The sequence below is a fragment of the Suillus paluster genome (assembly GCF_016628075.1).
Source record: "Suillus paluster strain FC165 chromosome Unknown EDB91scaffold_160, whole genome shotgun sequence".
Classification (NCBI taxonomy): Eukaryota; Fungi; Basidiomycota; class Agaricomycetes; order Boletales; family Suillaceae; genus Suillus; species Suillus paluster.
The window spans coordinates 4,062-65,708 of record NW_024537720.1 but is presented as its reverse complement, the minus strand read 5'-3'; the positions used below and the strand labels follow the sequence as shown (position 1 = coordinate 65,708).

The 61,647-nt window shown below is 47.1% G+C and overlaps 18 protein-coding genes across 18 annotated transcripts; 8 read left to right on the top strand and 10 right to left on the bottom strand.

Annotated features, from left to right (window-relative positions):
• Positions 1-1,560: 1,560 nt before the first annotated feature.
• On the bottom strand, positions 1,561-1,905 carry EDB91DRAFT_1255895 (uncharacterized protein; the record flags this gene model as incomplete). Its single annotated transcript, XM_041324063.1, has 4 exons — positions 1,561-1,577; positions 1,630-1,677; positions 1,731-1,748; positions 1,806-1,905. The coding sequence occupies 4 exons, from the start codon at positions 1,903-1,905 to the stop codon at positions 1,561-1,563; spliced, it is 183 nt and encodes a 60-aa protein (XP_041169817.1).
• Positions 1,906-2,101: 196 nt separating this feature from the next.
• On the top strand, positions 2,102-3,088 carry EDB91DRAFT_1063730 (uncharacterized protein; the record flags this gene model as incomplete). The annotated part of the gene is made up of 4 exons (XM_041314633.1): positions 2,102-2,405; positions 2,479-2,643; positions 2,702-2,861; positions 2,914-3,088. The coding sequence occupies 4 exons, from the start codon at positions 2,102-2,104 to the stop codon at positions 3,086-3,088; spliced, it is 804 nt and encodes a 267-aa protein (XP_041169816.1).
• Positions 3,089-3,305: 217 nt separating this feature from the next.
• On the top strand, positions 3,306-3,548 carry EDB91DRAFT_1035389 (uncharacterized protein; the record flags this gene model as incomplete). Its single annotated transcript, XM_041312794.1, has 1 exon — positions 3,306-3,548. A coding segment is annotated over one exon (243 nt), but the record flags the coding sequence as incomplete, so codon positions are not given.
• A 1,516-nt stretch (positions 3,549-5,064) lies between these two features.
• On the bottom strand, positions 5,065-6,762 carry EDB91DRAFT_1273162 (uncharacterized protein; the record flags this gene model as incomplete). Its single annotated transcript, XM_041324608.1, has 7 exons — positions 5,065-5,512; positions 5,585-5,755; positions 5,883-5,987; positions 6,064-6,189; positions 6,259-6,340; positions 6,503-6,605; positions 6,654-6,762. 7 exons carry the CDS (start codon positions 6,760-6,762, stop codon positions 5,201-5,203), a joined length of 1,008 nt encoding a protein of 335 aa, XP_041169814.1. The 3' UTR covers positions 5,065-5,200.
• On the top strand, positions 6,507-7,351 carry EDB91DRAFT_1174119 (uncharacterized protein; the record flags this gene model as incomplete). Its single annotated transcript, XM_041320323.1, has 4 exons — positions 6,507-6,589; positions 6,623-6,625; positions 6,691-6,952; positions 7,004-7,351. The coding sequence occupies exons 3-4, from the start codon at positions 6,884-6,886 to the stop codon at positions 7,349-7,351; spliced, it is 417 nt and encodes a 138-aa protein (XP_041169813.1). The 5' UTR covers positions 6,507-6,589; positions 6,623-6,625; positions 6,691-6,883.
• On the top strand, positions 7,199-7,635 carry EDB91DRAFT_1174115 (uncharacterized protein). Its single transcript, XM_041320322.1, has 2 exons — positions 7,199-7,550; positions 7,606-7,635. The coding sequence occupies exons 1-2, from the start codon at positions 7,370-7,372 to the stop codon at positions 7,629-7,631; spliced, it is 207 nt and encodes a 68-aa protein (XP_041169812.1). The 5' UTR covers positions 7,199-7,369; the 3' UTR covers positions 7,632-7,635.
• Positions 7,636-8,957: 1,322 nt separating this feature from the next.
• On the bottom strand, positions 8,958-9,308 carry EDB91DRAFT_1174112 (uncharacterized protein; the record flags this gene model as incomplete). The annotated part of the gene is made up of 2 exons (XM_041320321.1): positions 8,958-9,063; positions 9,190-9,308. Coding segments are annotated over 2 exons (225 nt in total), but the record flags the coding sequence as incomplete, so codon positions are not given.
• A 1,784-nt stretch (positions 9,309-11,092) lies between these two features.
• Positions 11,093-14,847, bottom strand: EDB91DRAFT_1174108 (uncharacterized protein). The gene is made up of 8 exons (XM_041320320.1): positions 14,236-14,847; positions 14,033-14,181; positions 13,227-13,982; positions 13,018-13,178; positions 12,879-12,959; positions 12,327-12,822; positions 11,595-12,264; positions 11,093-11,520 (listed from the first exon to the last, which is right to left on the bottom strand). The coding sequence occupies exons 1-8, from the start codon at positions 14,662-14,664 to the stop codon at positions 11,293-11,295; spliced, it is 2,970 nt and encodes a 989-aa protein (XP_041169810.1). The 5' UTR covers positions 14,665-14,847; the 3' UTR covers positions 11,093-11,292.
• Positions 14,848-16,945: 2,098 nt separating this feature from the next.
• On the bottom strand, positions 16,946-17,343 carry EDB91DRAFT_200997 (uncharacterized protein). Its single transcript, XM_041326402.1, has one exon. The coding sequence runs from the start codon at positions 17,256-17,258 to the stop codon at positions 17,037-17,039; it is 222 nt and encodes a 73-aa protein (XP_041169809.1). The 5' UTR covers positions 17,259-17,343; the 3' UTR covers positions 16,946-17,036.
• Positions 17,344-21,078: 3,735 nt separating this feature from the next.
• EDB91DRAFT_1255888 (uncharacterized protein) lies at positions 21,079-21,608 on the bottom strand (the record flags this gene model as incomplete). The annotated part of the gene is made up of 4 exons (XM_041324062.1): positions 21,079-21,244; positions 21,299-21,375; positions 21,428-21,493; positions 21,549-21,608. 4 exons carry the CDS (start codon positions 21,606-21,608, stop codon positions 21,079-21,081), a joined length of 369 nt encoding a protein of 122 aa, XP_041169808.1.
• Positions 21,609-28,181: 6,573 nt separating this feature from the next.
• EDB91DRAFT_1340348 (uncharacterized protein) lies at positions 28,182-29,882 on the top strand (the record flags this gene model as incomplete). Its single annotated transcript, XM_041325709.1, has 3 exons — positions 28,182-28,823; positions 28,882-29,721; positions 29,742-29,882. Exons 1-3 carry the CDS (start codon positions 28,584-28,586, stop codon positions 29,880-29,882), a joined length of 1,221 nt encoding a protein of 406 aa, XP_041169807.1. The 5' UTR covers positions 28,182-28,583.
• Positions 29,883-30,266: 384 nt separating this feature from the next.
• On the top strand, positions 30,267-30,788 carry EDB91DRAFT_1255886 (uncharacterized protein; the record flags this gene model as incomplete). Its single annotated transcript, XM_041324061.1, has 1 exon — positions 30,267-30,788. The coding sequence occupies one exon, from the start codon at positions 30,267-30,269 to the stop codon at positions 30,786-30,788; it is 522 nt and encodes a 173-aa protein (XP_041169806.1).
• A 256-nt stretch (positions 30,789-31,044) lies between these two features.
• Positions 31,045-32,170, bottom strand: EDB91DRAFT_1255885 (uncharacterized protein; the record flags this gene model as incomplete). Its single annotated transcript, XM_041324060.1, has 3 exons — positions 31,045-31,071; positions 31,148-31,465; positions 31,514-32,170. The coding sequence occupies 3 exons, from the start codon at positions 32,168-32,170 to the stop codon at positions 31,045-31,047; spliced, it is 1,002 nt and encodes a 333-aa protein (XP_041169805.1).
• Positions 32,171-32,544: 374 nt separating this feature from the next.
• Positions 32,545-33,192, bottom strand: EDB91DRAFT_1034169 (uncharacterized protein; the record flags this gene model as incomplete). Its single annotated transcript, XM_041312769.1, has 3 exons — positions 32,545-32,701; positions 32,752-32,905; positions 32,958-33,192. Coding segments are annotated over 3 exons (546 nt in total), but the record flags the coding sequence as incomplete, so codon positions are not given.
• Positions 33,193-39,763: 6,571 nt separating this feature from the next.
• On the bottom strand, positions 39,764-40,242 carry EDB91DRAFT_1255882 (uncharacterized protein; the record flags this gene model as incomplete). Its single annotated transcript, XM_041324059.1, has 2 exons — positions 39,764-40,178; positions 40,226-40,242. The coding sequence occupies 2 exons, from the start codon at positions 40,240-40,242 to the stop codon at positions 39,764-39,766; spliced, it is 432 nt and encodes a 143-aa protein (XP_041169803.1).
• Positions 40,243-41,923: 1,681 nt separating this feature from the next.
• EDB91DRAFT_1087990 (uncharacterized protein) lies at positions 41,924-42,384 on the top strand (the record flags this gene model as incomplete). The annotated part of the gene is made up of 3 exons (XM_041316327.1): positions 41,924-42,019; positions 42,107-42,190; positions 42,250-42,384. The coding sequence occupies 3 exons, from the start codon at positions 41,924-41,926 to the stop codon at positions 42,382-42,384; spliced, it is 315 nt and encodes a 104-aa protein (XP_041169802.1).
• Positions 42,385-46,277: 3,893 nt separating this feature from the next.
• On the top strand, positions 46,278-46,811 carry EDB91DRAFT_1174030 (uncharacterized protein). Its single transcript, XM_041320319.1, has 2 exons — positions 46,278-46,484; positions 46,537-46,811. Exons 1-2 carry the CDS (start codon positions 46,319-46,321, stop codon positions 46,593-46,595), a joined length of 225 nt encoding a protein of 74 aa, XP_041169801.1. The 5' UTR covers positions 46,278-46,318; the 3' UTR covers positions 46,596-46,811.
• Positions 46,812-58,465: 11,654 nt separating this feature from the next.
• On the bottom strand, positions 58,466-58,783 carry EDB91DRAFT_1036654 (uncharacterized protein; the record flags this gene model as incomplete). Its single annotated transcript, XM_041312818.1, has 1 exon — positions 58,466-58,783. A coding segment is annotated over one exon (318 nt), but the record flags the coding sequence as incomplete, so codon positions are not given.
• Positions 58,784-61,647: the final 2,864 nt, after the last annotated feature.

The window sequence follows — 61,647 nt, the reverse complement described above, 5'->3', positions numbered from 1 at the left end:
CCAGAATAGAAGCAGAGCAAATATTGCAAAGCTGCCTATATAGGCGCAAGTTGCAGTATTTAGTAAAATGGAAAGGATATGCAGTAGAAGAAGCAACATGGCAGTCAGAGGAAGATGTGAAGAACGCGCCACTCATTGTAGCCGACTTTTATGCAGAAAACCCAAATGCGGTTAAATCGGCACGCATCTCCGCTTCAATTCTGATGACCCCTGACTTCCTCGAATGGAGACAGAAAAATATACGACCATCTTACATTCGCAAGGACGCTCATCCTAGAAAGGGGGTAATGTCACGAATTCCTAATACAAACCATTTTTCATTTCTCGGTTTTCCTTCGGCTACTTCCAGTACCCGAGCCGGTCATGTGACTCCGCGTCATAGGTCACCCGTTACTTCTCCGATTGGTTCCCCTACTCCACGGGCTAGAACAATCTCGCTTCCCAAAGAAGAACCGGTCGGAACTTGGGTTTCTGTTTAGTTGCCGTCTTACTCATCTGCTTATATATCATGAGTCATCTTTAGTCATCCGCAGTAGTCATACGACTCTTTTCTTATTGGCTGATTTCTTTCAGACTCCTATTCAATGTTATGTATAAAAGTAGGGTAGTTAGCGTAAGAGCTCCTTAGACTTAACCTCTTCGTTTCTACTGTTGTAGTAACCTAGACGTTCAACGCTCAATCCAATCCTGTTACTCATCGTCATCTCTGACCGAGTCCTAGTGGTCGTGAGCTCTCCTTCAACATTATTGTTGGACGTGGGTCATAACACCGGTTCACCCAGAGAAGAGGAGCTAGATGATTTGGAATCTCACACGAGCGTTGCAATTGATTGTTCGCCTTGGACAGGCTTTCGGTGCATTTCTGCTAGCACAGCAGCGCGGCAGAGGATTGCTTCGGATTGCGAGGTCACTGCACAAGTCAAAAACATACCTTCTGTTAACGCCATGATGGATGTCAGGATCCTAGAAATATTGTAGCTGCATGTTTTTTGGAAGACAAGCCAGCTCTGAGCGGGTTTTTGTTTGTATCTTGACAATAATTTTTTTTAGTATCACAGACAGATCCCCTCTAATTTTGTTCACAACAGGCGTTAAAGACCAATTACTAATACCCTTTCATCTTCCCCAACAATCCTGCAATTGCTCCACACGATAAACCAATTTACGCCTCCTCTTCAAAGTACGAGTTGCGCTAAGGATATCGATATTGATTGCGCGAGAACCGTGACCAAGCCACTCTAAACCACCCAATAAGTAAAGTACGTAGCCCAGCGTTGAAAATACCGAAAGACGTAGATGACATATTCGAAACAATCAGAAGACAAAATCTATTTGTTGGTAATCTACAGGCCAGCTAAAATCAAGAAAACAAACACAAGACAAACTGTGGGTTATAGTGATGGTAAATGCTGATGAACACAGTTACTGGACTAATTTACGCTATGGAAAGTCAACACCACTCGCTGCCGGGATCCACAATGCCGAGCCTCTGCCCTTATGCTGGCAGCAATAATTATTTAAAAAGAGTCCAGACTCCAGGGCCAAAACTAAAGACTTACTTTACTTGACATCTGTGACTGAACAGGGTAAATAGAATGTTCGAAAACAAGGCTAGCACTGGGGAATTACCTTCGACGTCAGGGGAGTCCTCATTCTTGTACTTCCAGGAAAAGTTATCTAATTAGAGTGTCCCTCAGATACTACTACGAGCACGTTAGAGTTCAACCTACAGAATAGGATGGCACGAGCTGGATGCATATCTAGTCAGAAGGGGTGCGGATCCTACAAGACATGTCGAAACATACATTCGAGGTCCTGCTCCACGCTGTTGTCGGCAATGGGCGCTGCCGCCGCCATCTGTACCAAAGCGATGGCAAAAAGACCAAAAGACAAAGCGAGCTTCATGGTGGCTAGATTTGTATGAGTGTACTTGGGGTGTTGAACTGTAGAATCGTTGCAGGAGGGCACCTGGTTTCTCGAAAGTCCGGTCCGTCCGTCTGTCCGGTCTGTCTGCCTGATCCGGCCGACCACAAATAGCACCAAACATAGCATTTTTTGCGGCTAGTAGTAGTGCGGCTCGTTGTATTGATCAGTTGCCACAATGGTCGAGCTCGTATGTTTAGGCCAAGCACTTTCAAATATTCATGGACTCTCACTCGAGACTATTCTGACCTTTGTTACATTGGCCTCTGCTGTCAAGGAAGATATGATATTAGCCCAGCCTGCAACATATGATGTATCTACACCTCCGGACTTCATGCCTCCTAGCGTGTCTTTGTTTTTGGGCTCCGCATGCTCCCTGACACAAGACTCAGTGCGAATCTGCTGGTCCACCTTAAAACATGATATCTGGAAAGACATATTCATGCTGCAGCACAACACCCACTCGCTGTTCAAACAATTTGGTTATCCCCATGGCCTGAGTCAGTGCCGGTGTGAATTTGACTCGAGTCTTTTTACTGATGGAGGATCATGTAGCCTACAAGACATTCTACCCTCCATTCAAGATGTGCACCGAAGCAACTTGTGAACGACGAGCAAATTGGTTGCTTTTGAACAAGGTTGAACAAGTCCTAGTTGTGTACTATGTGAGTCTCGAACATGGGACGATGCCTGCATATGATGTTGCAATGCAATGCGAACGTGCGTGTTACATCCGTCTCATTGTAGCTAGCCGAAGTCAATGTTGAACGGGTGCCAGGCTGCCAAATCACTTATCACCACAATTACAAAGTCAGCGATAAGGACCGTATCTACTACGACTACACGGAAAGACTGCCTGATGCCATTCAAGTCGGTACGCACCACTATGTCGATATTTGGGTGGGTCAGCTCTGGAAGACCATGATGCACGTCACTTGGTGTGTTTACATTGCCGCACTGTCTAAGTCTGGTTGCTGATCATATCTCAAGTACATCGGGAACTAACTGTGCCCGAATATACAACTCTTCTGTCAGCCGTCAAAACAAGTTTCCTCTTCAGTGGCCTTCGCCTGAGGTCACACTGGACCATGTTTGGGATATTTTCATAGTTATCTCTCTTCTCGAGGACTGCCGTCATTGCAAGTGCTCCCTCATTGTCAAATAGACTGGGACTCAATCAGAGCGGTTCAATGATGCCATGGCACATCGCAACCAGTGTATGCGTTCCTTCAGGCAGCCTGATGCTCGCTGTCACAAATGCACAAAGTGTTGCCGTGTATACGAAGCTTCTACTGATGCAGGTCTAGTATCTGTCAATAAATTAAACTGTTGACAATCTCATTGACATATTTTTTGTCTCTACAGCTGCACAATTCGTTTGCGTTGTTGTTGTTGATGGGGTCACAGTCAGCAGACCATGCTGCTCGGTTCCTTACTGCTTCAAGTCTCTGCGGTCAGTAAATGACCGCTTTTGTCATTTGCATATGGCCGAGCATGGGAACCAGTGCGCAATCATCAGCTGCACCAACAGTATTACCCCAGGCAGCAAGACATGTCAAGACCCAGACCACAAGGCTGTTGAGGCGCTGCACGCCTTGCATGGTCAATCACATTTCCAGCTTCGTGAACGACTTGAGCGGTCTTGTGCCATCGTGGATAATCCCGCTCGTGTGATTCCTAAGAGCGCTGTACCTGACGGCGATATGTCAGATGAAGGCCTGCAAGAATTTGAGGTGGATCATAGCCAAGATTGCTTGCCAGCACTGAAGAAGAAGAAACTTCGAGCTCAGTTTGGACGCAACCGCACGCACTGTGAGGTGTTGATTGTTGCTCCGTGCGGAATCATACATGACCGACAAACATTTTACCGTGCCGAAGGTGTCGGCAGTGTTGCGGTATGTTTTCTTCTACATCATCGCACTGCAGCTACTCGAACTGTTAGTAGGTGTTCATCAAAGAAGCCTTTCCAGATCCATCTCGCTCAGCACGTCAAAGATGACCCATTCTTCAACGACATTGGCCTATCCATTGACGTCTTTCATTTCAATTGCAGGCACTCCGAGAACAACCTCTTTTGTCAAGAAAATTGCAACCCCATGGCCTTCCCGGAGCTTACGGTTGATGGTGATGGGAAGTGGTACTTCAACTCATCGACGTTGATAGCATCTGAAAGTGTATCACCATGCTCCTCCCATGAAAGTGACTCGACAGAGACCTGGCGTGTGTGTTGGCGATGACGATGTGGTACAGGAGTGTCTCCGAGTGACTCAGAGACTTGGCGCTGGCGTCAAGGTGGGAGTTCTGGAGAGGAAGGTTCCTGCGAGGGTGTAGGTGGTTGCTGGGAAGAGCCTGGTACAACTGTCGGAGAAGAGGAGATGACTGAAGATTGTTTGTGCTGAATATGTTTCCGTGGAGGCGACGGTGAGATCAGAGGTGTGGATGAACATCGACGAGCTGGCCGCTTGTGGTGAGTCATGATGATGACAGGTTGGTCACTTGCAGGTTCTTCATCAAGGGCATCAGTGCTAGCACTATGTTGACGGCTGTGGATGCCGCCAGTGCATGGCCTCCGAATGGGTGAGGGTGAGTTAGCATAGAGCATTTGGTCAACCTCAAATTCACTTGATGATGGTACTAGTGAGGTACAAGGCAGTGGAAGCTGCAACCAGGAAGGGAGAGCTGGAGGCGATGGTTTGAGTTCAGCTTGTTGTTGGCTCTCTCGGTTGGCAGCACGAACTACAGCACGATCAGCGGCAAGGTGAGTGCGCACGTTCAGCTGAGTACTACTCGCAGCACGTGGTGACAAAGACAGAAGGAGGTCATCCAGTTCATGGCAATCTGTGACATGGGCATGCTTCAAGAACAACACATCACCCTCATGTACAACCACCATATGGTCTTGACGGATGCCCTGCCAACGACGTGTTGATATGTTGAGGAGTTGGAGCAAAGACGGCCCCACAGCGAGCTAATCTACTTCGCTGTGATGGACAGTGGGCAGCCCGAGTTCTGCGAGGATCTCGTATGAGCAGTAGAAATGTGGAAACTGAAAGCCACCTTGAAAGACAAAGCATGTGGCAGGGGCGCCATCCTACAATGATCTTGGTGAGTAAAATGAGATAATGATACACCGAAAACATACCTCTAAGAACCCATAAACGGTGACACTATACCTGGCACGTCGTGCACTCTCTATCCGCACAGCGTCATGATGGCAGTCTTCCTCCTCTAGCGACTGCTCACGCGTGATTTGTTGAGTGAACTGTGGTGGCATCTGTCATGCATATCGTGGAAGAGTTGATGACTTCACAGGTGGGTTGAGGGTACGTGATCCAGATGTGCCAGTGTCCTGGACAGGAGGGGGATCCGAAGATATAAGTTGATCAATCTCCTCGTCGTCTTCAAGTTCAGACACTGCACGGCCCTTGCCCTTGTCAGCAGAGGTAGCGGCAGGAGCAGATGGCAGAGGTGCAGGCACAAGATCGTGCAGGTCGTGTGGTTCATCATCCAGCTCGAGGTTCTCTGTTGATGGACCATGCATATCAATGTGATCTGCAACCCCTTCACAGCCACCTAAGGCATGACAGTGCTTGCAACAAACACGCCGCGAGCAGAGCGCATTGACTCAATGAGAACTGCAGCCAACAACAAAGCACTTCACTTTGGGCCTCAGTTTTCGAGGCGGTGATTTGCGACGACGAGAATCTGTGGCTTTGGGAGATGATGATGGGCTGCCCTTTCGACGGTAGGCGAAGCGGAACAACTGGCAGCGCTTCGTGGTTTTGCTGCGCATGTTCTTGCCGCCATCAGGTTTTGTACACTGGAGGATCATCTGTGAGGGAACAGAACATAGAGAGAGAAAGAAATAAACCTGCCTTGACCATCCATCTCCCTTGGTTTCCATTTTCATCGCTGCGACATATAAACCACTCCAGCTCGTCACCACATGTATCACATACTACCGTCCAATCCGGCGGAGGACCATCACCCAAGTCACTTGAAGTTGACATGACTAGAAAGACATGGTGGACCGGGGGCGGGTATCGATTAGTGAAGGCAAAAACCTGTATAGGTTACTGGGCGTGCATCGACAATGAAAAGACAAATGACGTACTTGGAAAACTATACAGGCAAACATACTGTTGTAGGTCGTGAAGACCAGGTAATAATGTTGATGAAGAGTGGGGCAGGAAGGCCAGTGGGCACCTCGCTAGTGAGGATGATGGTGGTTAGAGCAAGAAGGCGGCGACATCCTTGTCCCAGTTTCTAATCGTGTTGTTTGGTTGTGTTGTCAAAATGCGAACTTCAGATGGACTGACGGACGGACGGACGGACCCCCTTGGCGGACAGGCGGACAGACAGGCGGACCCGGCGGACTTTCGAGAATTCCGGTTTCTTGCGTTGCAGAGAGTAGATCCTTTATATCTTTGGGAAGCCGGGTTTCAGCCTGACCCAATTCACACGGACACTTTGTGTCGTATCATATGGACCGTCTCTGCGGACCTCTCTTCCCGAACAGTGACAGCTGGCAATTACCATTATGAAATAAAATTATGTGGGAATAGAGATAATCACTTACGAGCTATCAACTCGGAGTGCTCCTCTTATGCACAGACTTCGTGCCCTATGGCATTCAAGCCAAGCAGCATCTGACAAACCACCATTAGGTGGGTAATTTTCCGCTGACAAGCAAAGATGTTCAACAGCTGCTTTTCAGATATACCACGCACCTTCATGGCTTCGTATTCGCCTCCCCGAATGCACGATATAGAGCATCAACTTGAAGACTCCGAAGACGCCGTTCTCATCCCCACTAGACACCTCATCTCTGAGTATCATACTGTAGATCCTCCATCTGAATGGCCCGCTTAGACTGCACTAGGACTCTCCGTCCTCGCAGTTATTTGTGCATGCACGTTGTATATCGCCTCTGCCAGTTCTTCCGGGCCGCGTGACTCCCATGGGTTGCGCCAGCCTAACCAGTATCCAGGCCTCGAATCCCTCGACGACCTCTCGAAACAGCGAAAGGGTACGTACATTCAGTCATTATGGACGCTGTCCCATGAATGGACCTGTGCAGCCAGCGCCAATGATGTACTTCCCGAACGCCATCGTACGGGCGAACAGAGCCTTACCTGACCAAATGTATGCTTCAGGCTCGCACGCTATGCTGAGCGAGAATGTAAGCGGATCTCCTCGACCTGAAGCGACTTGGTCATTTATAGTGTTCCAGGACTCAATGTTCTACCAGTGGCACCTAGGCCAGTCCAAGTTCACCTCTTGCTACATCGACGGCGTTGTTCCTACTCCCGAAGATGGTGTTGCGGCCAACAAGTCCTACACTTCGTTTGGCTCCTTTACCGAAATCCAGATTTGGAACGTTACCACTCCTGTTGAGGGCATGAAGAGCCTCAGCTGGAACATGTGACCCCAACGAATCGTACTGATGGGCACTGTCGCTTTCCTTCCTGATAAAAAGAAGATCGAGCAGCTGCATTTCGAAGATGGCTGGCAGTCGCAGCTGTCAACGCGGTTCTCGTGTGGTAAGAAAATGACGGTTAGCATCGAGGTTACCTGCGATGGATGTAGACTTGAATTCGAGCTAATATTCTCATCTCCTCCGTTGGGTGAGTGTGACTGTACATATTACAGGTTGAGGCGACAGACTGATCCATAGTGTAGCTTTCGACCTCATGGAGATGGGATAGATTAAACGTTCACTAGGGACGATTGCAGAGCTACATACTTGTCATCAACCTTCAATTCTCGAAGTATCATACCAAAGTCACGTACAAAGCTCTATGGTCGCGAATCGGAACAATCAAGTACTTTATGATAGCTGTTTGCAAAATTGTTGGCTCCTCCAGCGAGACTTTGGATTTTTCGTCCTCTGACAAGTTGGTGTGGGCTTCGTCAAAACACGCCGTTCTTGCTGCATGCATAATTCTCCGAGCGACTTTGTCTCTCTCTTTTTTTGCCCATCATAGTAACTGAAATCATTCTGTATGCTAATTCAAGTGTAGCAGTCAATCAACATGGTTATCGTTATAATTCACTACGTACCAGCGAACGGGGGTCTGGCACGGGGAGAGTATGTACTTAATCTCGGACCTAATCGTGCGTCGGTGTGCGAAAACAGTGACTGTGATTACACGTACGTCCTCCATGATCATTCAGCGTTGCAGTGCCTGTAATGAGGCTATCTGTGCTATTTTCTCGACCGTGGAGCTGGATATGGTGAAGAGATTGTGGATATCTTGCTGCAGGTGAGTACGGTGTCAGTTTTTATGCTGCTTCACAGATATTAGTGGTAGTCAGAGTGAACGATTTTCAGGCGATTCAGCGTGCGATTACGAGATGATTCAAAATGCGAAAATCGTGTGAAAATCGCCAGTTACTTTGAACACGCCATAGGGCTACTAGAATGGATTCTCAACGCGATTCTGCATTTTCCACCCGTCATACACATACAACTCTGTGGTATATCAAAAGAAAACCAAAATCCCGGTCAGACAGCCCAAAACTGCAGTTGCAGCTGTCGAACAGCCTAATGACGAATCACAAATCGTAGAACTCTTGTGCACCAAACGAACCTTCAACAGCGCGTGTTGCAAGATAACCGTCTACTGTCATGGCAGCACATAGCGAATAGCGGTCTCAAACAAATACATCACTAAGCTGTGCACGTTGTCCATAGGGAGCTCGTCCGTGACGCCACGCGTAAGTATTCTCGTTCTTGCTCGTTTCGTCGAGGACGACAAACTCCAAGCCATCGCCGACGAAGTCATTCTGAAGACTATCTTTGAACGCCTGTCATCACGTTCAGACGCAATCTTCTGAAGCATTTTGCGAGAGAGGCCAGCTTGATTGAAATTGCGCAATAAGGATTATGAGCTGATGATGGATGTCGTGTTCCATGTGCAAGCTTCATCGAGGAAAAGGTCTGAATCTTCGGCATGGAAGTCTTCGATCGCTGTCATGAGTGCTCGCGTGATTATTCGTGTGCGGCCGACGAGTGGAGAAGGGGGCCTAACAACAGTGCCGAGTTCTTCAAAGATCTTTCGCCAACGAAAGCAGCTGGCCTGAGAAACACCGAGCACCGAGCAGATATCCTCGAGCTCCCAACCCTGATCCCAGAGGCTAAGTGCACATTATTTCATATCTTTGCTTATTCGTCTGTTAACCATGTTGTACAGGCGATGGAACAAGGTAGAAGTTCGTCGTCTTCGATATCTGCTGGCGTCAAACGTCGTCCGAATGGTTTACAAGGGGATTTCCTTTTTTGTCACGCGCGCCTCCAAATTTTCATGAATCTCGTTAGTTTCGCACACAGCTGTAAGGTGTTGAATAATACTATCGAATTCGGGCTCCATGCCTTTGGCCATTTAGAAACCAACATCAAGATTTCAGCGCGGGCAGGCACAATCATTATGCCAGCTAAAATTCGACCGGCGAAACAGCAACTTTTCAATCTCAAAGGTGTCCCAAGGCTGGATGGTTTCGGTTGATCACTTCCATACGCGGCATTCCCTCTGGTGACATGTTGCGCTTCTGTTGCCTGGAATGTTCTTAGGAGAGATCTGATGGTTGCGAGGCTCGCAAGTATGGGCCATGAGGGTGAGTACCGAACGCAGCGGACGCTTGTACAACAGCTGGTTGCATTTCCTTCTAGCTTCTACGTTGATGTATTCCACCGCGTCGTCGTTGAGTCTGATGACCCACTGGCCAGCACTTTGCCGTCTGAAGAAAAGTCACCATATCGGCCGACGTAACGTTCGCCGGTTTTTCCATCCTATGCAATGCGTTTTCCATTGATATCACCGCCTGATATTAACCGCCCATCTCCACATATTGAGCTGCTGTTCCCTGGAATTTTTTTAGCGGGGCTTCCTCTGATCTCTTCAGATCTGTTGCCATTTGCATTGAAGATAATTAGTTTTTTCAAACTCTGTTATCATTGATCATCGAAAGGGTATTCATCCTGTCTTGATACAGTATTGGATACCTTTTACTCACACTAAATCAGGAACTATGCGAGTGGAAAGAATTAATGTCTCGTGCTCACCTAGTGAAGCATAAGGGAAAGTGCCCAGAAAGAGACGGGCGATTCGTCCTGCTCTGATTGGTACATCATGCATTATGTTCGAGACTTGACTAAATTCCAAGGAATTGGAAACTCTGAGTCCGTCCGGCCGGGTCCGTCTGGGTCTGTCCGAGTCCGCCTTGATCATCGACATCTTGTCCATGATTCATATTACGTCGATTAGACCAACCCACTACAGTTTTACTCAGTTGTCGGTACGAACTACGTCATTTTCATGCATTCTCGTTCACGTAGATAGATCTATGAGTAAGATGAAACAATTAAGACGATTTTATCTTAAGAGATGGTAGTTGATGGCACCTTGCCCTCAGCGAAGGCGTTACGAGGAACATAAGATCTCAGGTGGGTCCACTGATGCGACTGGTGGTTTTGAGCTTGGGCTTCTTCACCGCTCTCTTTGTCCCATACATCCAATAAACGATCCAATAAACGACAAGTGGGCCGAACCTCATCACTCATGGCAACAGAAGTAAATAGCACAGCGTCGTCCATGGAATTCGTTAGACCGTTAAATCGTAACAAGGTAGTGCAGGACTCGTAGAAATAAGACCATTGTCATTCTTCAACGGCGTGTGTGAGTCTGTGTGAGTAGCATCATGATAGAGATCATGGCTGTAGAGCTTGAGAAGTCGATTAGAACAAGCAGCAATAATGAAAAAAAATACCACCGAAGTTAATACTGTAAAGTGTGCATACGGTACGTCATGGTCAGCAGGGTGCCCACTGCCAAGTGTACAACCTGCAAAGGCATGAATGGTGGCTTGATGATCATTGATGGCAGTGAGCCGGACGGACGGACGGAGCCGCAATTTCCAGTTCCCTGTAGTCTGTAGAGCCTAAGAATCAGAAGTCCATCTGAATAAGCAACGATGATGAGCTGAACACGTACCACCGAAGCTAATACTGCAAAGCGTGCATACCATAGCACCGTCGCGGTTGGCAAGGTGCCCAGTGTGCAAAGGTATGAATGGTGGCGGTAAGTGAACCGGACAGAGCCGGACGGACGGAGCCGCAATTTCCAATTCCTTGACTCCTCCTCCTCAAGTCTTAGGAAAGAAATGCAGGGATGGTGGAAAGTATTTCCAGTTTTCAACTAAAGTAAAGAGACTGAAGTGTAGGGTACAATTGTGACCTGTCCTTTGGATTACGGTAATATTCGGCTCGAGTAAGAAGGGCATCTTGCGTAAAATCTAGCCTCGAAACAAACCAGTCTAAGCAGCCCAGTCGATATCCTAACCAACCAACCAATCCCCGTTACCCCCAAATTACTCATCAAACCCACCCATAGCCCGCACACCCTCCACCAATCGCTTATACTCCCTCAACAGCTCCCCCACCTCCGAAACCTTCAAATCATCCTCCGTGCACTCCGTAAACCGCTTGTTTGGCGCAGGGAGCCGCATCGAGATGGGAGATGGCGCGCGTGATGAGGCTGGTGAGTCGAAGCGAGTGGGGTGTGACGGAGCTAGGAGTGAGGAGCGTGTGATAGGGGACTGGCGCAGAGTAAAGTAGAGACACAGCGTATTAGTAACAAGACTTTGACACGTGAAATAGGGCAAAGACAGACCTTGTGTGCATCCGTTCCTGAGAGCCTCGACAGCCCTGGCACCTGCGCCAGCCGATCCGTCAAGCTCTTCCTCCCCATCGCAGCAAACTTCCTCTTCTTCTTCCGCGCCTTCCCGCTATTCCCACTCATCATGCTCTCAAAACTCCGAATGCTCCTCGCATCATGCGCAGGTTCCTCTTCCTCACTCTCATCTTCCTCTTCCTCATCCCCTTCCTCCTCATCCGCCTCTTCTTCGCTCTCCTCCTCGGTGCCGTCCACCTCCGCTTCATCATTCACATAAATGGAGCGTATAGATCCCGGCCGAGAAGATACTTCCACAAGCTCCCTCTGCCCTTCCTCCTTCCCCTCCCCCTTCTTCTCCCTCCCCGGCACCAAACTCGCAATCGAAAACCCGCTCTCTCGCCTCAGTAACCCGGTCGGAAGATTCCACCGCGCATCACCTGTGTCTGGCCCAGACGTTGAATGTGAGGTTTGGGTTGGGGCAGATGGTAGGAAGGAGCGGAGGACGCCGAATGAGCTGTCGACGACGCCGGAGATGACTTTGTTAGCAGATCCTGCGATGGCGTCGACGCCTTGTTCTACGCGCCCGCGGAGGCTGCCGGACGCGTCTGCAGGTGCGTCTGGTGGAAGTGTGGTGCGCACGATTGGGATTGGGGTGAGGTCTGCGGTACTGTAGCATAATGGATGTTAGTGTGAATTAAACGAGATGGAGAAGTTGACAAAAGAACCTACCTAACAACACCAACACCCCCAACGCCCACAGCCTTAAGATCTACATTTTCCAAGAACTCAACAACAGCCATCAAATTGATCAAACAATATCTCTCTTCTCCGCCCGCGAATGCAGCATTGCGGTAACGCTGCGTGAAAAGGAGGTGCGAGACCAGGCGTGCGGGGTTTGACTTGACAACTGCGAAGATGAGCAGTGGAAGGAGGACATCGCCAGATACTGTCGTTGGTTGCTGGACAGGCGGAGAGATGGTCAGTCTGGGCGAGGGGGCGCGGGGTGGGATGTGGATGTGGGAGGCATCAAGCGAGATAGGTAACTCCTCAGGTGAATCGTGAGTGGCATCCCCATCGGGTCGTGCATCAGGGGTCATCAGTATAGGCATGGGTGAGGATAGCTCATCGGGAGACGCCATGAGGGGAACGTCTACTGCTTCGATCGGCGCTGGCGGCGGTTCATCGCCGTTCTTGAGTTTTATTGGAGGAAGGCGGGAAAGACCATCTTTGTGATTGAAGTCACGACTCAGGGGATAACACACATATATGCATATTACTCGCCTACTACGAGCTTGTGGACTGCGACAAGCACAGCGGCCTTGTCTCCGGGAGATCTGCATGCAACGTCAAGCTGAGATAACGCTGTGAAAGTATCAATGAAGACAACTGGTCAGCACGTGAATAGGGAGACGAAACTTACTCTCTCCACATGCTCGGACCACGACATCGATCTCGGAGCCAGCACTGCCTACATCGACATCAAGATGCTCGAGCCCGAGATCAAGAAGGTTGAGAGCTGCGATATGGCTTGACAGTGCTTCGTCATGCGAGGCATCATCAGAGTGAGATGGGAGGAACAATCTGCTCGAAATCAGCGCTATGAAGAAGAAAACTCGCCGATTCACGCACCGATCGTAAAACAAGGTAGATAATGTCCCCTCCACCACCTCAACAACTTCCTTGACCCTAGACTCTTGTTCTGCTTCCGACGCGCCCTTCTCTTTCTCCATTTCAACTCGTACTTCTCTCTCCAATTCCACATAGAAATCCTGGAATTTCTCGGACAATTCTTCAGGGCAATCCTTCCCTGCATCAAGATTGACGGCCCACGTCCCATGTTTACTCGGACTTGCACCGATATCATGAAGTTTCTTCTTCCCAGCTGGACCTCTGACGAACGGAAGTAATGGAGACGCGAAGGATTGCACACGCTCGATCACCATCGCAGGAACACCGGCCGTTTCAAGCGTTGACGTGAGTTCAGATTTTAGTGCAGCAAGAACTTCACGCATTACATCGTGTCGATGTACCGCACGTGAAATACTGAATGCGCTGATGAGTGTGGGATGATCTTCTACGGGAGGTAACGACGTCTGAATGGGTGGGAGAGAAGCAGTGATTGTCGGCGGTGTTGTTGTGGCTTTCCCGCCGAATAGAGAAGCAAAAGGCATGGCGAGGCGGGAAGATTGGGCAGCGTGTGTGGGGCGTGGAGGTAAGGGTGGTTTTTGTGGACGGACTTGGATTGGCAGGGAGGTGCTGTGTGCTGGGACTGCATATGAGGGGTATCCGGCGTCTGGTGGGATTGAAGGGAGTGGGGCAAGGGATGAGAGAGTGATGTCGGGGAACTTGGTTGGCGGGAGTGAGGAACGGAAGGTTAAATTTTCACTGAAGTTAACGTTAGGTTCATGGTCGCGAGGAACATGGATGAAACAAACCTAGATAGATGCCCACGCAGACCAGACAGTGTAACCACTGGAGTATCTTCACGGGATAAAAGATCGCACATGACCACATGATCCGATACAAAGTCGGGTGTGATTTTCTCCTGGCCAGAGGATTGCTCAAGTGGAAGCAGTAGGGACGCCTATGAAACCGTTTCTCCTTCAGCTCGATGGTCACAATCGATGGAGACACGCACCTTTCCCTTGGTAATGGCACCCCATATTTCAGCCCACTCCTCGGTTTCGCCGTCCTGGCTCAGCTTCTCCAAAATCGCCCATCCCAGACATGCAGTGTCGAGCCCAATGCCCTGTGCCGCTGCTTTGAGATTCATCAACTGAAGCTTGCTAGTCGCACCGCCCGTGGGTTGGTGCTGCGGAGAGACTGAAACTGGCGGTTGGGCACTCGTACTTGTAGTAGGTAATCTCTGTCTGGGCGTGTATGGAACGTATTTTGTTGCTGAGGAAGATTGGGTGTCTGGTGTCGGACTGGGGGAAACTGAAGATGGACCCGAAGAGAGAAGCGGGTGGGTGGCAAGGTTGTCACGAGAGACAGTCCTGGCAATGGATGCGCCTTGGACGCGTCCAATAGAGACAGCCGGAAAGTATCCTTCTCGCCGTGTAGACATTATGGTGTAAATGACGTTGAAGTTGGTCTATCCAGAGATGCGCAGTCGTGACCTTACATGCGAAAGTTGCTATCGCTCGAACGATAGCCTGTCGACAATCTTCAACCTTCAAGCAAGGCTGCCAGTGAGCGCTGGTCTAGTAACTAGAAATCTGTTGTGACAATCGTTGGTAGGAGTTCGACATTGGACAAGCAGTCAAGTCCCCAAAACCCTTTGCCAAAAATAGTAAGCTAGCCCCTATGTCACGACAAGATACTTATACAAGGATGTGCAGATCATCATGCCCAAGTTTATCCTCAGGTTGTATAGAAAACGCGTTCATGAATACATTGAGAGAAAATGGAATATAACGCCCAATACCGATGTATGAGATATAGCGACAACCGGTCAGGCGTCGAAACGACCACGACGACAAAGTAACCCGTCCTGCATCATGATGATCATGCTGAATCAGCTCCCCAGCTTTTTTTATAGCTCTTCTGAGAGGTCAGATGAAGGTCCTAGAAACTGCACATCCACTGCCATCCGAATACCTGGGCATTATAGTTGCGTAGGTTGGCAAAGTAGGAGTGTCAATGCAAGATACATGTAACACAGGCGATGACGCCTGAGTAGTACCAGATGGGAAAGAAATCAGCAATGTATGTGAGACCCTGTCGTAGGTGGGGTGACCGTCTTAGATGATTCAGAGACAGTGAATCAAGTTGCTCGGCGTCATCAGTACTATAAATTTAATCTGCGACATGCCGCATCAGCTAGAGTAGAGGGCATTATACGTCTCACTTGATCTGAGCTTTACCATGAACATAAACTTGCGATGGTAAGTAGAGATGTTGAGCATTAAGTGATCATGAAGGTGTGATGCAGTCAACACCCGGGCCCGAAAAATGGTCGGGACTCGGCAATACGTAATGTTACAGTGATTTCGCCTCTGTTCAGACTTCATAGCACTCCAGATCTTATTCTTCCAAGGCCAAGCCTATAGTTTCATGATGGCTCTTGCAAGTGGTCTGCGGCAACCTAAGGAAGCGAACAAAGGCAAAAACGAGTTGCGCGACGGCTCATCCCTCTCGATTTTACAAACCTAGATGACAGTTGGTCATCAGCCGGCACCACTTTGCCCAGTACATTCTTGCGTCCAAAGGGTCTTATTGACGGTTCCTCGTAAGTTTTTCCATGCTTCTGGCCGGAAATTGCTGAAATTTCGCAGGTCAAAGGAACTTATTACGCACCGGTAGTGGACACTGGAGATGCTAGCAATTGTCGAGGACACGGTCCAGGAGCTGAAGAGACAGGGTCGAGAGGATCACAACTTCTCAAGCTGTAGAATACTGCGTTCGTAACCTCAACTAGTCTATGTTATCGATGAACCACCTGCTGGGCAGAAGAAGCTTCGCGATATTGGCGCCAGCCCGAGTACACACGGGACATGGGTTGTCAATTTCTATGCGAAAAAGGTTCGCCCTGAAGAATTGGCTGAGGAGTCCTATATGGAATTGGAGAGAGAAGCATGGATCGAAATCAAGAGACAAAAGGGCGATGCATCGGAGGAAGAAAAAGAGCCCAGGAACCCTATCTACCCTGTTTTACGATTATATAAGGGTGGGTTTTCCTGTTCTTTGCACTGATATCTCACTCTATATCTCGCATGACAAAACGCTGTCAAGGCATATCGCAGCCCTCAACTGCCTTGATCTCAGTTTATATGTATGTGATATTCCATGAGTCGTGAATTGAATTCAAACGAAGATGGTCTATCCCGCCTTCCAATAAAAACACAACGACTGCATTGAACAACCCGAGCAACCTGAACCACCGCATCGAAAAGCGACTGCACTGCCAGGACCGATCGAAGCAGTCAACGTTCCTCTCATGGCTTATCTCTCGATGTGCTATCCTCACCTTACCGTGCCAATACCGATGGTCCCCGATCCATATTCGATGGGCAAGCCACTCACTATTGACCTGAGCAGTTGCCTACCTTCCCCGTCCCACCGGGACCATCTTCGAGCACTACTACCTCCCACATCATGTGTACGAGGGATTTGTCGCGGTACGTTGAGATCATACAACCTAAAATCCTTTTCATTCTCAAGTGAGTTTTATTGACAGCTCTTCGGCTGGGACCTCAAGTAATTGTGGCAAACCACGAACCAGCAACAGTGCCATGCGCTGTTCCGGGAAGGTAGAATTGGAGCAGCTATCGAAACGTGCCAATACATCATGGACAAGAACTACGAAGGCTAGGTTACATGCTTGTTTCGCGGGCAACCTTCACTCAGCTCTCAAGTAAGAACGACGCGCACTCTATGCTTCCAATGAAGATGCTGTGCTCGCGGCGAGCGGTTTGAACACGGACGTTTGAACGAATTTCATTCGTACCTTGACGGTATCTGTCTTACATACATAACCCTTTGTACTTGTATTATATGCCGGCTCACCTGAACAGGACAAATACTGTCTTTCGACGGGAGGGTATCAATGAATAAAGCAACGCTGGGCCCTGCACCACTACGGAATAGAGCCGTCGTGCAAACGTTGAGCAATATCTCTAAAGCGTTTGACAGGAGCGACACTCTTTGAACAAACTTCATAGATTTCAGCACAAAATGGTGCGTATCTATCCCAAATGTCTATCAATGGCATGTCGAGACGCCCGCGAACCTTGACATAGTGGGCGACCCAAGCAACAGGCAAGAAAACAAAGAACAAGTGATCAAAGGACAGACCTAGATGCAAGCGGGAGTCGTCCTCGATTCCATAGATCTGGGCTGATTTAAAATCCATTCAGTAATCGGTTATCCGATAATCAGTGTTTGATATGACTATAATTATCTTCAACCAATACAAAATGCAAATACGCCAAGCCGTATGTACATGCCCAAAGTGCCAGGAGATAAAATGAAGCCCCACAACCGTCGGATCTCCGCGAAGAACATTCGAGGGAACCGAGGCCCAATATCTCGCTGGGTAGAACACCACGTCTTTCGGTGTTGACTTGATTGAAATGCAAGGGAGCAGCGCATGCTTGTCTCCGTGCGGACCCCTGATTGACAATGTCAGTCGGAATAACTTCACTTGGCTTCTTGCAATACGTTCAAGAGTTATTGATGTCATAATGTGGAAGTGTCTTACTTTGGTGCGTGGTCGGGATGCGCCGGCGGATTTGAGTTGGCATGAACGGCCGTCTGGGAGCTCCGTGCTCACACTTGGCATTGAGTTAGGGTTGGGTTCATTCATCCCATATTCGATAGTGTTTTTCAATACCTGCAGTGATAGTGTGTCATGCGATCAGTCTCATTGATTGCATCTGGAAAGCTGCGGCGACACTCGGAGGCATGAGGTCAGTCGCTCATATCGTCAACCAAGGCGATTATGATAACGGCCTCATGTCTTGGGCGTCTAGTAAGAAGTTAATGTTATGAAGCAGCATAAAAACGCCGCAGTACAAGCACCTCTGCAACTTCGAGCTAGACACCTACCCGTCCACCTCATCCACCTCGACCGTGCTCACTACCGTCAACCTTCAGAAAATGGCGCAGCCCATTCCAAGCACCATACCCATTCGAGTGTTTGAAGATCATGAAGCTCGTGTATCCGCAGTCGCAGTTTTCCCCGACAAGCAACGTATGGTCACATGCTCGTACGACGCGATGCTCCGTCTGTGGGACTTGATGACAGGTGTGGTGGTGAAGAAGATGAAGGGGCATGGTAGTCCGGTGCAGGCATTGGCGGTATCACTGGATGGGCTGTTGATAGCAAGCGGTGATACCGACGGCAAACTCATTGCATGGGATGGGAAAACTGGCGAACGTTACCTCACCCCATACTATGGTGCAACGTGCCAACCTACCGGTACCCACACCGGTTGGATATTATCGCTGGACTTTTCTTCAGACGGCAGAGTGTTGGCCTGTGGGTCATCAGACTCAACGACGACTCTGTGGAACACAGAAACGTGGAAGCTGGAAGGAGATGCAATTAGCTGTGGTACAAGCGTCCGCTGCGTTCGCTATTCGCCGTCGTCGCCCCCACCAATTCTTGCAATTGCAACAGAGCACAATATCCAAATTTACAACGCTGGCTACTACGCTTGGGGAAGCAGGTCATACTGTAACAACTACTACCCATACAACACCTATTCATACTGCAGTTCATACGACGATCACTACTATTCCTTTCAGGCTCAGCACAAGGCAACGATTAGTGAAGGACACAACTACTCACTCGCGTGGACGCCAGATGGACGTCTACTCACAGGGGGAGATCATCAAGATCCCACCATACGAGAGTTGGTCCAGGTTCAGGATTCATCCTGCAATTGGACCTGGAAGCAGGTCAGTGATCCTTGGAAGGGCCATTTCAAGATTATCCGCGCCATTTCTGTGAACTCCAACGGCACTCTCCTTGCCTCCGCATCTCATGACAACCGTGTCCTCCTCTGGAGCCTCTCAGATCGACGAACCATCGCCGCATTCAAGCACTCTGGCCATGTCAAATGTGTCACGTTCTCCGCAGATGGCAAGCACATCCTCAGCGGAGGTGTGGATAAGAAGATCTCAGAGTGGTCAATATCCGAGGACGCTTTGCTATTGGATGGCTCAAAGGATGGTCTCATGAAGGAGCGAGTAACACACCAGGTAAGTTCATTTCCATGTTCCCGCTCCTTCGTCATCTAAGCGTCTGTTTCATGCCAAGCCTCAGGCGTCTTCTGATTTCAAGGCATGTTCCCTCCTTTGACTCTGATAACGCAATGCAAACATGTTTCATGCAGGTCCTCGTTATTGACACGACAGTTCGCAATGCGTGCATAGCTGGTGACTGGGCTACCGCTGAAAGGGTACTAAATCTAGAGATCGACGCTGGTACCTGCGATCAAACCTCCTATGCCAATCGCGCATTTGTTATGGCGCGAAAATGCGACTGGAATTCCTCGCTTCATGATTCAATTGAGGTGAGATGATAGATCGACAAATCATGGCCCCCTTGGATAAGCTAACTCCGATGATGATTTAGTCACTGAGCATTCAACCCTCGTTTTCAGGATATATTTCCAAAGGCATTGCACTCTGCGGGAAAAAGCAGGTCCGGGTCGCGAGGACGTCATTTGACCTGGCGTCCGTGTTCACAAACGGCGATTTAAAGACCGATCATTTTCTTTTTTTCATCAAGGTACGTATTATTTATCTTACATCCTCCATACTTCATGGCAATTTTCAGACTATCGCGCTGTTCAATGCAAATGAACATGAAGAGGCAATGCAGCGCGTCGAAGAGCTGGCTATATGTCCCGATGCAGATCCACTTGCTTGCCGTATCGTGGAAGTGAGTACCACGCACTCGATCACGCCCAGGTCCGTGGGCTGGAACTGATTCTACCCTTCGCACATCAGGCATATCTACGTGTCCAACTCGGAAACATTGCCATGGATGACATGCGCTACAACGAAGCCATTGATCACTTCACTGCCGCCGTCAACGCTAGCGCTTACTTCCATAAAATGGAAATTCATTCGATGTACGAGGAATTTACCGTGGTACGTTCATATACTGGATATCCTTTTGATACTCAACCGAGTATTCTTTGCAGCTCTTTGGCTGGGACCTAAAGTCCTTGTGGCAAACCGCAAACCAGCAACACTGTCATACGCTCTTTCGCGCAGGTAGAATAGGAGCAGCTATCGAATCGTACCAATCCATAATAGAGACGAGTGATGGCGCTACGAAGACCAGCATGTGTGCCTGGTTCGCTGGTAAGCAGTCGGCAATGTCATCCCGTCTACAATTCTCAACCATACGTCCCTCAGCTCTTCAGTAAAAACGAAGCATGCTAGATGCTGCACTCGCGGCGAGCGCTTACTCATGCAGTATCGATCACGGATATCCTCCAGCCGTTTTTGTTTGTACCTTGTCAGTATCTGTATAACGCAAACAACCCTTTGTACTTTTAAAGTTGTATCATATGTCATATGTCGGCTCACTGGAACTGGTCATCTACAATGCTTACACCCACCGTTCGGTGCGTGCCCTTCACTTTTGGTTTATTGATTTGCCTTTAGTCGAGTCACTGCTTTCCCCACACACATGTTCATTCCATCCACCTCACGTGAATTGGACTGCCACTGTAAGCTGAACAATTCCCTCGCAGACTTTACTCGAGTAGTTGTCTAATACGCCACGTTGTTCTCGATCTCTGTCTGATCAAACACAAAGCTGTCATACCAGCATTGCAAATCCATACGTGATCAATCAATTTAACACAGCACAAATATTACATAAGAGACGAGCGATGTTGAACAAGACAAGAAATTGAATTAGGCTGTGACTCCGAATGAGGGGGCGACACAAACAGGGGGAATATTAAGATAATCCCTTCCTTAAGCCTGAGTAATCTTATAATACCCAGTAAACGAATCACGTTAAGAGGTTCCAGGTCGTGATCTCAGCGAGCGCCCCGAGATTATACTCCCAAATCATGGGGGTCTCGATGGCACTTTGCAAGACAGCGGTTTCTTGATAGTCCGAAGTGATGTAGACGCGCGGGATCGGAGTGAAATCTGCTGTGGCGTTGCTGCCGTCTCTGCGTTGTGTACTGTGAATGTCTCGCAGGAGAAATGAGAGGAAGAGGACATACCCAACACCGTTGAAGTACAGCGCCAGAACAGGCATCAACTCTCTACGGTTCGCAAAGCCCGGTAGTTGGGCCATACACTGAAGTGGGGACAAAAAAAACAGAAGTCGTGGATGGTCACACACCGAATACAATGTCTTGAGTGAGCCCAGTATTGTTCCAGACCTGCAGGAAACCATCGACTCCTTTCTGAGGGTTCTACACAACTTGTTTATGAGTTGTCAAGATGAAAATAAACGAAGGCAAGGCTTACAGAGAACTGGAAGACATTGTTGTCCTCGGTCAGGGTGGTTTTTTCGCTGAGTTCCAGCATAATGGGTTGTGTTCATGTTAGGAATCGCGCAATACATGATGGACTTACTGGTGCGTGTAAATCGCCTGCATCCTGTATGGGCCTGGGATGAAGTCATACTTATGTCGGCAATCAGACAGGAAAGATATAGAAAAACCCATTCGTCTTTCCGAAAGTGCTGATTCTGTAAATTTTCAAACTTGGCATTCGTCGCGGGCAAAAGCGAGAGTACTTACATCCAAACAACGGGGTGGAATGTCTCGCAGAGGTCCTCCATGTTGCCATCAAAAGTGAGCAGAAACGTCGAATCCTTACCGAGATCTTTGCTGCAAGACGGTCGGGTAAAAATGCGACGACAGCGCGACAGTGCAAGGACACTCACTTCTGAAGTTCTACGGAATAAGAATCCGGAAGTCTATCTAGGCATCAACCCCGATAACGATAGCCAATCCATGAAAGGAGTTAGGTTAGTGCGCTGGATTGTTTCGTCTGTCTGCGAGGGAATCCCAGAGGAGTATTGAAGATGAATTGGTGTTAGTATTGGTGCAAAGGTGATGAAAAAAAAATCAGGAAGGAAGACAGCACTTACGTTTGACGTCATTTCCTGCACCATTGACTCGTCAATCCCCGCTTCGGACCTTGGGATTCCTGCCTACTGACTCTCGTTTCGCGGTGGCAGTGACGAGGGATGTGAGCGGGAGAAGTACGAGTGGGTGGATTATGTGGACTGCTAGGGGATGGCATATATAAGCAATCAAACGTAATTCGAAAAAAAAAAAAAATTAAGTTTGCGAAGCTGAAGCGCGAGGCAAGACTGCAGAGGTGCATGAATTACTGAAAACAATGCACAACGCGGACAATGTTTGCTATTCAACTGACATATCTCGTGGTATGATGAACTAAGAAGCTGATACCGACTCGCCGGATGCAACAGAAGCGCGAACGGGAACTCTGGGAACACAAAACACCAAAATAGATAGTATTGAGCTCAAATGTGGGAAAGTCGTTCATCATTGTCCAGCGCAACAAGTACTACCACTTACACTGCTCAGAATATCGGAGATTTGGCCGGTCTGGGACAACGTCTGGGCCAACGTCTGGGCCAATGTATGGGCCAATGTATGGGCCAATGTATGGGCCAAAGTCTGGGCCAAAGTCTGGGCCAAAATCTGGGACACGACGGCAGTCAACGGCACTCCTAGCGGAATTTAAACCCTGCTCGATGCTTCGAACAACCATGCCAATCAATCCCGCCAACGTGCCCGCCGCTGCCTAACATCCCGCCAATATTATTGGAATGCTGCATGTTCATGCTCCGCCTCAACTCTCCCCTCCCACTCAACTCTCCCCACCAATCTCCCTCCCCGCCCACCTCCCCACCCGCCCATCTCCTTGTCTGCCCATCTCCTTGCCTGCCTGCCTCCTTGCCCTCTCACCTCCTTGCCCAGTCACTGCCCATTTTCTTTCGTGCCCGTCAATATGTGTTCATTGCAACAAGAGCCCCTTCAGTGAATTCACCTGTCTCAGATGGGCAGCCGGGCGTGACAATGTACCAATAGAGACGGGTCACCCGGTGCCGGCCCATGGCAATAATTGTACCATGTTAGATGAGTGGGCCGAGGGGGTGGAGTGTCCAAGGCAAACAGATGGGCCAGGTGTATATAGTATAGATGGTAGTATAGCAATGTACTATATAGGAAATTATGAATAGTAGTAGTGAATCCAGTGTGTGATAAATGAGTGGGCCGGAGGAATGGAGTGCAATATAGACGAGTGGGCCAGGGAACTGGGGTGTGATGGAGACGAGTGGGCTGGTAAATGAGGTGCAATGGAGACGAGTGGGCCGGTACATCAGGTGCAATAAAGATGAGGGGGCCGGAGAATAGGGTGCAATTGAGACGAGTGGGCCAGTATAGCAGGTGCAATGGAGATGGGTGGGCTGGTAAATAAGGTGCAATTAAGACAAGTGGGCTGGTATAGCAGGTGCAATGGAGACGGGTGGGCCGGTAAAGGAGGTGCAGTGAGGACGAGTCGGCTGGCGTTATTGGGTGCAATGAAGATGAGTCGGCCGGTGATATGGGGTCCAATGAAGACGAGCTGGCCGGTGATATGAGGTCCAATGAAGACGAGTTGGCTGGTGATATGGGGTCCAATGAAGACGAGCTGGCCGGTGATATGAGGTCCAATGAAGACGAGTTGGCCGGTGATATGGGGTGCAATGAAGATGGGTGGGCCGGCATTATAGGGCGCAATGGAGATGGGTGGGCTGGTGATATGGGGTGCAATTAAGACGAGTGGGCCGGTGATATGGGGTGCAATGAAGACGGGTGGGCCGGTATTATGGGGTGCAACAACGACCGGTATTTATGTAACTGGTTGCTTGTGGTAACATAGCACTCAATCCGGCGATTCCACTGGTGGTCTGATCATGTAAAATGGTTAAGATTTGACAAAGTTATGAGCCCTACAAGGGAAAGCCATAAATTTAGAGGATATTATGATATATTGTATCTAGACCATTGCAACTGGTATTTTTTGACCGGTATTTACATGACCTGTTGCTTGTGGTAACATAGCACTCAATCCGGTGATTCCACCAGTGGTCTGACCATGTAACATAGTTAAGATTTGACAAAGTTAGGAGCCTTACAAGAGAAAGTCACAAAGTCAGAGGATATATGATATCTAGACCATTGTGACCAGGATTTTTCAACCGGTAGTTATGTGACCAGTTGCTTGTGGTAGCATAGCACTCAATCCGGTGATTCCACCGGTGGTCTGACCATGTAAAATGGTTAATATTTGACAATGTTATGAGCCTTACAACAAGAGAAAGTCACAAATTCAGAGCATATGTGATATCTAGACCATTGTGACCGGTATTTTTCGACCGGTAGTTATGTGACCGGTTGCTTGTGGTAACATAGCACTCAATCTGGCGATTCCACCGGTGGTCTGATCATGTAAAATGGTCAAGACTTGACAAAGTTATGAGTGCTACAAGAAAAAGTCACAAAGTCAGAGGATATATGATATCTAGACCATTGTGACCGGGATTTTTCAACCGGTAGTTATGTGACCGGTTGCTTGTGGTAGCATAGCACTCAATCTGGTGATTCCACCAGTGGTCTGACCATGTAAAATGGTTAATATTTGACAATGTTAGGAGCCTTACAAGAGAAAGTCACAAAGTCAGAGCATATGTGATATCTAGACCATTGTGACCGGTTGCTTGTAGTAACATAGCACTCAATCCGGCGATTTTACTGGTGGTCTGATCATGTAAAATGGTCAAGATTTGACAAAGTCATGAATTTAGAGGATATATGATATCTACACTATTGTGACCAGTATGTTTCAACTGGTATTTATTCAACTGGTTGCTTGTGGTAACACAGCACTCAATCCGGTGATTCCACTGGTGGTCTGACCATGTAAAATGGTTAAGATTTGACAAAGTTATGAGCCTTACAAGAGAAAGCCACACATTCAGAGGATATTATGATATATTGTATCTAGACCATTGTAACTGGTATTTTTTGACTGGTATTTATGTGACCGGTTGCTTGTGGTAACATAGCACTCAATCCGGTGATTCCACCGGTGGTCTGACCATGCAAAATCATTAAGATCTGACAAACTTATGAGCCTTACAAGATAAAGCCACAGATTTAGAGGATGTTATATCTAGACCATTGTGACCGGTATTTTTGTGAACAGTTGCTTGCAGTAATATAGTACTCAATCTGATGATTCCACCGGTAGTCTGATCATGTAAAATGGTTAAGATTTGACAAAGTTCTGAGCCTTATAAGACCAAGTCATAAATTCAAAGGATACAGTGTTGTATCAGCTTATATCTGGACCATTGTAATCAGTATTTTTGCAACCGGTTGCTTGTGGTAATGTAGCACTCAATCAGGGGATTCCATTTTGCCCCTTTGATAGGAGAGTGTTCTAGCACTGTCAAAGCATATTTAGGAGTATATATTAACATATTCCACCACTTAGTTGACCCCCTGAAGGGCTACATCAAACAATATAGCATATATACATGAAAACATAACTGATAAGAACCCTCCAACACTATCAAGGATGTTATTGGTAATCAGACACTTGGGATATGTCCCATGTATATCCCTAGTCATGGTCCTAAAATTCTGGAAAGATCCCTCAAGTATTGACTGTAAGATAAGTAAAACAACATAGGCTTGACATATGACAATTTACCCCTGTCACTGAAAGTCACTGACATATATCACACACACCAGAGATTTTATTAAAAATGCAGTAGTATGTATAGTAGACTACATAATGAACCTAAAATACACATTGCCTTGAAGGTAAAGTCTTTGTAGAAGAGTGTGGTGAGGAAATATTAGGATTGGTAAGTAAAAGTCCAACCACTACATATACACCAAACTGGTGAGTTTCGATGTTTTGGGCTTTTGGACTTTCCCACACTCTATTTCAGAGATATTTCACTGCCCTAGCTCTCAACTGTTAGTGGATCCTTTTATAAATCTGAGACCATGATATTGACCATGCTTAGAATATATTGCAAGCATCTGATTACTAGATTGTGTCCATTGGAGAATGTAGGCCCCTTATCAGTACACATACCCCCTTTCCCTTAGATAACAATATTATACCATATTTCTAACTGATCCTTGGGATGAGAAGTAGGTATATATGTAGTAAGAATAATATATGAGTAGTCTGGATCATTTATGCAATGGTAAAGTAGGGGAAAACACCAAAAATGCGACAACTGCAATCTTAGAAGTTTTAGCCTGTATAGAAGGATTCTGTAGGTATCCTGATGTACCAACCTGGTGTACATACTCTAAATATGTCTAGGAATGGTCCCCATATCTTTCTGCAGCTGTGTTCCTGTAGGAAAACCTTTCCCAGAGGATGGACCACCAGGAGAGGGTGAGTACACAGCATCACAAGGTTTTGTCTGTGGATGTTAAGGTCATGCTCAAAGGAAGGAGAACTCAAAGGGCTTGACTTCAGCTTGTGTGCTGCACCCCTTACCCAAGTATGTGCCCTTAATTTCTGAGAGGCAGGAGGGAAGTCCAACAAAGTCCAGAGGTTTCCGGAGGTCAGACACTAGGGGAGTTTGGCGGAACTCCAGAGGTTCAAGGAAACCCAGAGTAAGACTGCTGTGGACAAGTCTGGAGTAGAAATGGAACAGAGGTAAACTACCCTAAGGTAGAGCTGGAGACACACTGGTCTAGATATAACATATCCTCTGAATTTATGACTTTCTCTTGTAGGGCTCATGACTTTGTCAGATCTTAACCATTTTACATGATCAGACCACCAGTGGAATTGCCGGATTTATTACTACGTTACCGCAAGCAACTGGTCACATCAATACTGGTTGAAAAATACCAGTCACAATGGTCTAGATATCACATATACTCTGAATTTGCGACTTTCTCTTGTTGTAAGGCTCATAAAATTGTAAAATCTTAACCATTTTACATGGTCAGACCACCGGTGGAATCACCAGATTGAGTACTACATTACCACAAGCAAGCGGTCACATAAATCCCGGTTACCATGGTCTAGACATGATTTATCCTCTGAATCTGTGACTTTCTTTTGTAATGCCCATAACTTTGTCAGATCTAAACCATTTTACATGGTCAGACCACCGGTGGAATCGCCAGATTGAGTGCTATGTTACCACAAGCAACCGGTCACATAACGACCGGTCGAAAAATACCGGTCACAATGGTCTAGATATCACATATGCTCTGAATTTGTGACTTTCTCTTGTTGTAAGGCTCATAACATTGTCAAATATTAACCATTTTACATGGTCAGACCACCGGTGGAATCACCGGATTGAGTGCTATGCTACCACAAGCAACTGGTCACATAACTACCGGTTGAAAAATCCTGGTCACAATGGTCTAGATATCATATATCCTCTGACTTTGTGACTTTTTCTTGTAGCACTCATAACTTTGTCAAATCTTGACCATTTTACATGATCAGACCACCAGTGGAATCACCGGATTGAGTGCTATGTTACCACAAGCAACAGGTCATGTAAATACCGGTCAAAAAATACCAGTTGCAATGGTCTAGATACAATATATCATAATATCCTCTAAATTTATGGCTTTCCCTTGTAGGGCTCATAACTTTGTCAAATCTTAACCATTTTACATGATCAGACCACCAGTGGAATCGCCGGATTGAGTGCTATGTTACCACAAGCAACCGGTTACATAAATACCGGTTGTTGTTGCACCCCATATCACCGGCCCACTCGTCTTAATTGCACCCCATATCACCGGCCGACTCGTCTTCATTGCACCTCATATCACTGGCCAGCTCGTCTTCATTGGACCCCATATCACCAGCCAACTCGTCTTCATTGGACCTCATATCACCGGCCAGCTCGTCTTCATTGGACCCCATATCACCGGCCGACTCATCTTCATTGCACCCAATAACGCCAGCCGACTCGTCCTCACTGCACCTCCTTTACCAGCCCACCCATCTCCATTGCACCTGCTATACCAGCCCACTTGTCTTAATTGCACCTTATTTACCAGCCCACCCATCTCCATTGCACCTGCTATACCAGCCCACTTGTCTTAATTGCACCTTATTTACCGGCCCACCCATCTCCATTGCACCTGCTATACCGGCCCACTCGTCTCAATTGCACCCTATTCTCCGGCCCCCTCATCTTCATTGCACCTGATGTACCGGCCCACTCGTCTCCATTGCACCTCATTTACCGGCCCACTCGTCTCCATCACACCCCAGTTCCCCGGCCCACTCATCTATATTGCACTCCATTCCTCCGGCCCACTCATCTATCACACACTGGATTCACTACTACTATTCATAATTTCCTATATAGTACATTGCTATACTACCATCTATACTATATACACCTGGCCCATCTGTTTGCCTTGGACACTCCACCCCCTTGGCCCACTCATCTAACATGGTACAATTATTGCCATGGGCTGGCACCGGGTGGCCCGTCTCTATCGGCACATTGTCATGCCTGGCTGCCCATCTGAGATGGGTATATGTTACTGCATTATGTGGCAACAAGCAGATGTTGCATTTCTTGCGAGGTTCTCTCTGCGTCCAACATCAATTGGCATCGTTCTTGATTGTGGACGCTGCGGCATTGCCATTCCTCTTTTGATCTGTCGCAGCGACCTAAACAGAAACTCGGGCAAGCCGATGGCAAAGGTACATCCTCGCTGTGTGGTTGATTGATGTTAGATTAACACTCCTTACCCCTTACCAGCATCTATCCTGCTCCTTCTACCGGTGGTTCCCCCAACTCCTTGCGTTTCTGAGTATTATCAATCTCATCCGCTCATCGAGTCCATCGTTGAGTTATTCACCAACTTTCACAAGTTCACAGCCAGCCGCCTCCACCCCATCCAGCAGTGAAGCTACTATGTTCCCTTTCCCTTCAACCCAGCCTCATACCAAACCTAATGGCAAGAAGCCACGAAAGCGGGGAGAGAAGTGTGTCGGTTCCTTCTTTCAGCATCTGCGAGCTTTACGGTGCACGCACACCATGTGCTTGACTCACTGCACCAATGCTGGTGGCTACGCCATCCATCCTGTGGATACAGAGATTGTGTATGACTATGAGGGCATGGGTGCGGAAGAGGAGTTTGAGCTCCTGGCTGATGAACAGGCAGATATGGCTCCACTTGAGCCTGGGGTCGACAGTGGTGATACTGGTCATGAGGCGCTTCGCCAGGCCTTGGCGATGTCCCTTGCAATGTGTGGTCTTGAGTTCCCTGCGGTACCCCCTCCCCATATTCCTTCTTTTTGTGACCTTTTGACGGCTCCTGTGATTAATACACCATCCTTGACCATACCACCTACACCGTCCTTGACCACACCATGTCCAGCAGCACTCATTACCACACCAGCACCAGTTAAGAAGCCACCTCGCATCACCCAACAGCTTGACCCCTTGTGGGTATCAGACCTCAATGCTCGTGCGCAGCGTGAAGCTGAAGAACAGAGGATTGCAGAGCGCTGGAAGGAGATGGAGAAGGCAGCGAAGCAACGCTTTGTCCTCCACTGGTATGATGCTGTACATATCAATGTCTTTATGTTGGCATATGTACTGACTACTATCTTCAGAACAATGCCCCAGTCGTAGAAGAATGGGTGACCGACTGCCCTTTCTTCCCTCAGTTCCAGCTTTCGGACGATCCTGCTCTCATTGACTCACTTGGTGAGGGGATCGACAAGATTGAGGTATTTGAGGAGCGCCTCCAATGATGGATCCCTGCGGGTCTTACATACACATTTTCTCTTCAATCTGGCTGTCATGTCTTCATTCATCGTCGAGGTGTCACTGTCTGTGAAGGCTTCAATGACCTCTATAAGGCCTCCAGACATGGTATTCGCCCTCCCCATCTTCACTCCAACATGAAAGGAGAGTGAGATGGTGTGCGCACCAAACTGAAGAAAAAACGTGATGTTCCAGTTCCCTCAGATGCTGAATCCGACGTCGAGATTGTTGAGATGCCTATCACACCCATGACAGTTGGTAAGGGTAAGCGCTGATGTGAAGGTAGCCCTTGGGACATCAATATTAATGCACCCATACCTGTTCACCGTCGGCTTGATCTTAATGACTTTGATGCCTGTCGCGCAAGCTCGATGTCGCCCACTCCTCCTCCATCAGCACCACAGACCACACTATCATCCCGTGTTCGCCATCAGCCTGATCTTGATGACTTTGATGCTTGTCGTGCAAGCTCAATGTCACCTACTCCTCCGTTAGCACCACAAACTACACTATCATCTCGTTTAGCCTCCATCAAAGCATCCCATACCACTGAGCCATCGAAAGTATTCATTCCAGCATACAATTCTACAAAGCGGGTCTGGCCTCAAGGCATGTATACCACTGACATGGTCACAGGCTTTCAGCAAATGGACGACAAGAACTTGCAGGCGAGATTTCAACAAGATGATCTCTTTCGTCGTATATTCAGTGTACCATTTGTCAAGGCAACCTATCACGACAATTGCCGCGCATGGCAGAAAACAGATTCCTCTATCCTTGCAAGCTATGAGGCTGCGGGCCAAACTGCCAATGGTCTTTGGTCACACTATTTGGCGGCACGTAGAGAAGCGCTTGGGGAGAAGACTAAGAAGCCAACAAGGCGGGCCAAGTAAAAACCACTAGCCATTCCTTATCGTCATCCATTCACTTGATTTGTAGTTTGTTACTCGCCGTGTTGAATATTACTCGCTGTGTCATTACTCGCCATGTATTGCGTACAGCATTGTCGAAAGTGAGAATGCAAAGAGACACTGTCTATTTGCAGAGACAATGCTAATATAGTATTTCCTGAGTTGCTATTGTAAACACAGTAGAGCTGACCGAAGGGGAGTCCTTGTATCAATTATACATGCTGGGGTACTTAAGACATTAAGTGTGGGTGATGGGGATGCTTGCCTTGTGCACGTAAGGTAGGTACAGTGACGTGATTCCGCCGCTTGATCATCTCATCCAGGAAAAAGTCATACCTCACCGGTGTCATCTCCCGGCAGATGTTGTGGAAGGCACCGAACCACACATTGGTTTGCTTGGCGATAGACGAGTTGAAGTAATATTTGCCATTGTCATCTAGTAATTCTGGATAGGCCTTCATGTCGCAACGGTCACGGCAGAAGGTGTCACTAGCCTTGTGCTTGTTCTTGTGATGAAATGCATCAATGCACATCCCCATGCCATCAAAGAATTTGATGCATTGGTTCAAAACCTCCCGCAGCGCGTTGCAATTCGAATCATAAATCAAATGTTGTGGCTTGCGTGCACGAGGGAGTGAATACAGCTGTTCAATCATAATCTTGATGATGTCAGTGAAAACATATGCTATCGAGCACTACAGACTTACAAGAACATTGGATACAGTTTCATGATGATACATTGTGCCATGCCCATTAATAACTCCACATGGACGAACAACAAGCTGCTCATTATTGGTACGCTGGCGTCGGAATATTGCTTTGAGCTTAGGGGGTGTGTCCTTGCTTTCACAATCAACAGCAGGGTGGGACATCTCTGGCTGTGTGTCAAGAACACCAGTCGAAGTCATTACAGCAGGCCGCACTAAGCATACAGCTCCGGTCTGAGCATCGTGTTTGTACCATTCGTCTCCATCTTGGATGGGAAGAGCCACGGTCAAGTCGGCAGGAAGCTGTGGTGGGTCGAGGGAGGACATGGCATTGTCGAGCTTAGCGACCTTCTGACATTGTGTCTTGCTCTTCCCACTGCATAAAGACTCGACATTGGCGCCCTCCATCTTAACATGGACCGGATCATCACATGCTTTTCGGTACTTGCCTGACTTGCTGTCACGGGTGACAGGGCAATTACAGCCCTCTATGGCACAAGTTGTCTCAAGCTTTTTGTGGTCAGGGTCTACTGAACAGAAGCGGTGATGATTGTTTTCAAGAGGATTTTTGCACTGAGGAACACCGCAGCATGGACGGCCAATGGTAACTCCATCAGTCACAACAACTTCCGTGCGTGCGAGTGTACCATCTGGCATGTTGAATATGCACAAGCACCCATCACAAGCATGGGGCAACTCTTCATGGCCGTGAATGATGATACGCTCAGTACATTCCCACATCACAGTGGTGTAACGGTCTTTCTGTTCACCTCCGTGAGGCACCTGTAGTTGGACATGTCACTGGTCATGGTCGTCAAGCAGTGCCAGAAGGGTAAATGAATCCCACACCTCGGCAGTAGTGAGTGGACTGTTGAACTGCCAAGGAATGTCATCATCATTGTCATAAACATCACAGCGAGGTCAGGCAATATTATACAAATGGGCACAATTTGTCACAGAGACACTGCAACAAAGGAATATCAGATACTAACAGCAGGAAGGACTGTAACAGTTCACACTCACGTGATCTGCATCAAATCCATCCAATGCATTACGAGTTCACGTTGAACAAATTGATGTTCAGCGACTTGGATGTAGGCCGGCATTCTGCCATAGTATGTCCTGATACCATCCTGGACACTATAGTTGTTATGATAATTGGTATGACATTCTACAACAATGAGTTTACTACTATAAGCGTGGAACAAAGATAACAAGAGCATAACCTATGTCGACACTTCAAGTGCACTGACCATGCAGGATGAGCACCATTCGCATGGGTAAATATGACTGCCTGACGTTGCTCTTCTTTCTTGAGCACTGTACCAAGTTGCCATGCACTGCACTCTGGGTTAGTACACTGTTTGGTGGGCGGGTAAAGAGTATGAGAAGCTGATTGTTAGGTGAGCGAGTTAGAATAAGCATACTGATTTGATTTACTCACTAATTCCTCGCTGGTGTCCATAGAGTCTGAACGCATTCTCTTCATCAGCTCTGGCCTCGTTCACAGTGGGTAGAACCCATGCAAGGTCTTTCATAATGTCCCACAATGCATCAACAGATTCAGGTGATATAGCGACCACATCAGAGAGAAAGTTGGTTATTGAAGGGGGCAGTATATTGGGGGCAGCCATGATGCTGACAGTGTGCGGCTGAGGCTGGATGATATCATCCTTGAGGAGGCTGGTGTATCACAAGAACCAGCTGAGATCAATATACGACATAGCAGCAAGCTCATGGTGTTGCCACATGGCAGAAAAAAGGCTCCCAACATCCATGGAAGTAAGTCAAAGTAGGTCCTTGGCACTGTTGCAGACAATGAGCAAGCGTGAGAAACAGTGACAGATACAGAAACCTTTACACTCCGCTTGGAGGTGCCAATGGGCCTGCCGTGTCCCAGACTTTGTCCCAAACTTTGGCCCGTACTTTGGCCCGTACTTCATCCCAAACCGGCCATTTCAGAGATGTCCTCACACTGCTAAGCCACGGCTTAGGCTTCGCAAAATTGAAGCCTAGGCCAAAGTAGGTTATAGCATGGGTATGGGCCACACCGCAGGTATGGGGGTCACGGGTATGGCGGGTACGGGTACAGTGTTGATTTTCCGACCCGCGGGTATACCCGTGCTATATCCTAGGCCAAAGCCTTGGTCAGGCCCAGGCCTGGGCTGGGCCTGGCTCAATCAGGCCCGGCTTGGGCTGGCCCAGGGCTTGAAGCCGGGCTGGAACATCACTATACGTATGCAAGGGCGATAATTCACGGGTGTAAGTGAAGATGATCGCGGTTGCTGTGGTGATCACAGGCGAGCAGGAACAGAGTAAGAGCTGATAGAGAATGTATTATCTCAGTATCTGTTAGAAACTCGTAGCACAGCTATAGTACCTGATAGAGAATGTATTCTATGTCTCGTTAGCGCTTTGTATAGTAAGGGAAAATATAAGGGCTTACATCTCAGTATCTGTTAGAAACTGAGATGCCCGAATGCCAGACTCGTAGCTTTATACGTAGTTAGTATGGATACGCTAAATAACGGATGTCATAGAAATATCATAGAAATAAAGTAGTCCAATAATGACGAGCCTCGGTCGACGTCATTGTGTCGCCTCGTCGTTCAGCTTAGTTGCACTCGTTATGTCTCAGTCTGACATCGCTAACTTCCTCTTCGGTTCGTCTTCCGTTCCTCCCGATTTGTCAGAGCTCAACAGTTGCGTCAGTAGGAGGAGAAGCATGACGCGTCTGTCACGCGTTTAATGACACGTGATGTGCATGTCGCGGTTTCTTGTTACTGTACTTCCATGCTGGGTCTGAATAGAACCTATTCTTTCGCAGGCTGAAGGGACTTACTGCCACAGCGCCACTCATAACTCCCTAGATGCTAGCAATTGTCGAGACTCAATGACAACGATCGACCAGGAGCTGAAGAGATAGTACCGTACCAATCGAGCTTCTCACTGCATCAGGCTGCAGAATACCCAACCTGTGGGTTTTTGGCCAATCTCTCACTTTATGACTCAGGAAACAAGATCCTTCTTAGACTCAACTATGTCATCAACGGCATCAATTGGTTACCGCTTGGGTCGGCTCCAACTCAAAGTCATAGTAGATACCATCTGATCGGCGTCCCTGCACAACAACCAGCCCTAGTCACTGCTATCGAGCCCTTCTATCAACGGTTTTATTCAATGCGTCTCAAGAATTACTCACATTACACCCTAGCCAAACCTTACAAGACCCACCGATAGTGAACGCTCAGTCGCTACATGCTCGACCTCGTGCGAGAAATCCCTGTCCGAGGTCCGAGATGAATCAACAGAGTGTAAGAAAAGCAGTACGCAGGCATTCAGAACTCCTCAGATCAAGTGTAATGGCACTCAGACCGATAGTCGCTTTGTTTGTCTGCCGCAAAGGGCGAGGCATCGGAGGCAGAGTCCAGGGGCCCTAGCTACCCTGTTTTACGATCAGTGCGTGAACAGCATATAAGGGTGGGTTTTCCTCTTCTTCGCGCTGATTTGGACTAGATTGTTCCTCCTATCTCACTCTGATGACGCCTCGTATTCCAAAGCGCTGTAGCCTGTCAAGCCATATCGCAGCCCTCAACTTCCTTGATCTCAGTCTATATGTGTGTTATTCTCTGAGTCGTGACTTTGATTCCAACATAGATGGTCCATCCCGCCTTCAAATAAAAACACAACAACTGCAATGAACAATCCGAGCAACCTGAACCACCACATCGAAAAGCAACTCCACCGCTAGGACCGATCGACGCAGTCAACGTCCCTCTCATGGCTTCTCTCGATGTGCTATCCTCATCTTGCCTGTGCCCATACCGATGGTCCCCGATCCATAATCCGATAGGCAGGCCACTCACTATTTACCTGGGCAGTTGCCTACCTTCCCCGTCCCTCCCACCGGGACCATCTTCAAGCACCACTACCTCCCACATCATGTGTACGAGGGATTTGTCGCGGTACATTGAGATCGTACTAAAATCCTTTTCATTCTCAACTGCGTGTTATTGACGACTCTTCGGCTGGGACCTCAAGTCGTTGCGGCAAACCACGAACCAGAAGTAGTGCCATGCGCTCTTCCGGGCAGGTAGAATTGTAGCAGCTGTCGAAATGTACCAATGCATCATGGAAAAGAACTACGAATGCTAAGTTACGTGCTTATTTCGCGGGCACCTCCACTCAGCTCTCACGTAAGAACGACGCACACTCAATGTTTCCAATGGAGATGTTGTGCTCGCGGCGAGCGGTTTAACACGGACGATTGAAGAGATTTCATTCGTACCTCGACGGTATCTGTCTTACATACACAACCCTTTGTACTTGTATTATATGCCGGCTCACTTGAACAGGACAAATACTGTCTTTCGGCGGAAGTATATAAATGAATAAAGCTGTCGTGCAAACGTTGAGCAATATCTGTAAAGCGTTTGACAGGAGCGACACCCTTTGAACAAACTTCATAGATTTCAGCGGAAAATGCTGCGGTATCTATCCCAAATGTCTATCAATGGCATGTCGAGATGCCCGCGAACCTTGACATAGTGGGCGACCCAAGTAACAGGGAAGAAAATAAAAAACAAATGATCGAAGAACAGACATAGATTCGATGGATCTGGGCTGATTTGAAATCCATTCAGTGATCGATAATCCGATGATCAGTGTTTGAAATGACTGATCATCTTCAATCAATCCGAATTGCAAATACACCAGGCTGTACATGCCTAAAGCACTTTGCCAAGTTCTGAGGAGATAAAATGAAGCCCCGCAACTGTCGGATTTCCGTCAAGAACATAACCGAGGCTTAATATGTCGCTGGGTGGAATACCATGTCTTTGGGTGTTGACTTGATTGAAATGCAAGGGGGCAGAGCATGCTTGTCTCCGTGCGGACCCCCGCAATTGACAATGTCAGTCAGAATAACTTCACTTGGCTTCCTGTAATACGTTCAAGAGTTTTTGGTGTCATAATGTGGAAGTGTCCTCCCTTGATGCGTGGTCGGAATCCGCCGGCGGATTTGAATGGGCATGAACGGCCGTCGGGGAGCTCCGCGCCTACACTTGACATTGAGTTAGGGTTAGGTTCATTCATCCCATATTCGATAGTGTTTTTCAACACCTGCAGTGATAGTGGGTCATGCGATCAGGCTCGTTGTTTGCATCTGGAAAGCTGCGGCGACACTCGAAGGCATGGGGTCAGTCGACTCGCTCAGATCGTCAACCAAGGCGATTATGATAACGGCCTCATATCTTGGGCGTCTAGTAAGAAGTTAATGTTATGAAGCAGCATAAAAATACCGCAGTACAAGCACCTCTGCAACTTCGAGCTAGACACCTACCATCCTCACCAAGTCCACCTCGACCGTGCTCACTACCGTCAACGTTCAGAAAATGGCGCAGCTCATTCCAAGCACCATACCCATTCGAGTGTTTGAAGATCATGAAGCCCGTGTATCCGCAGTCGCAGTTTTCCCCGACAAGCAACGTATGGTCACATGCTCGTACGACGCGATGCTCCGTCTGTGGGACTTGATGACAGGTGTGGTGGTAAAGAAGATGGAGGGGCATGGCAGTCCGGTGCAGGCATTGGCGGTATCACGGGATGGGCTGTTGATAGCAAGCGGTGGTGCCAATGGGGAGCTCATTGCGTGGGATGGAAAAACCGGCGAACGTTACAACCGATACGGTCAAACTTGCCAACCTTCCAGTGCCCACACCGGTTGGATATTATCGTTGGACTTTTCTTCTGATGGCAAAGCGCTGGCCTGTGGATCATCGGACTCAACGACAAGTCTGTGGAATACAGACACGTGGAAGCTGGAAGGAAATGCAATTAGCTGTGGTACAAACGTCCACTGTGTTCGCTATTCACCATCATCGTCCCCACCAATTCTTGCAATTGCAACAGAGCACAATATCCAAATTTACCACGCTGGCTACTACACTTGGAACAGCAATTCATACCGTTACACCTATTCATACAACAGCTATTCCTACAATTCATACAACAGCTATTCCTACAATTCATACAACAACTATTCCGACAATTCATACTACGAGAACTACTATTCCTTCCAGGCTCAGCACAAGGCAACGATTAGTGAAGGACACAACTACTCACTCGCGTGGACGCCAGATGGACGTCTACTCACAGGGGGAGATCATCAAGATCCCACCATACGAGAGTTGGTCCAGGTTCAGGATTCATCCTGCAATTGGACCTGGAAGCAGGTCAGTGATCCTTGGAAGGGCCATTTCAAGATTATCCGCGCCATTTCTGTGAACTCCAACGGCACTCTCCTTGCCTCCGCATCTCATGACAACCGTGTCCTCCTCGGGAGCCTCTCAGATCGACGAACCATCGCCGCATTCAAGCACTCTGGCCATGTCAAATGTGTCACGTTCTCCGCAGATGGCAAGCACATCCTCAGCGGAGGTGTGGATAAGAAGATCTCAGAGTGGTCAATATCCGAGGACGCTTTGCTATTGGATGGCTCAAAGGATGGTCTCATGAAGGAGCGAGTAACACACCAGGTAAGTTCATTTCCATGTTCCCGCTCCTTCGTCATCTAAGCGTCTGTTTCATGCCAAGCCTCAGGCGTCTTCTGATTTCAAGGCATGTTCCCTCCTTTGACTCTGATAACGCAATGCAAACATGTTTCATGCAGGTCCTCGTTATTGACACGACAGTTCGCAATGCGTGCATAGCTGGTGACTGGGCTACCGCTGAAAGGGTACTAAATCTAGAGATCGACGCTGGTACCTGCGATCAAACCTCCTATGCCAATCGCGCATTTGTTATGGCGCGAAAATGCGACTGGAATTCCTCGCTTCATGATTCAATTGAGGTGAGATGATAGATCGACAAATCATGGCCCCCTTGGATAAGCTAACTCCGATGATGATTTAGTCACTGAGCATTCAACCCTCGTTTTCAGGATATATTTCCAAAGGCATTGCACTCTGCGGGAAAAAGCAGGTCCGGGTCGCGAGGACGTCATTTGACCTGGCGTCCGTGTTCACAAACGGCGATTTAAAGACCGATCATTTTCTTTTTTTCATCAAGGTACGTATTATTTATCTTACATCCTCCATACTTCATGGCAATTTTCAGACTATCGCGCTGTTCAATGCAAATGAACATGAAGAGGCAATGCAGCGCGTCGAAGAGCTGGCTATATGTCCCGATGCAGATCCACTTGCTTGCCGTATCGTGGAAGTGAGTACCACGCACTCGATCACGCCCAGGTCCGTGGGCTGGAACTGATTCTACCCTTCGCACATCAGGCATATCTACGTGTCCAACTCGGAAACATTGCCATGGATGACACGCGCTACAACGAAGCCATTGATCACTTCACTGCCGCCGTCAACGCTAGCGCTTACTTCCATAAAATGGAAATTCATTCGATGTACGAGGAATTTACCGTGGTACGTTCATATACTGGATATCCTTTTGATACTCAACCGAGTATTCTTTGCAGCTCTTTGGCTGGGACCTAAAGTCCTTGTGGCAAACCGCAAACCAGCAACACTGTCATACACTCTTTCGCGCAGGTAGAATAGGAGCAACTATCGAATCGTACCAATCCATAATAGAGACGAGTGATGACGCTACGAAGACCAGCATGTGTGCCTGGTTCGCTGGTAAGCAGTCAGCAATGACATCCCGTCTACAATTCTCAACCATACTTCCCCCAGCTCTTCAGTAAAAACGAAGCGTGCTAGACATTGCACCCGCGGCGAGTGCTTACTCATGCAGTGTCGATCACAGACATCCTCCCGCCGTTTTCATTTGTACCTTGGCAGTATCTGTATAATACAAATAACCTTTTGTACTTTTAGAGTCGTATCCGAGTCATATGTCATACGTCAGCTCACTGGAACTGGTCATCTACAATGTTTCCACCCACCGTTCGGCGCGTGCCCTTCACTTTTGGTTCGTTGATTTGCCTTCGGTCGAGTTACTGCTTCCCTCGCAGACTTTACTTGAGTAGTTGACTAATACGCCACATTGTTCTTGGTCCCTGTCTGATCAAACACAAAGCTGTCACACCAGCATTGCAAATGCATACGTGATCAATCAATTTAACGCGGCACAAATATTACACGAGAGACGAGCGATGTTGTACAAGACAAGAAACTGAGTTGGGCTGTGACTCCGAATGAGGGGGCGACACAAACAGGGGGAATATTAAGATAATCCCTTCCTTAAGCCTAAGTAATCTTATAATACCCAGTAAACGAATCACGTTAAGAGGTTCCAGGTCGTGATCTCAGCGAGCGCTCCGAGATTATACTCCCAAATCATGGGGGTCTCGATGGCACTTTGCAAGACAGCGGTTTCTTGATAGTCCGAAGTGATGTAGACGCGCGGGATCGGAGTGAACTCTGCTGTGGCGTTGCTGCCGTCTCTGCGTTGTATACTGTGAATGTCTCGCAGGAGAAATGAAGGGAAGAGGACACCGTTGAAGTACAGCGCCAGAACAGGCATCAACTCTCCACGGTTCGCAAAGCCCGGTAGTTGGGCCATACACTGAAGTGGGGACAAAAACAGAAGAAAGTCGTGGACGGCCACAAACCGAATGCGATGTCTTGAGTGAGCCCAGTCTTGTTCCAGGCCTGTAGGAAACCATCGACTCCTTTCTGAGGGTTCTACACAACTTGTTTGTGAGTTGTCAAGATGAAAATAAACGGAGGCGGGACTTACGGAGAACTAGAAGACATTGTTGTCCTCGGTCAGGGCGGTTTTTCGATGAGCTCCAGCATGATGGTTTGTGTTCGTGCTAGGAATCGCGCAATACATGATGGACTTACTGGTTCGTGTAAATCGCCTGCATCCTGTATGGGCCTGGGATGAAGTCATGCTTATTTTGGCAATCGGACAGGAAAGATGTAGAAAAACCCATTCGTCTTTCCGAAAGTGCTGATTCTGAAATTTTTCAAAGTTGGAATTCGTCGCGGGCAAAAGCGAGAGTACTTACATCCGAACAACGGGGTGGAATGTCTCGTAGAGGCCCTCCATGTTGCCATCAAAAGTGAGCAGAAGCGTCTCCTTACCGAGATCTTTGCTGCAAGACGGTCGGGTAAAAATGCGACGACAGCGCAACAGTGCAAGGACACTCACTTCTGAAGTTCTACGGAATAAGAATCCGGAAGTCTATCTAGGCATCAACCCCGATAACGATAGCCAGTCCATGAAAGGAGTTAAGTTAGTGCGCTGGATTGTTTCGTCTCTGTCTGCGAGGAAATCCCAGAGGGGTATTGAAGATGAATTGGTGTTAGTATTGGTGCAAAGGTGATGAAAACAAAAATTAGGAAGGAGGACAGCACTTACGTTTGACGTCATTTCCTGCACCATTGACTCGTCAATCCCCGCTTCGGACCTTGGAATTCCTCCATACTGACTCTCGTTTCGCGGTGGCAGTGAAGAGGGATGTGAGCGAGAGAAGTACGAGTGGGTGGGCTGTGTGGACTGCTAGGGGATGGTGCGGTGGGAGAGGGATCTGCACGAGTAGGATTATTAGCATGGGGTTAATTAGGACCAAAGACGAGGGGAAAGGTACCTGAACGATGCCATCCTTGAACCCCTCGAGTGCTCCGCTATCGACAATTACATGGAACGTGCGCAACGAGCTTGTCGAACGTTAAGTTCTGCGGTATCAAGAATAGCCCTAACTTGTGTCCATGCACCTGCATGAGGGAGGACGCGTAAATACGTATGCGAGGGCGATGATTCGGGGGTGGTGGTTTTCGCGAGCGAATGATCATGAGGGTAGTGTAAGTGAAGATGATCGCGGTTGCGTCGGTAGGAGGAGAAGCCTGACGCGTCTGTCACGTGTTTAATGAAACGTGATATGTATGTCGCGGTTTCTTGTACTGACTTACTTTTTTTTCCCATGCTGCGTCTGAACGGAACCTATTCTTTCGCAGGCTGAAGGGCCTTACTACCACTCATAAATCTCCGGCAGTGGTGATGCTAGCAATTGTCGAGACTCAATGACAACGATCGACCGGGAGCTGAAGAAATAATACCGTACCAATCGAGCTTCTCACTGCATCAGGCTGCAGAATACCCAACTTGTGGGTTTTTGGCCAATTTCTCGCTTTATGACTCAGGAAACAAGATCCTTCGTAGACTCAACTATGTCATCGACGGCACCAATTGGCTCGGCTCCAACTCAAAGCCATAGTAGATAATGAACCCACCACCTGATCGGCGCCCCTGCATAACAACCAGCCCTAGTCACTGCTATCGAGCCCTTCTATCAATGCGCTGTAGCCTGTCAAGCCATATCGCACCCCTCAACTTCCTTGATCTCAGTCTATATGTGTGTTATTCTCCGAGTTGTGACTTTAATTCAAACATAGATGGTCCATCCTGCCTTCCAATAAAAACACAACTACAATGAACAACCCGAGCAACCTGAACCACCGCATCGAAAAGCGACTCCACCGCCAGGACCGATCGAAGGAGTTAACGTCCCTCTCATGGCTTCTCTCGGTGTGATATCCTCGCCTTGCCGTGCCCATACCGATGGTCCCCGATCCATAATCCGACGGTCAGGTCACTCACTATTTACCTGAGCAGTTGCCTACCTTCCCCGTCCCTCCCACCGGGACCATCTTCGAGCACCACTACCTCCCGCATCATGTGTACGAGGGATTTATCGCGGTACGTTGAGACCATACAACCTAAAATCCTTTTCATTCTCAACTGAGTTTGATTGACAGCTCTTCGGCTGGGACCTCAAGTCATTGCAGCAAACCACAAACCAGCGAAAGTGCCATGCGCTCTTCCGGGCAGGTAGAATTGGAGCAGCTGTCGAAACGTGCCAATGCATCATAGACAAGAACTACGAAGGCTAGGTTACGTGCTTGTTTCGCGGGCAAATTTCCTCAGCTCTCAAGTAAGAACGACGCGCACTCTATGCTTCCAATGGAGATGCTGTGCTCGCGGCGAGCGGTTGAAACGCGGACGTTTGAACAGATTTCATTCGTACCTCGACGGTATCTGTCTTACGTACATAACCCTTTGTACTTGTATTGTATATGCGGCTCACTTGAACAGGACAAATACTGTCTTTCGGCGGAAGGGCATAAATGAATAAAGCAACGCTGGGCCCTGCACCACTACAGAATAGATTAAACGTTGAGCGATATCTCTAAAGCGTTTGACAGGAGCGACACCCTTTGAACAAACTTCATAGAGTTCAGCGGAAAATGCTGCGGTGTATCTATCCCAAATATGTATCAATGGCATGTCGAGACGCCCGCGAACCCTGACATATTGGGTGACCCGAGTAACAGGCAAACAAAGAACAAATGATCGAAGGACAGACCTAGATGCAAGCGGGAGTCGCCCTCGATTCCATGGATCTGGGCTGATTTGAAATCCATTCAGTGATCGATAGTCCGATAATCAGTGTTTGGAATGACTGATTCAATGCAAATTGCAAATACACCAGGCTGTACATGCCTAAAGTGCCAAGTTCTGAGGAGATAAAATGAAGCCCCGCAACCGTCAGATCTCCGCTAAGAACATTCGATGGAACCGAGGCTCAATATGTCGCTGGGTGGAATACCACGTCTTTGGGTGTTGACTTGATTGGAATGCAAGGGAGCAGCGAATGCTTGTCTCCGTGCGGACCCCTGCGATTGACAATGTCAGTCGGAATAACTTCACTTGGCTTCCTGTAACACGCTCAAGAGTGATTGATGTCATAATGTGGAAATGTCCTACCTTGGTGCATGGTCTGGACGCGCTGGCGGATTTGAGTTGGCATGAACGGCCGTCGGGGAGCTCCGCGCCTACACTTGGCATTGAGTTAGGGTTGGGTTCATTCATCCCACATTCGATAGTGTTTTTCAACACCTGCAGTGATAGTGGGTCATGCGATCAGGCTCGTTGATTGCATCTGGAAAGTGGCGACACTCGGAGACATGAGGTCAGTCGCTCAGATCGTCAACCAATGCGATTATGATAACGGCCTCGTATCTTGGGCGTCTAGTAAGAAGTTAATGTTATGAAGCAGCATAAAAACGCCACAGTGCAAGCGCCTCTGCAAATTCGAGCTAGACACTTATCATCCCCACCAAGTCCACCTCGACCGTGCTCACTACAGTCAACCTTCAGAAAATGGCGCAGCCCATTCCAAGCACCATACCCATTCGAGTGTTTGAAGATCATGAAGCCCGTGTATCCGCAGTCGCAGTTTTCCCCGACAAGCAACGTATGATCACATGCTCGTACGACGCGATGCTTCGCCTGTGGGACTTGACGACAGGTGTGGTGGTGAAGAAGATGAAGGGGCATGGCAGTCCGGTGCAGGCATTGGCGGTATCACGGAATGGGCTGTTGATAGCAAGCGGTGATACGAAAGGAGAGCTCATTGCATGGGATGGAAAAACTGGCGAACGTTACCTCAACCGAGATGGTGAAACTTGCCAACTTTCCAGTGCCCACACCGGTTGGATATTATCGCTGGACTTTTCTTCTGATGGCGGAGTGCTGGCCTGTGGGTCATCAGACTCAACGACAAGTCTGTGGAACACAGACACGTGGAAGCTGGAAGGAAATGCAATTAGCTGTGGTACAAGCGTCCACTGTGTTCGCTATTCACCGTCATCGTCCCCACCAATTCTTGCAATTGCAACAGAGCACAATATCCAAATTTACCACGCTGGCTACTACACTTGGAACAGCGATTCATACCGTCACACCTATCCATACAACAATTATTCATACTACTCCGATAACAACTATTCCTTCCAGGCTCAGCACAAGACAACGATTAGTGAAGGACACAACTACTCACTCGCGTGGACGCCTGATGGACGCCTACTCACAGGGGGAGATCACCAAAATCCCACCATACGAGAGTTGGTCCAGGTTCAGGATTCATCCCGCAATTGGACCTGGAAGCAGGTCGGTGATCCTTGGAAGGGCCATTTCAAGATTATCCGCGCCATTTCTGTGAACTCCAACGGCACTCTCCTTGCCTCCGCATCTCATGACAACCGTGTCCGCCTCTGGAGCCTCTCAGATCGACGAACCATCGCCGTATTCAAGCACTCTAGCCATGTCAAATGTGTCACCTTCTCCGCAGATGGCAAGCACCTCCTCAGCGGAGGTGTGGATAAGAAGGTCTCAGAGTGGCCGACGTCCGAGGACGCTTTGCTATTGGATGGCCCAAAGGATGGTCTCATGAAGGAGGGAGTAACACATCAGGTAAGTTCATTTTCATGTTCCCGCTCCCTCGTCATCTAAGCATCTGTTTTATGCCAAGCCTCAAGCGTACTCTGATTTCAAGGCATGTTCCCTCCTTTGAATCTGATAACGCAATGCGAACATGCTTCATGCAGGCCCTCGTTATTGACACGACAGTCCGCAATGCGTGCATAGCTGGGGACTGGGCTACCGCTGAAAGGGTACTAAAGCTAGAGATCGACGCCGGTACCTGCGATCAAACCTCCTATGCCAATCGCGCATTTGTTATGGCGCGGAAATATGACTGGGACCACGCGCTTCATGATGCGATTCATGTGAGATAGACCGACCCATCATGCCCCCGTTACGAAACCTGACCTAAATTGTGACATAGTCCATCAGCATTCAGCCCTCATTTGCAGGCTTTGTTTCTGAGGGTATCGCCCTCTGCGGAAAAAAGCAGGTTCAGATCGCGAGGACATCATTTGACCTTGCGTCCATATTCACAAACGGAGATTCAAAGACTGAATCTTTGCTTTTCTTCGTCAAGGCAGGTAACACTTTCTCTCTCATCCTCCATACTTCATTGCGATTTTCAGACTATCGCGCTGTTCAATGCGAGTGAACATGAAGAGGCAATGCAACGTATCGAAGAGCTAGCTCTGCGTCCCAATGCTGATATTCTTGCTTGTCGTATCGTGGAAGTAAGCGTCGTGCAATCGATCATGTTCGTGTGGTGCACCGTGGAGCTGATGTTTGTTCGTACATCAGGCTTATCTACGCATCCAACTGGGAAACGTTGCCTTGGATAATGTGCGGTATAGCGAAGCTGTCGACCATTTCACTGCCGCCGTTAACGCTAGCACTTTCTTTTATAAATTGGAATCGGAAATTCATTCTATGTACGAGGAATTTGTCGTGGTATGTTGATACACTGAACATCCTTTTTATGCTCAACTGCGTATTCTTCGCAGCTATTCGGCTGGAACCTCAAGTCTTTGTGGCACGCTGCGAACCAGCAACACTGTCTGGCACTCTTTCGAGCAGGTAAAGTCGGAGCAGCGTTAGAAACGTACCAGTCAATCATAGACAAGAGTGATGATATTACGAAGACGAACTTGAGTATTTGGTTCACTGGTAAGTCACCAGTGATATTACCCTGTCTAGAATCCTCAAGCGCACTCCACTCAGCTCTCCAGTAAGAACGAAGCGCGCTAGACGCAGCACTCGCGGCGAGCGCTTACCCATGTATTTTGAAACACAGATTCTCCATCGTTTTCATTTGTACCTTGATACTATCGGTATCAGGTGTCAGAGATGACGTGAAAAAGCTATGAAAGGAAACGTTGGTTTGTTCAAAGTTCCCGACAGCGGATTCGAGCTGCTGGCATTGACCTTCCTTCGCAAGGTGAAAATTTGTTCCACGCAATAGATCTTGCTTCACAAGGTAACTATGAAATTATGGTCGGACCATCTGCATGAACCAAGTTCTCAAAATCTGAGGCAATCTGCTGGCATTGCAGATATCATCTGTTCGAAAGGGTGGATAGGTTCTTCCTACTGTCCCCTTCAGATTTATCATCCTCACAAACAATGCGTTTCTCCCGTGTCCTTGCTGTTGCTGCTACTCTGACAACATCAATATCTGCAGCATCAATACCTGCCAGTGACCCTGGCAGTGAAGCATGTCCTTGGACTTGCGAAATATTACCCTGCTGCCCTGGATCTATATGCTTGCCGTTTGGCATATTTGTGGTGAGTACGAGTAGTCCGTATCCCAGATTTAACCACATGACTCACCGGTGTGGTAGATCTTCTCGGTATGTTACTAAACAAGTTGAGGTCCAGGTTTAGGACAGACGAGGTTTAGAAATGTTGAGGTTTAAAGAGGACGAGGTTTAAGAGTCTTCACAAAGGTTATATTTATTTTACATCCATCCCGGCTGAGTCGTCACCCCCACAAGCTTGTCGTCACCACCTGGATGTCTCGCTCAATTCTTACTTCTTCACACAATTTACGATTGGAATCAGTGTCTCTACATATGCTTTTGATTACGAGGTTGAATGAAAGAATTTCGTCAAGGAATGATGGAGTTACAGTGTGTTGCAAATGACTTTAGACTCTAGAGTCTCGTTTTCAAAAATTTGCCAATCTTTATTTGTTCCTTTGTTTTGACGTGTGACTTCCTTCTGTCACACGTCGTCTCAAGCATTCCAGTTTTCACGCCGCTGGAAGCTGGCAATGAGTACTGAGTCGGAATGGCACCTCTGATCACTCCTGAAATGCACCAGATTATGGCTATCTGGCGCTGCAAATAATGGAAGACTGTGTTGGAAATATCTAAACTAGCTCAATGTTGTGAAGCTACTGTCTACAATGTCTTGTGAAATCACCATGAGTATGGCCAACACACCAACTCATTTGCACAGGGGAGAGGCCATCCATGCACTCTGAGTACTGCTGATCTTGACTACTTGCACTCAATTCTTCAGGCCAACCCAGCTCTATACCTTGATGAGCTGCAGGAGAAGCTGCAGTCCACCAAAGCAAATCTTCACTTTTTGTAGGCTTTGACAGCAGCCAAGAATACACACAGACCAGCCCATGCCCTACACTTACCCAAGTGCTGAGTTACAAAATATTGACATCTAAGGGTTGTGATATTGCCTTGGAATGGTTGAGATTGCTCCAGTCATTGAGTGAGCTACAATCATTTAAGGTTCATAACATTACCTGGTCAGAATCTATGCAAATCATCGAGTGCAGTGAGTTGCACCAACTTGTTGTGCACAAAGCCTACTACTAGTATCAACAGATGGGGTGCCTTTAAGTTGAAAATATGAGTGTCAGAATGATTGATACAGCCTGAGGTGGAGGAGATAATACTTTTGAATCGCCAATGTGACTGAAAGTCACACATTTGGCTATTACAAACTATTTTATAAATGCAAAGCTCGCAAAAAAAATCTCATGCACCTCTAAAGTCATTTGCAACACACTGTAAAGGCGTGCTCAATTCTTAAGTTGTCAAGGTCAAGAATTGTCAACCTTTTGTTTGTACCATTACACAATCATAATTTTGGTTCCCAGAAAGGGTTAGAACCCAGTATGCCTCTGGGATGACCAATGGCAGATACTGATGGCTAGTGTTGCTGGTGAACTGAACTCAGTTCAAACTGACTTCACTTCACTTTGAAAATGAGGCAGTTCATCACAGTCTGGTTTGTTACACTTCGATCAAACATTTTCATAAATGAGGCAATGCAACAACCCAATTTGTCTAATCGCACACCAAGATGAAGTAGATGGTTTATTATCTTGAGCGCTATACTTGCATGAGGCACCAGCCTCTGGTGGTCATTTCTCATCTACTGACTATTACTTGACATTATCTGTAAATTCAAACCTATTGTACACCTGTATATGACATCAGTTTCAGAGCATTCCCGCCTGCAAGCCAATGCAAGTCTATACAATACATTTGCTTGCCACTCATTGAGATCAATGGGAGGCCTGTGGCCATGCCCTTTTGCAACGCTAAGCAGCTGGTATAAGTATTTGAGCTTGCCATCTGATGGAGATGCCATTTTCTTTCAACATGAATTTTCAGCAGTGGAACATTCAGCCATCTCTTGTGCGTTATTGGGAGGTAAGCACTCAGCAACACCATGACTATGAACCATGGTTTGTACAGCTAATCATTATCCTTCAGAGCATGGAGAAAAATTACCTGCTATTGTTCTGTGTTGTGATGGATGTTCTTTTGGCACAGGCATCTTCAGTGCCTTGTGAGTGTGTTTTTTCATCCAGCAAAGTGACAAACTTGCTCTGTCACAGCAGAATATCACCTGAACTGATGGAGGCCCTACAAATACTCAAGTTTTCATTTAGGCAGGACAGACTATGCTTCACAAGGGACTTTATCGCAAAGGAGGAAGACTATCTGGACCTGTGACTTGGATACAAAGGGCTATGGAGGAGCTGATACATGCGAGAAGTTGGATGAACTTCAGGATCTCATTCAAAACTCAATTATAGATGAGGACGAGGATATCTTAGCATAGATTTAAACTTGGCGCACATAGCCACTTCATAGCTTGAGTACATACTGAGTATAGTGTCACTCGGACACCTGATTGGCTGCTTTGCTAGCTGACTTTCTTACAGTTCAGTTCATTTGACTTCAAAAAACAAAGTGGGACTGAACTCACACTTCATTTCAGTTTGGCTCACTTTGTGGCAACACTACTGATGGCAGATACTGATGGACTAGGACATGGTACTTACGTCCACGACATGGCATACATGATTATTGTCATTTGGACAAGCACCAGCTAGTTCTTGGACTCGCAGATGTGCCTCCCCATGCTGATCCACATTGAACATAGTCATGACCTGAAAACCATAATGAAGCACAGAGTATATAAGAAACAATTAACATGCCTTAATTAAATGAAGGAAATGAATCATTCTTGAATCTTTATTTGTGAATGTGAGTGTGAGGTCAAATGCTTCAATCAAATCCTGGGCATGTCCTTTTCTGCCAAGGGCAATGCCCTTGGAGATATAGCATATCAGGGAGGGCTCAATGCTGAGAGACTATATCATGATGAAAGTTAGCCTTTCATAAGGGAGTCATGACAGGTCAGTATATCTCACCTTGATTGGTATCTGTATGCCATAACAAACAAGCAGTTGGCACATGAGATGTTATCATCAGCATTGACAATGATCTGTAGGGTGAGTAGCTGTTCAGTAGTAGACAAGTCCCCTGTGGTGCATGTGTTGCATGTGGACGTGCTGATATTGAGGATCTGGGGCATAAAGTGTGCTTGAATTGTGGTATTATGTAGAGTCCAGGATGAAAACATGCCTCTAAATCAATATCCTTTGGTACTCACTCTGAAATTGTACCAGACACTCTGCTGAGGATGTGCTTGCCATACATGGTGAATACGACACATTGCACTGGGCCTGAGTGCTGGAAGATGGTGATTGTTCTTCAATATGAGAGTAACCACAGGCAGACATGCTTGTCATCTGATGTGGAGGCGACATGTGTGCCAGCAGGATTAATAGCAACATTGTTGATATAGCTAGTATGGTCCGTCCAGGCATCACTGACCTGCATCCAAGCCGATGTACCCCACTCCATTATGGTATATATGCCATGGTCACCCACTAAGAGAAGCTGTGTTCCATCGATCAGGCGTCCATGTGAGTGAAACATTACTGGGTACCCTGCCAGGATCCATAGTAGGAATGTTTCCTTGTGGTTGCCTCGAAGTTGTCTCTCTGTATGAACCAGTGGCCAGGAATGTTCCATCTGGAGAAAACTTCAGCAAGGTGATCTCACTGGGATGGGCTTTAATTGGTTGGCTGATAGATTCCCCAGTTTCTCTGTGCCAGGTGATGACCTATGGACTCCACCCCAATCACCACTTGCTATCATTTTCCCATCTTGTGATACTGCCAAAGCCAACACCCCATCACAATGCCCTAGCATCTTCTTCAACACAGCACCTGTCCTCAAGTCCTACAGACAAAGTGTCTTGTTGTCCAAGCCTGTGATCATACATCGTCTATTGGGGAAAACTGCAATTGCAGTTATGTTCTTCTCATCTTTAAACTCTCAATCAGGTGCGGTGCTTGTAATGAGCTGCAACATTTCATGGGGGGTTGATGACATTGAACAAAGGCTGAGGTGGACTTGGGTAGAGGGATTGTAAGTGCATGGGTGCATGTACTATGTGTTCTCAATGAAAATGCATATGCTACTTTACCACATTAAATTGCCTCATGTTTTTCTTTCCAATAGATGCCCATGACATTAGAGGCTATTCACCTCCATTAAGGCTACAGCAAGAATGTTCCATATTACCATTTGTGCCTTCCTCAACAACATAACCCTCCCTACACCTCTGCCCATCGCTCCTTCTATCTCCACAGCTTTCACATTGCATCACCTCACCTCAAATTGGTATACAGTGCAGCCGGTCCCCTGAAATCTGGCTGCTAGTGCTCAAGGTCAGTCAAATATCATGATTGCTATCTATCCTGCAAAGCTACATGAATCATTTACTGTTTCTCATGTGGAGCTGCTACTACAGTGCATCATGAACAGTCAAGTCTCGTGCACATCATTATATATGTCTCATGAAACTGGGATCTATGTAGCTCATGGTATTATCACTCCAGTCATCTCTCTGACTCCCAAGGTACGTGTGCATCAGATGCACATTGCAACCAAAAGGTCCCAAACTGTTTCTAGTTCTGCAATGGAGGACTTTCCACCTTCCAATGCTCATTTTATCTCACTTTGTGGCAAATTCAGTCCTCACTGCCTTCAGCAACTCCAGGAACTGGTTTTGGTCTTTCTCATCTACTACCCCTGTCCAAAATCTGTCCCCATTGGAATTCTGCATAGAGTTTTAAAGTCCAGTTGCTGGACCAAAAAAAAGACTGGGACCAGACCAAAACTGGACTTTTTTGAACTGGCCTTCAGTTGTAGTCCCTGGAAAATTCAAACACCAGTGGTTGTGGTTGCTCAGAAATCCAGCAGTATGGGCAACTGACCAAGACCAACTGCAACTGGTCTTTTATGAACCAGTTGCCAGTCGAGGCAAGGCGTAATGCAAAAAGTATGTACTACAACAGACTACAATAATCAAGTAATAACTAGCTCATCCTCATCACACTCCCAGTCAGACACCTCACCATCAAGCTGCAATAGTTCTTCAAAATCTTTGAGTATGATATCTTCAATGACAGCTGAATTATCAGCAGCATGGTTGGCAACAGAACCCTGCCACAGAAACTTCAAGACCTGCATCTGTTTGAAACGCTCAGCACCTAAACATGAGCACTGATGTCACGAATTCCCAATACGAATCATTTTTCTTTCCTCGGTTTTCCTTCGGCTATGCCCCATACCCAAACCAATCACGTGACACCATTACCTTTCACATTATCACATCATCACCATGTCACAACTTCACCTTTTCACATTTCACCAATCACATCTCCGATCGGATCTCCTACACCGAGGGCTAGAACCATATGTCTTCCTATCACTTAATCTCCGTCTCTGACATCATTGCTTATATATCGCGACGTCATCCTACGTCATGCGCAGTATCGTACGACTCTTTTCTCATTGGTTGATTATTTACAGACTCAGATATCTCCGACCCAATGTTATGTATATAGGTAGGATAGTTAGTGTAGTTTCTCTTTAGACTTAACCTCTTCGTTCCTACCTTGTGTAGACAGAGACGTTCACTCTAAATCTCATCCTTGCTCTCAAACTTGACGAGTCCTAGTGGTTGTGTGAAACCTTTACCAATCGGTGAACGTTGATCATAACATTAGGTTAAGTCTTCTTACCACTCCGACTCGAATTTTGTTTTGGACACCTTGTCCTTGACAAACTTCACCTGTGCTATTCTGCTGAGAGTATTCTCGCGGATTACGTTTCCAAAATCATCTTTCCCAGACGCGCACTATATCAATTTCTTTTACAATAGTCTTTTGTAGAAGTAGACCAGGCCCTTGCCCTACGCGAGCCGCCAGTCTATAAGGAACAGCGACACTTAGGTCCTGTCTCCGCATGCCTGCAGTTAGGTCCAAAACCCTACCGACTGCACGCTACCTATCTTTCTTTCGTACTATAAAGAACGGCACTCGCGGGTCTTACAACCCTAGTTACCTTACCTTAGGAAGTTGTGGGTATTCAGAAGACCCAAACTTCATCGCGTCGCTCCCGAACTCCCTCCGAGTTCCTACTTAGGTTGACGAACCGCTACACGCGCTGTATTCGCACCTATAGTCATCACAGCTCCCCCTTGGAGATCTCGTCTCGTCAGAGACCGTGCCCTACAGATCCACGACAACGATACCTGTCGGGAAAACAACTGCCCTTTCCTTCATGTCCGAGCAAGATTGGAGAACAATCCAATCCCCCACCCCGCACCACGCACCAATTCAAGGATGGCAGACACTAGGAGCCGGGCCGTCGGGATCTGCAGAAAGCTCCACACCGACCCTGTCAAGGCCGGGCTCTGTGGTAGCGGAAGGCATCTTAGGCCCTCAAGGGACTACCATCACCCACGAGAACATTTCGAACGCCATATTCACCGTAACCGCAGCAGAAAGAGATCTAAACCAACACCGGTACAACGAGTTGAAAGATCATCTCGCACTCTTAGCCGAGAACCTAAACAGGGTGGAGACAGAGAAGAACGAGTTAGCCCAGAGGCTAGTGGCAGCAGAACAAACGATCATGGCTTTGCAAGCCTTTTGTACGACAACGCCAACAATACAGGCGTCTACCTCTGGAGTTTCGAGCTCTGATCTCAAGATGGCCAAACCTACAGAGTTCACAGGAGACAAGAACTCTATCGACGTCGACACCTTCCTCTCCCAACTCGACCTCTACCTTACCTCCTATCCCACCGCCTCTGAGCTCCAGAAGAGTTCCTGTCTTATTTCTTTCTGCAAGGGCTCTGCAGCGAAATGGGGAGAAAGCGTCTCAAGAACGGCCTTAAGTGGACGACTCGGATCTTACGATCAGTTGAAAAACGATATGCAAGCCATGTGGGGCATTGTCAACAAGGAAGAGAAAATTGCTCGCGAGATAGATCATCTCCAGCAAGGAAACCGCAGCATCGCGGAATTCGTCTCTCTCTTCAGACAGAAGATCGCCCACTGCCGTTTTTCAGACTACGAACTCATGCGCAAGTTCCGTCTCGCATTATCCCAACGGATCAGAGATCAGTTGGCCTACGTAAATCCCAGGGACAAGAACACCCTAGAAGGAATGATTTCGCAGGCTCTTATTATCGGAGCAAACTTTGAGGAACTGGACGATGAGAAAAAGAAGACCTGGCAACCACCACGTCGCCCATGGGTTGAAAGAGGCCCTCTCAAACCAGTTTCTCAAGGAGGAGATGCAATGGACGTAGATGCATCCAAGACACGAGGTGGACCCCAACCTCAAGGCAAATCGGGAGACACTTTCAAGTGTTATCGTTGTGGAAAACCCGGGCACATGGCTCGTAATTGCACAGGACAGCCGATGGATACCAAAGGCAAGAAACCCGCTATCAAGGCGGTAAAGGAAGAAGAAGAACCAGCGGTGAAGCCAATCACGCTGGAAGATATCCAACGCATCGTGAACGAGAGGATTTTTATGACTTCTTCAGATGAGGCATTGAAAAAACAGGGTTTTTAGGAGGGTCGAAGTTGACTGCGAACTTAGACCAGAACAATCGTTTTTCCATTCTTAGTGATTCGGCAATCATGTTTACAGAAGTATCAGAAGTTTGTTCTGGGAATAAACGAGATCATTTTTACCTGCCAATCACGTTGAAAGGAAAAAACAAAAAAGCAGAATTGGAAGCTCTAGTAGACTGCGGAGCAACAAACTTATTCTTAAGTCAAAAATTCGTGGACAAGAATGGGGTCAAAACCAAGCAATTACTACGAGCACTGCCCGTCCGCAATATCGATGGAACTAAAAACTCCGCCGGACCAATCAAAAGCTACGCAGATTTGACTCTAAAGATAGGAGACCACGAAGAAGAAGTAGCCTTTCTGATCACAGATCTAGGAACCGATGATGTCATCATTGGCGTAGATTGGCTACGATATCATAATCCAAACATAGACTGGAATGCAGGGAAAATGACGTTGAACCGCTGCCCAGTCAAATGCGAGGATGCCAAGGTCGAAAGAAGAAGGACCAAGGCAAAAAGGCAGAAGAGTACATTACCTGCCTTATTACCCATGGAAGAAGATGACGATGAGATTTCCATGGAAACTTCGATTCCTGCAGCCAAAGTACAGTTTTCAAATACTCCTAAGAAAGTAGAGATAGAGGAGATTGAAGACGAAGATTCACCAAGAAACGTGTGGATCAAGTACAAAAGCTCAGTGGCTTCGGAGTTAGCTCAAAAGGAGGAAAAGAAGAAGGAAAAGAAGTCCGTAGAAGAGATGGTCCCAGAATGGCTCCACGACTATCTCAAGGTCTTCTCTGAAGAAGAATCTACTAGATTCCCTGAATCTAAGAAGTGGGATCATAAGGTAGACTTCAAGGATCCTAATGACCTTCCTCCAAATTCGAAAGCATATCCCCTTTCGCCCGCAGAACATGACGCATGTGAAAAGTGGCTCAAACAAGAATATGAATTAGGACGACTGCGAGATTCAGAATCTCCAGTGGCAGCTCCCTTTTTCTTTGTTGCCAAAAAAGACGGAAAACTTAGACCCGTCATGGACTATCGGAGGTTAAATGAAAAAACCGTACGAAACGCATACCCTCTTCCCCGATCGCAAGACCTCATTGATTCTCTTACCGGTGCAAGCCTCTTTTCGAAAATGGACGTTCGATGGGGATACAATAATATTAGAATGCGAAAGGGAGATGAATGGAAGGCAGCCTTCAAAACTCCTTTCGGACACCATGAACCAGTAGTTATGTACTTCGGAATGACGAACTCTCCTGCCACTTTCCAAACCATGATGGACCAGATTTTCCAGGATCTAAAGGAAGGAAAAGTCGTTGTAGTCTATATCGATGACATCCTGGTTTTCACGAATGGTACTATAGAGGAACACAGGAAGGTGGTACGCGAAGTATTAAAAAGACTTCAGGACAATGATCTTTATCTCAAACCCGAGAAGTGTTCATTCGAGAAAAAAGAAGTGGAATTTCTCGGACTAATCATCAAAGATGGACATGTTTCTATGGATCCAGTCAAGGTTAAAGGAGTACAAGAATGGCCCACTCCTACCTGTGTCAAAGACATCCAACGATTCATGGGATTCGCGAACTTTTACCGTCGTTTCATTCTCGGATTCTCGAACATTGCCAAACCCATGAATGATCTCATCAGGAAGGATGTACCATGGAAATGGACGGACAAACAAGAGAAGGCTTTCCAAACCCTTAAAGACAATTTCACATCCGCACCAGTATTAGTAATGCCAGATGCCACAAAACAAAAAAAAATCGAAACAGATGCATCTGACTATGCTACGGGTGGCGTATTGTCTCAGAGGGAAGACGATGGACTATGGCACCCTGTTGCCTTCTTCAGTAAAACTATGCAAGACGCAGAGCGCAATTATGATATTCACGACAAGGAACTATTAGCTATTATTCGCGCTCTGGAAGAGTGGAGGCATTATGTGCAAGGAGCACCAGACCCAGTGGAGATATGGACGGATCATAAAAACCTTGAATACTTCATGACAAGTCAGAAGTTAACTCGCAGACAAGCGAGATGGTCCTTATTTCTTGCAGAGTATGAATTCACACTGCACCACAAACCAGGGAGGGTCAACGACACTGCCGACGCTCTGTCCAGGAGGCCAGATCACAAAAAGGGGGTAGAAAATGACAATTCGGATTGCGTGCTTTTGAAACCCGAATTTTTCCAAATAAAAGCCGCAAAAAGGGGTCAAATTCTGATACAGGGGGAGCAAACGTTGCTTAGACAAATCAGAAACTGCACAGATCTAGATCCGGAAGTTCGAAACGCTATCGAAACCCTTAAGAAAGCCCCAGTACAGCTGCGAAAAGGACTAGAGGAGTGGAATACAGAAGATGGACTTATTCTTTTCAGAGGATTGGTTTATGTACCCAATAACAAAGACATTCGCCGCTCGATACTGGAAATCTTTCACGATACACCAGCAGCAGGCCATATGGGACGTGCTAAGACTCTCGAACTCGTTTCTCGTAACTATTGGTGGCCGCAGATGCAGAAATGGGTCAATGACTATGTAGACGGATGCAACAGGTGCAAGCAAACGAAGGTGTTACCATCTAAACCCCATGGTCCCTTAAAACCTAATGAAATTCCCGAAGGTCCATGGCAAGCAGTTAGCTGTGACCTGATTACCGATCTCCCAAAATCAGAAGGCAAAGACAGCATTCTCGTAGTAGTCGATCGATTTACCAAACAAGCTCATCTTGCACCAACCACCAAGGACGTTACTTCGAAAGGAATCGCGGACTTATTTCTCAAATACGTATGGAAATTGCATGGAACACCAAAAAAGGTGATTTCCGATCGTGGGACTCAATTCGTGTCCAAGTTCATGCAGGAAGTCTCAAAAAGACTGGGAATCAAATGGTCCATGTCGACTGCATATCATCCGCAAACAGACGGACAGACAGAGCGAGTAAACCAAGAAGTGGAACAATATCTTCGAGCGTTTACGTCTTATCGTCAGAACGACTGGGTATCATGGCTTCCCATTGCAGAATTCACGCATAACAACTCTATTACGGTAACCGGACATTCCCCCTTCAAATGCCTCTACGGTTACAACCCCGAATTCATCATTTCCCCTAACTCTTCCAACACCGTTCCATTAGCCGATCAGAGAGTAACAGAAATGAAGGAGGCACAAGAAGAAGCGAAGGCAACACTAGAAATCGCCAATGATCGGATGAAACGCTTCTACGATAGAGGAGTAAAAGACGCACCAGTTTTTGAAGTAGGACAAAGGGTTTGGCTAGATGCTAAAAACATCAAACAACGACGACCGAGTCAGAAGTTGTCGGATCGCCGCCTTGGTCCCTTTGAAATACTCGAACGAATAGGCGAACTGAACTACAAGTTGAAATTACCGGAATCCTATCAAATCCACCCGGTTTTCCATGTAGAATTACTCACCGCTCATAAAACCTCGTCGTTAACAACTCGCATTGCACCAGAACGTCCACCCCCTGAAATCGTGGAAGGCATGCAAGAATACGAATTAGAAGCAGTGATAGCCAGCAGAGTGCGACGAAACCGATTGCAATTCTTATCAAAGTGGAAAGGATATCCATTAGAAGAAGCGACATGGGAAAACGAAGAAAACCTGAAAAATTCTCCAAGATTAGTCAGCGAGTTTTACGCGGCAAATCCCGATGCACCCAAATCGCGTCGAATTGCAAGCGCAATCATCCCAGTCTTACAAACTCCTGATTTCTTGGAATGGAGACAAAAAAATATCCGACCATCCTATGTTCGCGAGGACGCTCACCTTAACAGGGGGGTAATGTCACGAATTCCCAATACGAATCATTTTTCTTTCCTCGGTTTTCCTTCGGCTATGCCCCATACCCAAACCAATCACGTGACACCATTACCTTTCACATTATCACATCATCACCATGTCACAACTTCACCTTTTCACATTTCACCAATCACATCTCCGATCGGATCTCCTACACCGAGGGCTAGAACCATATGTCTTCCTATCACTTAATCTCCGTCTCTGACATCATTGCTTATATATCGCGACGTCATCCTACGTCATGCGCAGTATCGTACGACTCTTTTCTCATTGGTTGATTATTTACAGACTCAGATATCTCCGACCCAATGTTATGTATATAGGTAGGATAGTTAGCGTAGTTTCTCTTTAGACTTAACCTCTTCGTTCCTACCTTGTGTAGACAGAGACGTTCACTCTAAATCTCATCCTTGCTCTCAAACTTGACGAGTCCTAGTGGTTGTGTGAAACCTTTACCAATCGGTGAACGTTGATCATAACAACTGATCAGTGGCAGTTTTTCCACTAGCCGAGAATAACTGTTTGCATGGAACAGATGAAGCTGGGATAGTGCACACATCCATTGCGATTCATCCAAGGATCAGGTAAGTAGAAATGTGTTTCTAATGAAATGAATTAATATGCTAAGACATGCATAATTGAAAACAACTTACTGACCATCAGTTAACAACATCAGTGTCTTTCGACACATCATCTGGAACATCACTGAGATAACGGCGAAGCTCAGCATGCCAGTCTGCATGATGATCACAGGACGCCTGTTCCACCAGTGTACGATGGTGACGATCAAACTCAGATTCGATAATGTGGGAGTTGGACTTGGCTGCTGTGATGATGGTATGGGCAAGTGCCTTGGGTCCATGCTTCGCATATTCTGTCATAGTCGACTCAACTACTTTCAGGGCCTCATTGTACCAATCAACAGCATTCAGATTCCCCACAGCACACTCCACTGCCTGCTCTTCAGGACCGCCCCACTGCATTGTAATGTATGCAAGCTTGTAGTATGGGTGGAGGACTAAATCAAACAGTTAGTGTAGCCATGTGCACATGCAGAAACTAGGACACACCAAGAGCAAGCACATAGACAGGCTTGTTGTCAAACTTCTTGTAGTACTTACCGAGCTTGTCGAGACCTTTCTGAATGGTGCCTTTGTACATCTCATACTTTGGTAAATCATGCTTCACCCCCCATGCAGTCTGAAGCTCCTTGATGGCAGGTATAGCACATCAGAGTGTAGGTTGTTTTTCGGATGAGAAATACTGCTGAATATTATTAGTGTCCTATAATTTAAACAATTAGTGTGTGCGATAAATGATAAGAAATGAACTTACTGCAATAATTTCTCGTGTATTGTTGATGTGCTCCCAGTTGGCACTCTTGAAAGTGAATGCAGACCAAGGTATCTTCTTGATGAGTTTTCCATTGTGTTGAATGGTCATTATTGGACCAAAGAGTTTGTCGGCAGTACTTATAAACAAGTTAATGGGCTGTGAGATAATTCAGCAAGCATTGGGAGAAAAAAAGTCTGGGATGTACATGTCTTAGTGCATTAGCATGACTGAGCATGCCGTCTGCCGTTCCCCATCTGACGTTGCTGTGCAAAGGGATCTTGAGGACCTTTTCAATGCCACTATTTCATTGCAGGGTCTCAAAGTATTCTATGCACTGCCCAGAACATTGTATCTTTGCAATAGGTCAGATTAGTTACAGTAACAAATATATAACAAATAACAAACCTTGATGGCAATAGTACAAACCTCAGCAACAATGTCCAGAGAGTTTCCAAGAACCCAATTGCTGGAATAAGTAGGGTTGAATTCCCAGATAGCAATGCTAGTCTCTACATTGGCAATGCATGTGATTGTGGACATGAGAGCAACAGCACCAAGGTTAACAATGTGAGCTAGACATGGGAGATGGTTTTGAACTGTGTCAAATGAATATATGTTTTGGTGATGGAGGATGGTCTCAATTGTGGAACATGTGGTGTCATTGTTTGAGGTATTATCTGCTGAGCTTGTGAGCAAACACTATACTATAAATGAATCTATCATTGCACACCTTGGATGACTGACCCACCACAATCCCAGCATGCTCACATAAACCAATGAAGTAACACCCAAAATTGTCCCCACTATGAGCCCCTGAGATGCCTTTGAATGCGATAACTTGCACCCGAAGAGTCCATCTACCAGTTGCATTGTCCACCTCAATCCAGTGTGCAGTAAGTCCAAAAAATGCAGCCTTGGTTTGGTCAATGGACCAGAGGTCTGTTGTTGTTGAGACGCAACCACTGTTGGCAGACTTGAGTTAGTCAGTAGCTAGTACTAGTGCACTATGATAATAAAAATCATTTACCTGAATATCAGACTTTAATTGCACAAAGAAATCCAGGAAAGCATTGTGAATGTAAGTTGTAATGTCATGTGCTGAGGGAATATTGGCCTTCATAGCAGCTGACCGCATTGCAACTAAACAGTTCCTAAAGGTGGCCTTGTTTGCCACAGCCAAAGACTGTTGAGTCAGCATTGTAGTTCAGTAATCGATCAATATCAATGGCTAATTAGCAATCAGTGCTCACCTGATCATCACAAACCACAAATTTTGCAACCGCATGCAGGACATCCTCTCTTGAAAACTGGCGTAACTTTGAGGCCTTCAGAAACATTCCATCTAGCTTCTTCTGAACATTCTTCTTCTTTGCTTCTTCCTGGGCTTGTGCCAATGCTCATGGAAGTGCATGATGGTTCTTGTGTATCCCCAATTCTGCACACTTTTTCTTGTATACATGGTAGTGGCTTCAGATACACTGACGGCAAGATGAATTACTGCCAACATGAAACATTTTCTGTTTGCCATTTTCTGCAATGAATTGCGCATCTTCCCTTAACACTGCAGGTGAGTATTCTAATATTTCTCAGAGTCAATATACTAATTTGCATATATTGCATCAGCGCCCCCGCTTTGTCTCCACCTTGCTGTTTGTTCCAATAAACTTGACAGTACATGCATTTGAGAATATAGTGAGTAGATCATTGGTGCTACTTTTCTTTGTCTTTATTTCTTTGGGGAGTGTGGCACGATGGACATCTTCAAGATCAATACCATTGGTGTCCTTTTTTCAGTTCATCTTGAGCTAATATCATTATATTCAGAACGAAAAACTAACCTCGTCACAGTCCCCATTTTCTTCAACTGTCTCCCCAGTGCTATCGACCGTTCTACACTCATCCACTATGTTGATGGTCTCCCAGGGCCGTATGTCTTCCTCAACTTCGACAACAACATCTATGGAGCGCCGTGCATGTTTAGTTGCTACCTTCTTCAAGGTACATTGTGCCTGTATGATTCTATCATCTGACTCTATGTCTGATCCATCCTCGCTACTGGTTATAGCCTTTCTCTTTCCTGTCTTCTTCAATGATGGCTTTGACTTTGGTGGACAAGCTCATGTAGTTTTCGTATTATGAGAATGTGATACATTGGGTGCCGCACTGGCCTTTTCGGTCGGTCTTATGACACGACTGGATTTTCAATGGCCTGACATGATGATAGAGGGAGGATGGCACTGGTAGACTCAGTTTAGTGACTATGTAGGCTACAACACATGTTAAATGCATGTAGTAGGTACTATAACATTGACTCAACATCAGTTCAAACCAGTCTCTACTAGTCTTAGACCGGTCGCAAAATCATACAACTGCAACAGCAACCGGTCTTCACAAGTCCAGTTCAAGGTCCAACTATAATGTCATTTTTTAAGACTGGTTGCAGTCCAGTTGCATCAAAATTACCATACTTAGTAATGCAATATGGTTTACAACTTTGCGAGACTGTTAAGGT

Bases quoted from the DNA above. Each gene is read 5' to 3' on its own strand.
- EDB91DRAFT_1174030 (XM_041320319.1), top strand. From the start codon at position 46,319: ATGCGTTTCTCCCGTGTCCTTGCTGTTGCTGCTACTCTGACAACATCA. The intron at 46,485-46,536 runs GTACGAGTAGTC...CCGGTGTGGTAG, and splicing joins GTTTGGCATATTTGTGGTGA to ATCTTCTCGGTATGTTACTA.
- EDB91DRAFT_200997 (XM_041326402.1), bottom strand. From the start codon at position 17,258: ATGAAGTTTGTTCAAAGAGTGTCGCTCCTGTCAAACGCTTTAGAGATA.
- EDB91DRAFT_1174108 (XM_041320320.1), bottom strand. From the start codon at position 14,664: ATGTCTACACGGCGAGAAGGATACTTTCCGGCTGTCTCTATTGGACGC. The intron at 12,960-13,017 runs GTAAGTTTCGTC...ATACTTTCACAG, and splicing joins GGTCCGAGCATGTGGAGAGA to CGTTATCTCAGCTTGACGTT. The intron at 12,265-12,326 runs GTAGGTTCTTTT...ATTATGCTACAG, and splicing joins GGGGGTGTTGGTGTTGTTAG to TACCGCAGACCTCACCCCAA.
- EDB91DRAFT_1174115 (XM_041320322.1), top strand. From the start codon at position 7,370: ATGGGCACTGTCGCTTTCCTTCCTGATAAAAAGAAGATCGAGCAGCTG. The intron at 7,551-7,605 runs GTGAGTGTGACT...TCCATAGTGTAG, and splicing joins ATTCTCATCTCCTCCGTTGG to CTTTCGACCTCATGGAGATG.